The 72,089-nt window shown below is 43.3% G+C and overlaps 3 protein-coding genes across 3 annotated transcripts; all 3 read right to left on the bottom strand.

Moving 5' to 3' along the window:
• Positions 1–19,694: 19,694 nt before the first annotated feature.
• Positions 19,695–20,684, bottom strand: LOC115689043 (uncharacterized). Its single transcript, XM_030615013.1, has one exon. It carries the CDS (start codon positions 20,682–20,684, stop codon positions 19,695–19,697), a length of 990 nt encoding a protein of 329 aa, XP_030470873.1.
• A 15,357-nt stretch (positions 20,685–36,041) lies between these two features.
• Positions 36,042–36,776, bottom strand: LOC115689034 (uncharacterized). The gene is made up of 2 exons (XM_030615003.1): positions 36,564–36,776; positions 36,042–36,317 (listed from the first exon to the last, which is right to left on the bottom strand). The coding sequence occupies exons 1-2, from the start codon at positions 36,774–36,776 to the stop codon at positions 36,042–36,044; spliced, it is 489 nt and encodes a 162-aa protein (XP_030470863.1).
• A 16,506-nt stretch (positions 36,777–53,282) lies between these two features.
• On the bottom strand, positions 53,283–54,025 carry LOC115667163 (uncharacterized). The gene is made up of 3 exons (XM_030588779.2): positions 53,810–54,025; positions 53,565–53,750; positions 53,283–53,522 (listed from the first exon to the last, which is right to left on the bottom strand). The coding sequence occupies exons 1-3, from the start codon at positions 54,023–54,025 to the stop codon at positions 53,283–53,285; spliced, it is 642 nt and encodes a 213-aa protein (XP_030444639.2).
• Between the last annotated feature and the right edge of the window lie 18,064 nt (positions 54,026–72,089).

Below are 72,089 nucleotides of genomic sequence, written 5' to 3'. Positions count from 1 at the left end.
TTTTAAATTGACCAAAAAACTTTTTGAAATGTGGTTTTGAGTTTACCACAAATTACTTGAAAACTTGGTTTTAAATTGACCAAAAACTATTTGAAATGTGGTTTTGAGTTTATCACAAACTACTTGAAAACTTGGTTTTAAGTTGACCAAAAACTTTTTGAAATGTGGTTTTGAGTTTACCACAAACTACTTGAAAACTTGATTTTAAGTTGACCAAAAACTTTTTGTACAGTAGTTTTGAAATTAATCAAAACCGTTTGAAATGTGGTTTTTCTTTTAGCTTACCACAAACTATTTGAAAATTTGGTTTTAAGTTGACCAAAAACTTTTTGAAATGTGGTTTTGAGTTTACCACAAACTACTTGAAAACTTGGTTTTAAGTTGACCAAAAACTTTTTGTACAGTAGTTTTGAAATTAATCAAAACCGTTTGAAATGTGGTTTTTCTTTTAGCTTACCACAAACTATTTGAAAACTTGATTTTAAGTTGACCAAAAACTATTTGAAACCTGATTTTGAAATATGCATTCTTTGTATTAAATACATTTCAGGCAATCAAATTTCCTTTTAAAGGAAGTGTTCGAGCAAAATGCTTGCAAACTTTCAAGAAATGCTTGAAATAATCGTTTGGAAGACCTTCATTAAAAAGGATTTGTTTCGATCTATGAATTTGGTCTTTTCTTCATTTAATTGAAAGGTGACTGATATGATATCCCTTAATTTTATCTCTCTTAACCAATCCTTAGGTGTTCGGAGATATTCGCAATGTATACAATCTAATTGATCCGATAAGGTCTTTCAAAAGGTTGTGATATTGGCTTGGTCAATGGCTATTCAAAGGATAGATATTCTGAGGCCAAGAAAAAGATCTTATCATCTTTCAACTCACTTCGGGTCTTCAAGTTAAGAACCTGAAGGATAAGATAAGACAATATTGCACACACTTCTTTAAGTGATGGCTTATATTATGAAATCATATTTTCACTCTCAACATCCCAATCTGAAGAGTTTTTGGGGAGAGGTTGTAATGTTGGTATTGGGTAGGCTCAAAAGGCTCAATTGTTTTTGAATTCAGGGTTTTTGTGAAACTGGTGATCTTCTTAGCATCACCACCCTTTTTCTTTGTCCACTAGGGATCTTTTCTTATCATGAACACAAGAGTCCCCTAAACTTTCATTGATATCTTTTCAATCACTGATTTGTTGCGACTTTTGATTTTTCACAACTTTTACTTTGCTTTTGACTTGACTTTTGTCATTCTTTCTTTTGAATGCTTTTCTTTCTTTTCTTTTGCTCATTTTTCTGGGCATTGGTCTTGCTTTTACCAGGCACACTGCTTTTTCATGCCCCAGACTCTTTTGTCCTTCATCTTTTTGCATTATAAGGACTCTGTGTTCTGCCCTTTTGCTTCCTATTTATCAAAATGGATCATGTGCTTATGCTCCAGTGCGAAGAGATGATCACCAACTTTGGGTTCTGAAATGAATATTCAGGCTCAATTGGGCTTTGTCAAAGGTAAATGTGTTTGGGATATGGAAACGAAATGCTCTTCTTCCTCTTGGGATGTTGTGAGCTTCCATATGAATTCATCTGAAGTTATCACAGAAAGATTGATGCAAGTGTATGCAATAAAATCTTTCTTGATCCTATTCTCCATAAATGTCAACCGTGAACCTCCTAATTTGCTCCAGTGTAGGGTGGTTCTTAACAGGGTTGTTTTTGAAAATTTCTCCACTGTTTAGGCTCAAATTTGGTTTGTAAGGGATAATCATGTGTTTGGGATGATGAAATGATTGCCTTTCATCATTTCAATTCATGTAATCATTGCGAATATTCCCTATTTCCTTCAGATGAGGTTTTCTCTCATTCTGATACTCATCCTTCCATTCACTCGAGTGTATAGGGGACGTGTTTGGATATGGCTTGCCTTTCATCATTTGAAGGTCTTTCCTTTGATTTTGTCCAAACTTTTTTCTCTGAAATTTTTCATGACTTTCGTCAAAACTTCCTTTTTAAGGAATTCTGATGCGTAATGCATGCTCAAAGGATGTGTGTTTCAAAACTTTTTGTTTAAAGCACTTTTGCGGTAATCTTTGAAACAATCTTTCATGTTAATCCGCTTGGGGAAAAGAAGTTTCGTTTTTCCAGAAAATTAACCTCTTCGAGACCCAAATTTACGAGTTAGGGATACTTACTTGATCGGCTTGTCAATATCCCTCTTGATTGTTTTTATTTGATTTTTCAAGAAAAATTATCTTTTCAAACTTCTGCATTAATTCGCTCCATTGGAGATTTGAAAATGAAATGTTTGAGCTCAAATTCATGGGTTAGGGATACTTACCTGATCGGTTTGATGAGATCCCTGTAAAATTAAAGCCCGGTGTTAACATTGGTTCAAGCATTGTTCATTTCTGATTGAAACGATACAACCAACCTCTTGTTCGTCTTGTCTTGATCATTCATGAAAGATTATCTCTTTTGATCTTTTCTCCCAGTTTGCCTGGGGATGATAAAAGGAAAAAGTACTTTAGAAAGTAACATTGAGAAAACTGAATTTGAGAATGACACTTCCCTTTTTGTTTTCCAACTCCATTGAAGGATTTTAGAAGTTTTGAGTCATATCAGATTTTCTTTTGTCATATCCTGCAAAATGAACAAACATGTTCTATGGAATGCATGATATGCACATGTTGTAAATGGTGCTAATCCTTTCTTGAATGTTCGTCTTCATTTCACGGGTAGAAAATCTTGACAGCATCTGCATTTACAGGATAGGTTAGTTCTGTTCCCGCCATATCTACAAGAATCAGTGCTCCTCTAGAAAGAACTTTCTTGACAATGTACGGGCCCTCATAATTCGGAGTGAATTTCCCACGTGGGTCTGAATTATTGGGAATGACTTTCTTCACTACTAGATCATCCATTTCAAAACGTCTTGGTTTCACCTTTCTGTTGAAAGATTTAGCAACTCTTTTCGGATAAGCTTGTCTATGACATATAGCCCTTAATCTTCTCTCATCAATCATGTTGAGCTGTTCACATCTTTGTTGGCTCCATTCAGCTTCTGAGAGTTTCAATTGGGATAATATCCTTAATGAAGAAATTTCTACCTCGACGGGTAATACTGCTTCCATCCCATAAACTAAGGAAAATGAAGTTGCCCCAGTTGACGTTCGAATTGAAGTTCGATATGCCATCACAACATACGACAACCTTTCATGCCAATCACGATAGTTCTCAGCTGTTTTGGATAATATCTTCTTGATATTTTTGTTTGCTGCTTCCACTGCTCCGTTCATTTGTGGGCGGTACGGAGATGAATTCAAGTGTCGAATGTAGAAGTGTTCAAGCAGATCATTTACGATTTTGTTATTCAAATTTAAACCATTGTCGGTAATGATTGCTCCTTGAACTCCATACCTAGCGATAATGTCTCGCCTGATGAATTTTGTCACATTCTTAGCGGTGACATTTGTATATGAATTCGCTTCGATCCACTTGGTGAAGTAGTCACTTGCCACCAAGATAAAGCGATGTCCATTTGAGGCCTTGGGGTTAATTGGACCAATCATGTCAATTTCCCACATTGAAAATGGCCATGGCTCTTATATTTGATGCAGCTCATTCGGCGGTGCATTGATTCTGTCTCCATAAACTTGACATTGGCGACAACACCTCACATGTTGAATGCAATCTGTTTCCATTGTCATCTAATAATATCCCAATCTCATGATTTTGCGGGCTAGGAGATGGCCGTTCATGTACGGACCACATTCGCCTTCATGGATTTCTCTCATGATTTGTTCAGCTTCTTTGCTATCAACGCATCTTAACAGGATCGAATCGAATGATTTCTTATAAAGAACCTGTCCGCTGAGAAAGAACTTATTGGCTATCTTTCTGATAAATTTTCTGTCGCCTGACTGGCTTCCTTCAGGAAATTCTCCTGCTTGTAAGTACTTCTTGATATCATGAAACCATGGTTCATTGTCAAATTCTGCTTGAACTATCATGCAGTGTGCTGGTTGTTCGAGAATATTGATTCTCAATGGTTTTATATCCATACCATCTTCAGTTTAGAGTAAGGATGATAAGGTTGCAAGAGCATCTGCGAAATGATTATGAGCTCTTAGAAGATAATCAAATGTTATTTCTTCGAATTCCTCCATCATTCCTTTTAAGTATTTGTGATAAGGAATCAGCTTTGCATCATGAGTTTGCCATTCTCCAGTTGTTTGCAATATAATGAGCATATAATCTCCATATACTTGCAACCTTGTTTACCCTCATTGAAAGGGCTAATTGTAAGCCGAGAATGCACGCATCATATTCAGCGATGTTATTGGTGCATGGGAATATCAGTTTTACAGATACTGGATAGTGTTGGCCTTCTGGGGAGATCAGTATTGCCCCAGTTCCTAATCCAGATAAGTTGGTTGCGCCATCAAAATACATGGTCCATTTGTCATTGACCAATGTCAATATGTGGTCATCAAGTAGTTCTTCAGAATTGGCGATATTCTGTGAATTTTCTGTCAACATGTCTACTATTGCTCGTCCTTTTAACTAACTTTTGGGATGAACTTCTGATGTCGAACTCAGACAACAAGACTTGCCATTTTGCTAATTTCCCGACCAAGGAGGATTTCTCAAGAAGATACTTGATCGGGTCATTCTCAATCACTAGCAAAATTTGATGATGAAGGGTGTATTATCTTAATTTGTGTAATACCCAAATCAATGCAACGCATGTCTTCTCAACTGCTGGGTAATTCACTTCTGATGTTGTGAATTTCTTGCTCAAGTAATAAATGGCTTGTTCTTTACCATCATTTGGCCTTCTTTGTACAAGCACCGCTCCTAACGACTCATGGTGAATCGTCAAATATAAGATCAGTAGGACTCCATGAATTGGTAGCACCAACACTGGTGGGCATATAAGATATTCTTTGATTTTGTCAAAGGCTTGTTGACATTCTGCATCCCACTTTACTTTGGCATTTTTCTTCAACAGCTTGAAGAATGATTTAGCAGTCTCAGAATGCTGATAGATAAAACGGGCAATGTAGTTTAATCGCCCCAACAAGCTTCTCACTTCTTTCACCGTAGAAGGAGTCTTTAAATCATATATCGCCTTGATCTTGGAAGGATCAATTTCGATTCCCCTGTTACTGACCACAAATCCTAGCAGTTTGCCAGATTTTACCCCAAATACACACTTGTTGGGATTTAGCCGCAACTTATACTTTCTAAGTCTTTCGAACAACTTGTGAAGCACCTCAACATGATTTTCTCCTTGTTTGGATTTTGCAATCATGTCATCTACATATACTTCGATTTCTTTGTGCATCATGTCATGGAACAGAGTTAACATTGCCCTTTGATATGTGGCACCAGCATTTTTTAGACCGAAAGGCATCACCTTATAACAAAATGTGTCCCATGGTGTTACGAAGGATGTTTTCACCTTATCCTCTTTCTTCATGAGGATTTGATTATATCCTGAGAAACCATTCATGAATGAAAATGTTTCGAACCCAGCAATGCTATCCACTAATACATCAATATGTGGAAGCGGGAAATCATCCTTTGGGCTTGCTTTATTTAGGTCGCGGTAATCAACACATACCCGCACCCGACCATCTTTCTTCATCACGGGTACTATGTTGACAACCCATTCTGGATATGGCACTACTTCGATGAAACCGACTTTGAGTAATGGCATCACCTCTTCTTCTATTTTCTTTGCCAATTTCGGCTTTGTTCACCTCAATTTTTTCTTCTTCGGTGGAATACCTGGATCAATTGGCAAAGCATGTTCAACTATACTTGGATTAAGGCCTGGCATGTCGGCATAGGAGCATGCGAATATATCTTGATATTCCTTGAGCAAATCTGTTATTCTTTTTGTTTCTGCTGAGGGAAGACTTTCTCCAATCTTAACCTCTTTGGGGTTCTCTTTATCACCCAGATTAACAGTAATCGTTTTCTCTAACGTGAGTGGCTTTGATTCTTCATGACGGATCTATTCTCTTCTTATCCATTCCTCATCTTCATTATCCCCTTCAATATCATAAGTGATCTCCTCGGAGAGATTTGGGTCACCTATGAACCTATTATGGATGTGTGAATGCTCATGCCTGACATGTAACAAATATGATTAGTAATTGCATATGCAATGAATTTATGCATGAGGTTTATTGAAAAACCATTTTGGAAAATTATTTTGAAATCTGTTTTGAAGAGATCAAGAGCATAGAGCTAATCCTCATATCCTTGGACATCCTCGCTCTTAAAACCGTTTTCGCAATAAGGAGTCATATGGAAACCCAAAACCTCAAGCCTCACGTGTGAGAGCAATATTCATCATTGGTTTGATTTTGTTTCCATACGTCTTTAACAAAACATTGAACACTTTTATTGAATTTGAAAAATACAATTACATATATATTGAAAGGAATGTAAATTGCAACTGAATTAAAATTGCAAAAAACATCAATATGAAACAGACAAATTGTAAAGGCAATAATAAGGAAATGGTTCAAGAGAATCTTCCTACTCCAGTGCGTAGTTGTCTTCGTCTTCAGTTATAACGACGCTGATAATGTTCTCTTTAAATAAGCCTAACAAGACAGGCTCTGCTTTTGCATGTAAATTTTCTTCTGAAAGCAGTTTGGGAGGCCCAAGAAAGTTTTCTCTGATATGAATCTGATGATAGGGTGACTCTCTAGCCTTACGCTTCCATGTTGATGGGTTAATGATTCGATCACCTCGGCTTCTACGGCCTTCATGATTCTTTTGACCTTGGCCTCGGCCTCCATGGTGATTAATAGTGACTTCATATCCTACCCCATGCTTTTTCTTTGTGCCAAATGGGATAATGGGTTCTTTAATTCCTTGTGCTTTTGTCCCAAGTCCATCACCAAGGTTCAATCCATATTGGCATAATACTTTTCCAGACATAATAGACGATGCCGAAAGTTCCGGAGACTTCATGACACTACCAGCGGGAATTTGTATCATGGAAATCATCTCAAAAGAACGATAGTTGGGCTCTTCTTTTATCTCAAGCTCAACATAAGGTATGGCACTTTCCTTGTAAGTGGTGAAGTCCGTCTCCCCGTGCACAGTAATCATTTTACCATTAATAACAAATCTAACCTTTTGATGAAGACTAGAAGGAATGGCGCCAGCCATATGAATCCAAGGCCTCCCCAGCAATAGGTTGAAAGTCCTTGGAATGTCTACCGCTTGAAAATCGATCAGGAAAGGCACAGGGCCTATATTTACTTCCAGCTCGATGTCACCGATAACATCTTTCTTCATCCCATCAAACGAACGTACAGTCACCTTTGAAGGTTTGATAAGTTCTTCACTAATCCCCAAGCGATGCAGAGTGCTTAGTGGACACAAATTAAGTGCGGAACCATTATCGATTAGTACCCGTGACACCTCCTTGCCCCGGCATTTGACGGCAATATACAGGGCTTTATTGTGGGAACGCCCATCAATTGGGAAATCTTCATCAGAGAAGGCAATTTGATCCTTTAGAAGAATGGCACCAACAAAGTCTTTCAATTGTACCTCATTAATCGTCTCCGGGACATGCACCTCATTAAGAAGCTTCATAAGCACCATTTTGTGGCTTTCTGAAGTCTTGAAAAGATCCAACAAAGAAATCTGTGCTGGCATCTTCCTCAATTGCTCAATTACCTCGTATTCATTTGTCCTCATGACTGACAACAACTGCTTAACGTCTTCTTCAGTTACTCCTTTCTTTTCGTGCTCACCTTCTTTTGGGACATAACATCTTCCCGATCTGGTTATTGCATCAACTTCTTTAGGCGTGTAGTCCCATGGTACACATTTGGTATCAAATTTCTCCTTTGAAGGCAAAGTGATGATCACAGGCTGAACCTCTTTCTCTTCGATCCGTAGTTGACCAATTGGGAGCTCAATAGTAATTGGTTCAACATGATCCTTCTCTTCCTCAAGCCTATCCACTTCATCAAGATTAATCAACAGTGGTGTAATCATGGACACCATGCTTTTGTCAACTTCAATAGTATCCATTCAACCCCAACCGTCAGGCACAATATTTTCATCTTTGGATGCCCATAAAGGTGGTGTATATTTGACACGGTAGTTATACCGGCCACTGTCTTGTCCTAGATAATCCACAATTTCGCCTTGTTTTCGTGCTTTGTGAACAAATCGTCTGTCTCCTTGGCAAGCCTTTTTCTTCATTTTCTCGTCTTGATCTTCTTTCTCTTCAGGACTTAATTCGTTGATTGGGATTTCATATATGCCTCTCCATCCATCAGGCACAATAGTTTCGTTTTTAAAAGCCCAGGTTGGAGGTGTGTACTTAACACGGAAGTTGTGTCGCGACCTCCCCGAACCAGCCCCGCCGCCTAAGGGGTTAGGCTAATGGATTACTAAGTTAAACCTAGCTCGAGCTCTCCTAAGCCCATACCAATTCGCGACTTAAGTTTAAGTTGTTAACATGCAAATCAATTTCATCTAAGAGTCGCCACTAATCAGTTTTTGGTGGGTCGATTAGACACCCAAGTAAAGTACGGGAGAAATGCTTTACTTCTACGAACCAGAGATTCAATGGGCACGGGGACTTGATTACACTAATTGACCAACTAGTGCCCTTTCGGTACCTAATCTTGCTCAATTCACCACCTAACGTGTTCACACTAATTGGGAGTCTCAAAATTCCACTTCTAACTAAGCCAAGGGAAGCCACAATTAATATCTAAACCCAACATGCATAATTGGCCACATGCGAAGTTAAGTTAAATGCACAATTCAAAGCGTGCGAATCAAACGAGGTGCAATCAAACATAAGCTAATCACACAAAAAAGGAGAGAAAAACAATTTTAAAACCCAATTTCCAATTTTTGATTTTCGAAATTTTTTTAATTTTTTTAATATTAAAATAATAAATAATATAAAAATATAAAATCGGATCCGGGTCGGATCTCCACATCCGACCCGGTTCGGGGCTGACCCGGGCGCGCCGGCCCGGGTCCACAACCGGACCGGGTTCATTTATTGAGCCCGGTCTGGCAAGTAAAATAAAGAAAGTAAAAGAGGCCCAGCCCAAATTTGTTTTTTTTTTCTAAAAGAACAAAGGCCCAGCCCACTATAAATAAAAACCGGAACAACACTTCAGCCCAAATCCCAATTTCGGCCCATCCGCGAAAGGCCCAAGACCTAATAAAACCCACTCTAATAACTAAAAGGCCCAAAATATTAAAACGCCAAATAAACATAAAATCGGCTCAATTACTAACTAAACCCTACCCGATTGCGACTCGTGCACCCGACCCGATCACCGGCCGCCGACCCAACTTGCGACCGCGGACCCGAATCGCCGGAAACCCTACCGGCCACTTCCTTTTTCTTTTCTGATTTTTTTTATTTCTTCTATTTTCCTTCTTTTCTTTTACTTTTTTTTCTTCTCTCCTGTTTTTTCTTTTCTTTTCTACCCTTTTTTTTCTTTTGGACGCCTTCTCCTCTTGACTTTTCCTCCGCCTTTTTTCTTCCGCTTCTTTGCCCTCTTTTTAACGTCCAGAGAAGGAGGAGGCTCTGTTCCTCCTCCCCTTCCCCGGCGACGCTCTCCCTCCATTTCGAGCTTAGGGGAGCCATGGATCAGTATGCCCTCCCCCGTTTCGTCAAGTGTCAGCGGTCGGTCCTACTCTCAGGACCAAGCCAGACCCGTTTTCGGCTAACACGGTTGCAGGACTCCCTTGATGGAGATCGGAAGCACTGCTCCGTCCTCGATACGCTCACTTCCTGCTGCTTTGCCGCTTCTGTTTCTGCTTCCTCTTCTGCCTCCTGCTTCGTTTTGCTTTCTTTTCTTCCCCTTTCCAGAAGCGTTGAATAACGCTGGGGAAAGACCCACGCGTGACCAGCGTTATTCAACGCTGGTCTCCCTTTCTTTTTTTCTTTTTTTAATTAAATTTTTTTTGCGATGCTGTGCTGGCCAGCGTTGAATAATGCTGGTCCCCACCTTTTTCGATTTTTTTTTTAAATTTTAATTTAATTTAATTTAATTTTTTTTGGATTAATTTATTTTTTTGAATTTAAACAAGGAAAGCATGTTCTAATGTGCCTTATTAATGTAAATGCGGCTAAAGTCTCTATATGCCAATTATTTTAATGAAAATATTTTTGCTTAGGGGTTAAAAATTAATCCCTAATTTTCTATGCAATTAAACCCTAAATGACTAGGCAAGATTTAGGTGTCAACAGCTGCCCCTCTTTGAAGGAGAGCTCGAAGAGGTTCCATTCAAAGATGAAAGACACCTAAATTTTGTTGGCGGGGGACATGGGATGGTGCGATGCTAAAGCATGAGAGATGATTTTTATTTTTATTTTTAAAAGGGACATAACTAGGATGACATTTAGGGACTAAAACCCAGCAAACGTCGGAAATTCCACCTAGGGATTAAAACCCTATGAGCAGCTAAGATCCCGCCTAGGGACTAAAACCCTATGAACAGTAATAGGAACAACACCTTGAAGGAACGCCTAGGGACTAAAACCCTACGAACGTCTAAGATTCCGCCTAGGGGCTAAAACCCTATTGAACGACAAAGGGAATAAAACCCAGAAGGAACGCCTAGGGATTAAAACCCTATGAACGGCAATAGGAACAACAGCTTGAAAGAGCGCCTAGGGACTAAAACCCCATGAACGTCGAAGATTCCGTCTAGGGGCTAAAACCCTATGAACGGCAAAGGGAATAGAACCCAGAAGGAACGCCTAGGGACTAAAACCCTATGAACGTCTAAGATTCTGTTTAGGGACTAAAACCCTATTGAACAGCAATAGGGACAATGCCTCGAAAGAGCGCCTAGGGACTAGAACCCTATGAACGTCGAAAATTCCGTCTAGGGGCTAAAACCCTATGAACGGTAAAGATTCTGTTTAGGGACTAAAACCCTACGAACAGCTAAGGCTCTGCCTAGGGACTAAAACCCTATGAACGGCAATATGAACAATGCCTCGAAAGAGCGCCTAGGGACTAGAACCCTATGAACGTCGAAGATTTCGCCTAGGGGCTAAGACCCTATGAACGGCAAAGGGAATAAAACCAAGAAGGAACACTATTTCCTATCAAAATGCGAGAAATCTCCACGATGAACAGGTCAAGAGAGATATTACGAGCCATAGTAATGCTCTTATGAAGAAAAAGTGCTTCAAGCGACTGTTGAAGCTAATGTCGATTTCACCAGGAAAATTTACTGTATTACAGTGATTCCGAGCTGTTAAAGCTCACCACACTTGTCGATTCGCAAGCTATTGAAGTGGTCACTACACAAAATGTGTCTTAACAAACTCCCTGACAGCGAAGAACATCATTACTGAGAGAGTGTTGATTGTGCGAGCAATTCAAACTGATTTTGATTGTCCAGCAAACATTCGACATTATTCGATATCACAAAATTGCCATCAGGCCTGGAGAACGTCGTTAATCATCAAATTCCCTTAGAAGACAAATCTTTGTCCAAAAGGACCCCGGTCCATAAAGAAGGCTTGTTAAGTATGCCAAGCAAGAGCTCTTTAGTCGGAAAGGACTTTTCACATATCCTTAAGAAGGCTATTTGATCCCATCCATTAATGTGGGAAATGGTCTGATCACTCAGTATACCTCACATGACCATTGTCGAAGGTTTTGAGAATCATTCGCAATAAGTACACGTTGACCAATCTAAGAGGTCTTTTAAAGGACCGTAATATAAGTTTGGTCACGGCTTCAACAATGGATGAGTATTATCGGCTAAGGAATGCAATTATTGCCAATCAGCATCTCAAGTCAAGAACCCTTAAGACGAGATAAGATAAGTTTGCCCCCACTTCTTCAAGCGATAGCTTCTTTGGAGTCAAACTTCTGCTCGAACTATCCCAATCAGAAGAGACTTTGGGAAAGGGTTGCAAGATTGGTTCGGTAAAAGGCTCAAAAGGCTCGAGTTTTTTTTTTTTAGAAAAGATTTAAAAGCTGGTGATTATCATGGCATCATTACCATATCATCTCGTCTTTTCAAAAGGCGCACGACTCCTTAACTCGTCTCGAGAGTCCATCGGTACATCATCTCAACATAAGAGCTTTGCTCTTTTTCTAATGGCTTTCCCCTTTGCAATGGTTTTTCCTTCATGCAAGCACTTTTCTTTTGACATCTTTTTTTTACAGGCATTGGCCTTGCTTTTACCAGACACGCTGCTTTTTTATGCCTTTTAGTTCTCCTTTGCTCACCTAAACCTTTTAAGCCCTCCGGACTTGCGAGGTTTTTTTTTTTTTTTATACGCGTTGTCGCACGAGCGCCAATTGCTTTGGAAAATCATGTGCCTTGCCCCAGTGTGGGGAAATAATCGCCACTCGGGCTTTTGAAATGAATGTTCAGGCTCAACTTGGCTAAGCAAAGGGTATGAGTGTGTTTGGGTAGAGAAATGAATGCTCTTCTTCATTTTGGGATGTTTCGAGCTTCCACAAGGATTCACCTGAAGTTACCACAAAAAGATTGATACTAGTGAGAGCAAAGAAATCTTTCTCATCTTTTCACCCAAAGAATGTCAACCAAAACATCCAAATTTGCTCAATTGTAGGGTGGTTCTCGACAGGGGTATTTTGTAGGAATTCTCCACATGTAAAGGCTCAAAGGGGCTTGACTATGGTCACCTGTAGTGTGCAGGATATATGAAAGAAATGCCTCTTTTCACCTTGATCCATGTACTACTCGCGAATGAATCCTCTATCCTCAATCAACACAGGTTTTCTTTTTTGCTCAACTCTCAAAGTGTTTATGGGATGTGTTTGGGAATGGCTTGCCTTTCCTCATTCTAAGTGCTTCTCGCTTGGCGTGATTAACATGTTTCCTCTTGTTCCGCCAAGATCACCTGAGTTGATTGATCTCCATAGGGAATTTTGATTCAAAATGAACGTTCCACCAAGCATCAAGACAACTTTGGACAAGGATGATATTCAAAATTTTTGTGAGAAGAATATTTTCACAATTTCTACTTTTATACTTGTTTTTCTCAAACCTGCCAGAAATCCCTTTTTTTTTTTCTTTTTTTTTTTTTCAAAGCAAATTTTCCCGTCGACCTTCTTTGGCATTAAGAAAATGGGTACTCACCTGCGGCCTAATGACTTGGTAACCCTCTCCTTCGCATTTGGCTTGTTGGATGCTTGCCAAGACAGCTCAGTCGTTCGTGGATCGATTGGCGGGTTGTTTGAGACCTACAAAGTAAACATGTGTGCATGTATGCATGATATGCATGATGTGAATATCCTACAGTGATTCGGATTGCATCGAAAATGACTCTCGGGCCTTGGATTTCATTCAAGGAAAATAATTTTTCACCGAATCGGCGTTTACAGGCTTTGGCAACTCTTGACCATCCATTTCTACAAGACTTAAAGCACCCCCAGGTAGAACCTTTCTAACGACATATGGACCGTCATAATTTGGGGCGAACTTCCCACCTAATACGGGTGGGATGGATAGCACTTTCTTTAGCACGAGATCTCCAGCTTCAAAATGTCGAGGCCAGACTTTGCGATTGAAGGACTTTGCAACTCGTTTTTGGTAGCATTGACCATGGCATAAAGCCTCTAGTCTCTTCTCATCGATCATATTCAACTGATCCCATCTTTGTCGAGTCCACTCTTCCTCAGGGAGCTCAGCTTGTGAGAGAATCCTCAATGAAGGGATTTCGACTTCTACGGGCAAGACAGCTTCCATACCATAAACAAGCGAGAAAGGAGTTGCCCCCATCGAAGTGCGAATCGAAGTTCGATATGCCATCAATGCATAAGGCAGCCGTTCATGCCAGTCTCGATAGTTTGTTGGCAGTCTTCGATAGGATCTTCTTTATGTTCTTATTGGCTGCCTCTACAGCTCCATTCATTTGCGGGCGGTAAGGTGAGGAATTCAGGTGACGAATGTGAAACTCGTCGAGTAAGCCATCTACCACCTTGTTGTTCAGATTAGAGCCGTTATCAGTAATGATCGCCTCTGGGACTCCATAGCGAGCGATGATGTCACGGCGAATAAACTTGGCTACATTCTTAGCGGTGACATTGGCATATGAGTTCGCCTCGATCCACTTGGTGAAGTAATCGATGGCTACCAAGATGAAGCGATGTCCATTGGAAGCCTTAGGATTAATTGGCCCAATCATATCGATCCCCCACATTGAGAAGGGCCATGGCTCGGACATTTGACGCAATTCATTTGGCGGTACATTGATTTTATCTGCATAGATTTGGCACCGATGGCAATAACGAACATGCTGAATACAATCAGCCTCCATAGCCATCCAGAAGTAACCTAGTCTCATGATTTTTCTGGCCAAAAGGTGAACGTTCATATGCGGACCGCATTCTCCTTCATGAATTTCCCTCATCAGCTGGTTAGCTTCTTTAGCATCAATGCATTTCAACAAAATCGAGTCAAAAGACCTCTTGTAAAGAGCATTGCCACTGATGAAGAATTTCGACGCCAGTTCCTTATGTATTTCTGATCCGCTAGTTCACTTCCAGGAGGATATTCACCCCTTTGAAGATAGTTCATGATGTCGTGATACCACGGTTGCTTATCAGGTTCATCTGCGATCGCCAAGCAGTAAGCCGGACGTGTCAGTATTTCGATTTTCAGTGGTTTGATGTCTAACCCTTCCATGACTTGCAGCATTGATGCCAACGTGGCCAGGGCGTCGGCAAACTGATTCTGCGATCGGGGTAAATACTCAAAGGAAATCTCTTCAAATTCCTTTATTAACTCCTCAAGGAATTCGTGGTAAGGGATCAACTTGGGGTCACGAGTTCGCCATTGACCCTCTGTCTGAAGAATGATGAGGGCGGAATCGCCGTAGACTTGCAGTTTCCTAACTTTCATGTCAATGGCCAGCTGTAATCCTAGTACGCAGGCCTCGTATTATGAGATATTGTTGGTACAGGGGAATACCAACTTGGCGGCCACGGGGTGATGTTGACCCGTCGGGGAGATAAGAACTGCCCCAGTCCCAGAACCAGCCAGGTTAACAGCACCGTCGAAGTACATAGTCCATTTATCGTCCACTATCTCTAAAATGCGCTCCTCTATAGGATCCGACTGATCATGATCTTCTGACCTTTCAAAGTTTTCTGCCAACATGTCAGCTATAGCTCTTCCCTTGACGGATTTCTGCACCATGCTATGGACGTCGAATTCGGACACCAGAACTTGCCATTTTGCTAACTTTCCAACCAACGCAGGTTTTTCCAGCAGGTATTTGATTGGATCGTTCTCAGTTACAAGCAGAATCCGATCATGGAGTGTGTATTGCCGTAAGCGGTGTAACACCCATACCAAAGCCACACACGTTTTCTCAACTTCAGGGTAATTTATTTCGGATGAAGTAAACTTCTTACTGAGATAGTATATCGCACATTCTTTGCCATCGCTTGGTCTCCTCTGAGCTAGCAAGGCTCCTAACGACTCATCATGGATAGTCAGGTAAAGTATTAATGGCACTTTAGGGACAGGTGGCACTAGGATCGGCGGATGAGAAAGATATTGTTTTATTTTTTCAAATGCCTTTTGACAATCAGTATCCCACTTAACTTTGGCGTTCTTCTTCACGAGCTTAAAAAAAGGTTTAGCCGTCTCAGACAATTGAGAAATAAATCTGGCCACATAGTTTAGTCTCCCTAGCAAACTCCGAACCTCTTTGACAGTTGAAGGAGGCTCCAAATCACAAATGGCCTCAACCTTCGATGGGTCAATTTCAATGCCTCGACTACTGACCATGAACCCCAATAGTTTCCCAGACTTTGCCCCGAACACACATTTGGCGGGGTTAAGTCTTAGCTTGAATCTTCGAAGTCGGTCAAACAACTTCTGCAACACCTCGATGTGGTCCTCTCCATGATTGGATTTGGCAATCATATCATCTACATAGACCTCCACCTCCTTATGCATCATATCGTGGAACAGGGTGACCATTGCTCTTTGGTACGTTGCCCCGGCGTTCTTTAAGCCGAAAGGCATTACCTTATAAAAAAAGGTCCCCCAAGGGGTAATGAAGGAGGTTTTACTTTTATCTTCTTCTTTCATCCGAATTTGATTGTAACCCGAAAACCCATCCATAAAAGAGAATAACTCGAATCCCGCGGTGCTGTCGACCAACACGTCGATGTGAGGCAGCGGGAAGTCATCTTTTGGACTTGCTCGATTCAGATCATGGTAGTCAATACAAACCCTGACCCGACCATCCTTTTTCATAACAGGGACTACATTGGCGATCCAGTTAGAGTAGTGCGACACTTCTATGAAGCCTACTTCCAACAACTTCATGACTTCTTCTTCGATTTTCTTGGATAATTCGGGCTTTGTTCTTCTGAGCCTTTGTTTCTTAGGTGGGATACTTGGATCAGTGGGGAGAGCATGCTCTACAATTTCCCTATCTAACCCCGGCATATCCGCATATGACCATGCGAACACATCTTGGTATTCTTTTAAAAGGTCGACCATCCTTCTAGTCTTAATTTCAGAAAGGCCAGCTCCAATCTTGATTTCTCTAACATTCTCTGAATCGCCCAGATTTATTGTGATTGTAGGCACTGCGGTCAACGGCTTAGACTCTTCGTGCCGAATCCAATCTTGTTCGATGCTTTTCCGATCACAGTCATCCTTGTCATCATCGGTCCCAGAGGAATTTTCGTCAAGCAAATCCGACCCACATATACACCTATCATGATCATGTAAAATGTTATGCCTGATATGCCACAAAGAAGGTTAGTGATTAAATTGGCAAATGTTATCAAAACTAATGATATGCATGCGTTTTGAAATCATTTTGAAAGAGTTTTTGAAAATGCAGGATCCGTCCTCATATCCTTGGACGTCCCTCTCCGCAAATGATTTTGGAAATCAGGAAGCGTGCGAAAGTCCAGGCCTCAAAGCATCATCACCAGTCTGGTTTGGGTACTTCCACACGTCCTTAATAAAACATGATCATGATTTCATTAACAAGATAGGGCCGTTTACATGACTCGAGGTCTTGGACCGACGGCTCGCAGTCCAAGACTTTGATTACAAAAAGAAACCAACCTAGACCTAAACAAACCTCCCATGGAAGGGGTGAATATAAACTTAAACAAGACGAAATAGGAAAGAAAAGCGGCATCCTTACTCATAAGGGTTGGCGGTGGCAACAGAAGGCTCGGCCTCTTCATTTTCTGTGATAGCACAAGCAAACTCCCCTTCGAATAGATCAATGAGACCAAAAACGATCTCCTCCTCCTGCAGTAGCTTGGGTGGACTCGGGAATATCCCTTTCAATTCCGGAAGGAGTAAGCCCTTCTGACCTTCTCCTAACCCAAATAAACTCCCCCGACCTCCGTAACTTCCATGATTAGCTAGGCCTTCGTAGTCACCACGGTCTTCATTGCTTCCTTGGCCACCATAATTAGCATGGCCTCCACGACCACCACGGCCCCCATGTTGACCTCGTCCTCCGAAACTACTTCGTCCTCTATGGTTATCTCGACCACCAGAATCGCCTCCATGATAACCTAGACCCGTCCTTTTGCGCCACCTGGAGACCTAAAGGGGTTCTTTGATACCTTGGCCATGCAGTCCCAGGCCAGCTCCGGGGACATGACCATTTTCGAGCAACACCTTGCTCGACATGATTGAAGGCTTAGCGATTTCTAGGTATCGTATGATTGTTCCAGCGGGTACATGGATCATCGAGACTAACTCCAAAGTTTGATAACTTAATTCAGTCTTGTTCTCGGGTTCTACGTATGGGACCGCAGTGTCGTGAAAGACCTTAAAGTCAATTTCTCCATGAACAGTTACCAGCTTTCCATCCACGATGAATTTGACCTTTTGGTGCAGGCTCGAGGGTACGGCTCCCGCGGTATGTATCCAAGGTCGTCCCAGTAGAAAATTGAAGGCACTAGGAATATCTAGGACTTGAAAGCTGACCAGAAAAAGGACTGGACCAATTAGCAGTTCGAGCTCAACTTCACCAATTACTTCTTTTTTCATACCGTCAAAAGCACGAACGGTAGATTTAGATACCAGCATTTTTTCTTCATTCACCCCCAGACAACGAAGGGTGGTAAGTGGGCAAATGTTTAATGCCGATCCATTGTCAATCAGCACTCTTGCCACCATTCTATCACGACACTTTACCAAGATAAGCAGCGCCTTGGTATGGTTGCGGCCTTCAACGGGGAAGTCTTCATCGGCAAATGAGATTTGATCTTTCAATAAAACAGATCCAACGAACTCTTCTAGTTGACCGTCATCGATATCCTCCGGCACATGCACTTCATTAAGGACTTTCAGTAGTGCATTTTTATGCTTCTCGGATGATTTAAAGAGATCCAAAAGAGAGATCTGGGCAGGCATCTTTCTCAACTGGTTCACGACGTTAAATTCGCTTGTCTTGACAATTGCCAAGAACTGCTTCGCTTCCTCATCTGAGACGGCTTTCTTCTCAACTACCCCAGCAGGTGCGTAGCAACGGCCTGAACGTGTGATGGCGTCAATCTCGTCCGTCTTATAACTCTAAGGAACTGCCTTGGGGTTGTAACTCGAGGTTCTCTCTACTATTATATCTTCTTCATCCTCAGGCGGGAGTTCAATCACCATTGGCTCCATGACGCAATCATCGATCTCTAGGGTAGCGAACTCTTCGGCCATAAGGTCGATGACTACACGCCCGGCATCTCGTTCATCGGGATCTGATAGATCTTCTTCGATTGATAGGTCGATGACCACGGGGGTGATCATGTTGACCGTCTCCTCCTCAGGCTCAAGTAGGTCATCCATACCTCCCCACCCATCAGGAACAACATCCTTGGGATCGATGAAGAAACTGGGTGGGGGTGAATACTTCACAAGATAGTCAAATTTGCCGCTAGGTTGACCCAGTGTGTCAACCACCTCCCCATTCTCGTGAGCGAGTTTCATGAACTCATGATTCCAATCCACATTGCTAGCTTGAGGCCCAACATCATCATACGAATTCTCTCCTTCACTGTCGGTCACAATTAGACTCTCCGACACACCCTCATCAGTTGGTTCGTTAGTTTCTGCAGGCTCAACAGGTGTCTCCTCCAACTCCTTCTCATAAAATGAATCAATAACAGTCGTCATGGCCGTCATACTGTCCTCCTTCATACTATAGATTACTCCCATGTCCACCATCCGAGTGATACATTTCAATTTTTCTTCCATCGAAATATCCTCCCCGTCTTCAAAGTGTCCCGCTAACACTAGTAATTTATAAAGTTTATGAACATCCACATTAAAGGTTTGCTTACTCTCATCATCCTTCTCAATAACCATGTTGACATTCTCAGCATGATTAGGCAACGGGTTTTGTTGAATATTAGAGGGTGGATCCTTGAAGGATAAAATGCCCTTGTCGAGTAAATTCTGAACTTTGTTTTTTAGAGTGAAGCAGTTATCTACATCATGACCCTTCTCACCTCTATGGAATTCGCAAGACTTAGACAAGTCAAACCCAGGGAATTTTGGAGGATCATCCCGAGGTACTTCTTTGGCTATCATTCCCCTTCTCAACAACATAGGCAACAACTTGGATAAAGGTCTAGGCAGAGGAGTGAATTGCCTCGGTGCCTTCTTTTTGAATTCATAACTTTGATATGCCCGGTCTCAAAACATAGGCAGGCCTTGGGAGGACGAGGCAGGGGGCCTTGTCACAATCGGTGCTTGTACATACGCGATCTCCACATCCTTTTCCTTTCTATTCAGGACCTTTCGACTAGTCCCTTCGCTCAATCTACCATCGTGCATAGCCCCCTCTATCCTCTCCCCGACATCTACCAGCTGAGAGAAGGTCGAGCATCCAGAGCCCACCAACTTTAAATAGAAATCACTAGGTAAGGCCCTGAGGAAAAGATCCAGTAGCTCCTTTTCGCTGAGCTGGGGCCGAACTTGAGCTGCAAGAGTACGCCATCTTTGAGCAAAGGCTCTGAAAGACTCACTTCGTTTCTTTTCGGTTCGAGTCAGCATTTCTCGTGTCGGGGCTATCTCTGAATTGTATTTGTATTGCAGGATGAATGCCTCAGCCAACTCCTCCCACTTCTCAAACTTCTCGGGCTCCGACAACACATACCATTGCAATGCAGGCCCCGTCAAACTCTCTTGGAAAGTCTGAACCATTAATGGGACATTCTGGGCATACCTCACCATTCTGTTCAAATAGTACTTCAAGTGAATCTTTGGGTCTTCGGTCCTATCATACTTAGTGAAGTCGGGAATCTTGAACTTCTCAGGAAAGCTCATTTGTGCATATCGAGACAAATCCTCGATCATGTGCTCTTCGTATCCTCGTAGTGAACGGAGTTTCTCTTCTATCTTCGCAAACCTTTTGTTGTGTTCTTCCTCTAAACGGGCAGTGACGGCTTCTGAAATAGGGTCTAGTTCGACCACTACAGGTGTAGAACCCAGTGCCTCTTCAGTAACATTTCTTCTCGCCGGTCCTTCTACGGGCTCAGGAACAGCTTGAGGTGCGGCTTGACCCCCGTTTGGTGCTGCCAACGCGGCCTTCATATCATTGGCGAATTGAGTAAGCTGAGCAGCAAGATCATTGATCTTGTCATCGAGAGCGGCGAAACGGGTGTTTTGCTCCTCAATATTCATTTGTGCGGCCCTTGATCGTGTTCGAATTGGCGATTGCCTCGAAGCCGTAGCTTTGGCGGGTCGTTGGACTCGATGTGGATACAGTGATTGTCGGAAGGAATCACTCTCCGGCCTCTCGATTTCTCGATTTGCGTGTTGAACGAGCTCAAATACAGATAATTCGTGATCACCTGAATCATAAATAAGCGAGCATATATAAGTGCATGATTCACATAGAAGACCGGTCCATGACAATGGTCTAGCCGCTTTCATTGATTCATTAAATAGTCCTTAACTGAATAACACTCAAAAAACGAACTAGAAACTTAGAGACCCTAAACATCAAGCTAATAAAACAAAGAAAAGAAAAGAAACGAAAATAAAATTGTAAGACAAATGACTTTAGAAAAGGAGCAACAAACTCGACCCATTTTACTTCTCCTGATCTATATGCGAATGGGAAGCCAATACTCGACGTAATTGCCTATTCTCCTTAGCAACACTCTTTAGACTTCCTTCAGCTTTCTTCGCCCTCCTCTTGAGATAGTTGATTTTCGCTTGGCGAGTCGGCTTCTCTGTCACATCTTGGATCTTTGGGAGGAACTCAGTCGGGATCTTATGTCGACGGATGTATCGGATCGTGGCATAGTATGCCTTTTCCTTCCCTTCGAGCTCGTCTTTGGGCCAATTTAGCTTTCGAGCACGGCAGGCGAGCCAGGCTTGTTCAACACGGCGAAGCTTTCCTTTGTAATCTTCTCCCTTTCCAAAAGATCGGACGTGGAACGAATCCGGCTTAAGAAGAGGTGGTAAATCTTGGACAATCCGATATTGGCGGGCCACTCGGAGTGGGTAGTAGGAGGTGATGCCAGTAATTCCCAACAACGGGATCGGTTCATTATCGCCATGAGAGAGACATGACTCGCGAAGTCGGAACCACTTAGCTTGCCATAGGAAAACCTTAGTTTTTGGATTCTTCAACAAATTCACCCATTCTGAGAAAGAAAGGTTGGGGGTTCGATCTTGATGATTCTTAAATGCTTGAATAGGGTGGTTAGTCTCGCTAATGTCACTAATGTTCATGTGAATACCGAACCTACTTATATGGGAAAAAAACCAGATTTGTAAAAGTTCGACGGGAGCACGAAAAACCTTTTCTTCATTTTCTTTAAATCGGGTGAGCGACAAAAATGTTTCGACCAAAATAGTGTTGACAAAGCTAACTCCACCACATTTTGTCTGACCACCCACGCGACAGAAGGATCGATAGTGATAACTCTATAAAAATAGAGTTATTTTATCTACTCTAGGCAATAAATAATGCAATATTTGTTAGAATATATTTGGATTTCCTTTTATTTACTTAATTTTTCCTTGTTTATGCAGAATATTGAGATATGGAGAAAATAAGGAAACTATGGCAAAAAGAAGGAAAGGAATATGCAACCCAGAGAAGAGTTAGAAGGTGGATATCACATTGGGAATTCTGCGATTTATTCCCTAATTTTATACGAAAAAGAAGCAATTGCCTTGTGAGAGGAGTCTTGGATGTTATCATATAAATAGGATAACTTGGGGGAACATGGAGTTTTTTTTCTTTTTAGATCGTTTTTATTTTCAGTGTTCTGAGAGTTTTTCAAGTATTTTGAAGAGAAGACAAAAGTGGTGACAGAATTCTTGTTCTTTGATTCAAGATGTTTGGTTTAATTTCTATTGTCGTTTCTTCTTCTATTATGTTCTAATTTTCTTTGTTAGAGCTACGATGTAGCCTAACCATGATGATATGAATTTCATACTTTTTATGCTTTGCAAGTAATTTCATTCATGTGAGTTATATATTATTGTGCTTAATGCGTTTAGGTGACTGGCCACCACTTGAATGATCTGATGTGCATGTTTGAGACTGAGAAGTGATAATATGCAATTGCTCCTTATAATATATAACCATGAATTAAATGTGGATAGAAATATACCATGTTATTTGTGTAGCTTTCGGTGATAAGGTGGTCCAAAAGATTCATTGTAAACCGGGAATATTCACAGATTTTAATGCGCTTATGTTTATTTAAATTCACATAGAAATATAGTGAATTGATAAACTGAGTAGGTTTGCTATACCTAGAGATAGGATAGTAAATAGACTACGAAATTCCGCTATCACATGTTTGATATTGTTCTTGTATGCATAATGATCCGAAATTCATATATAGTGGTTATGGTGAAATCGGATGCTCTAACATATTTTACCTGATTGATTATCTGCCTTTAGTTTATAAAATTTCGTTTTTAAAAAATTGTCAATTTTTATTTGTTCTCAATTATATTTTGATCAGTTAGATAAATTTTAGAATTAGTCCATTTTTAATATTTAATTGGTTTATTATCATCAATCTCTGTGGGACGATACTCTTCTCATCATTATATTACTTGTTCAACACGTTCGTTGACACGTGCAGAATTTTACGAACAGATAGCATTCTTACGAAGGGGAAATATCATGAACCCAAAGAAAGCTAGAAGAAAGATCTTTCCTTTCAAAAGGGGCGCGGCATCCATAAAACATTGACCTAAGAAGGAGAGTGGGCATGCGTGATAATTATCTTTTAGCATTCTTCCTATTTGGTTCTTATTCATCCTAAGAAAGTCGGATAAAATCGATTCCGGCTCTAACCCAATGGGTGGATCGATTAACTCCAAATCCAAAGGTTTTCCTATGGCAACGCTATATTCTTCCAAAGTCGGAGTCAACTCATGCTTATGAAATATGAACGTGGACGTTTGGGGACACCAGAAATGAGCTATTGCTTGCATGACTCCACTTTGGATGTCAATGTCGAGAAGAGGCAAAAGGCGACCAAGTTTGTTTTCCACATAGGCTCGGCCCTCACGATCCAATTGATCCCACCAATGCTTGAGTTCGGCCTTCGGAGTAGGAATGAATCGAATGTCGGATCTTCCCATTGCATATAGACCAAGACTCGACCAACCTAACTGTCATGGACCAGCCAAAACATAAAGGTAAGTAAATTGTAAAAGTAAAGGGTATGAAACTTACTTCACCAAACAATCATGTCAACCCCATAGACATGTGCGTGAAACGTGCGGCTCGACTTCTACTCTAAATGGCTTAACAAACTGGAGTTACGAAGGTGGGATGACTAGTCGTGGCCTCACGCACTAAGCCAAGTCCTTGTAACCCCGGCTTGGTCAAAAATGATACCCCGATGTGACGCGGCCTTGTGGGCAAAGGTAAGCATTCTTGACACCAAGAAAGAAGCATTCGGGATTGAGTTGGGCAACCTCTACTACGCGGCCTCGCGGTCGAAGTCATATCCAACTCAATACCATCCTAAACATTCCTAGTGCAGCCCAGGTCCGGCAGCATGGTTGTGTGTGCAATAGTGTAGTGCTAAAACATTTAAAGCATGCACAACAGTTCATAAGCAAACAATGCTTTAAGCATCCGAAAGAATAAACATTCATTCCCAAGTCCCAAACCTGCAAAATGAGGGGTCAATAGCAAAATATTCACACGAGGGATGTATTTGAACAAGATAAATGGCCTAAGTCCTCAAGTCCCCAGCAGAGTCGCCAAGCTGTCGCGACCTCCCCGAACCAGCCCTGCCACCTAAAGGGTTAGGCTAATGGATTACTAAGTTAAACCTAGCTCGAGCTCTCCCAAGCCCATACCAATTCGCGACTTAAGTTTAAGTTGTTAACATGCAAATCAATTTCATCTAAGAGTCGCCACTAATCAGTTTTTGGTGGGTCGATTAGACACCCAAGTAAAGTACGGGAGAAATGCTTTACTTTTACGAACTAGAGATTCAATGGGCACGGGGACTTGATTACACTAATTGACCAACTAGTGCCCTTTCGGTACCTAATCTTGCTCAATTCACCACCTAACGTGTTCACACTAATTGGGAGTCTCAAAATTCCACTTCTAACTAAGCCAAGGAAAGCCACAATTAATATCTAAACCCAACATGCATAATTGGCCACATGCGAAGTTAAGTTAAATGCACAATTCAAAGCGTGCGAATCAAACGAGGTGCAATCAAACATAAGCTATCACACAAAAAAGGAGAGAAAAACAATTTTAAAACCCAATTTCCAATTTTTTATTTTCGAAATTTTTTTAATTTTTTTAAATATTAAAATAATAAATAATATAAAAATATAAAATCGGATCCGGATCGGATCTCCACATCCGACCCGGTTCGGGGCTGACCCGGGCGCGCCGGCCCGGGTCCACGACCGGACCGGGTTCATTTATTGAGCCCGGTCTGGCAAGTAAAATAAAGAAAGTAAAAGAGGCCCAGCCCGAATTTTTTTTTTTTTTCTAAAAGAACAAAGGCCCAGCCCACTATAAATAAAAACCTGAACAACACTTCAGCCCAAATCCCAATTTCGGCCCATCCGCGAAAGGCCCAAGACCTAATAAAACCCACTCTAATAACTAAAAGGCCCAAAATATTAAAACGCCAAATAAACATAAAATCGGCTCAATTACTAACTAAACCCTACCCGATTGCGACTCGTGCACCCGACCCGGTCACCGGCCGCCGACCCGACTTGCGGCCGCGGACCCGAATCGCCAGAAACCCTACCGGCCACTTCCTTTTTCTTTTCTGATTTTTTTTATTTCTTCTATTTTCCTTCTTTTCTTTTTCTTTTTTTTCTTCTCTCCTGTTTTTTCTTTTCTTTTCTACCCTTTTTTTTCTTTTGGATGCCTTCTCCTCTTGACTTTTCCTCCACCTTTTTGCTTCCGCTTCTTCGCCCTCTTTTTAACGTCCAGAGAAGGAGGAGGCTCTGCTCCTCCTCCCCTTCCCCAGCGACGCTCTCCCTCCATTTCGAGCTTAGGGGAGCCATGGATCAGTGTGCCCTCCCCCGTTTCATCAAGCGTCAGCGGTCGGTCCTACTCTCAGGACCAAGCCAGACCCGTTTTCGGCTAACACGGTTGCAGGACTCCCTTGATGCAGATCGGAAGCACTGCGCCGTCCTCGATGCGCTCACTTCCTGCTGCTTTGCCGCTTCTGTTTCTGCTTCCTCTTCTGCCTCCTGCTTCGTTTTGCTTTCTTTTCTTCCCCTTTCCAGAAGCGTTGAATAACGCTGGGGAAAGACCCACGCGTGACCAGCGTTCAATAACGCCGGGGAAAGACCCACGCGTGACCAGCGTTATTCAACGCTGGTCTCCCTTTCTTTTCTTTTTTTTAATTAAAATTTTTTTGCGATGCTGTGCTGGCCGGCGTTGAATAATGCTGGTCCCCCCCTTTTTCGAATTTTTTTTAAATTTTAATTTAATTTAATTTAATTTTTTTTGGATTAATTTCTTTTTTTGAATTTAAACAAGGAAAGCATGTTCTAATGTGCCTTATTAATGTAAATGCGCCTAAAGTCTATATGCCAATTATTTTAATGAAAATATTTTTGCTTAGGGGTTAAAAATTAATCCCTAATTTTCTATGCAATTAAACCCTAAATGACTAGCCAAAATTTAGGTGTCAACAAGTTGTATTTTCCACTGTCTTGACCAAAGAGGTCTACAATGTCGCCTTGCTCAAATGATGTTTGGGTAAATCGCCTTTCTCCCTGCCGAATCCTTTCTTTTTGTTCTTCAAATTGATCCACTTCATCACCGGATGAAATCTCATTTTGTCTGCTGAGCTCATCATCCATGCCGCCCCAACTATCGGGCACAATCACTTCACTTTTAAAAGCCCACGGTGGTGGAGTATATTTTACCTGGCAGTTGTATTTGCCAGAATTTTCTCCCAAGTTATCTATAATTTCCCCTTTTAAGAATGCTTCACGACGAAAGCAAGCATCTCCTTGTCGAGCAGACTTTAATTTGGCATCATATTCATCTTCTTCATCAGGCCTTATTATTTCTCCTTCTGTAAGGACCATATTTACCACATTGTGCTCAGGAAGAGGGTTCTGATGCACATTTGGCTCTGGCTCTTGAAAACTTAATATCTTCTTGTCTATAAGTTGCTGAACTTTGTATTTCAAGACTATACAATTGTCCACATCGTGTCCTCTTTCTCCCATGTGATATGTGCACGTCTTTGACTCATCATACCAGGGGAACTTTGTAGAATTATCTCTTGGCACTTCTTTGGCCACCAAATGCCTTTCCAACAGCATCGGTAGTAATTTCGACAGGGGCCGCGGTAACGGAGTGAATTACCTTACGGGTCTTTTCTTCGACTCGAACTGTTTTGGATTTCTCCAAGGAACGTTAGTCTGTTTTGAGAATGAAGCCTGATTAACATTGGGGCTAGATACCATAGCCACATCACGTATAGGTTCTTTATCCTTTCTTCCAGGATACGGTCTCCGTGTTGTCACTTCTTGAGATTTCCTTTCCTTCAACGACCATTCGATTCTTTCACCGACCTTCACCAACATGGTGAATGTTTGGCAACCCGATATATGCAGCTTGTCGTAATACTCAGTTGGTAATGACTTCAAAAAGAGTTCAATAAGCTCATCCTCACTTATAACCGGTTTAACTTGTGAGGCTACAGCTTTCCACCTTTGAGCGTAGGCTCTGAATCCTTCGCTTATTCGTTTCTCGGTTCTGACTAAGTCCTCCCGGGTTGGAAGTACTTCGACATTGAATTTGTATTGGCGAAGGAATTCTCCCACCAAATGATCCCATTCGGTAAAATCTTTTATATCGAGAGAGGTATACCATGCCAGGGCTGCTCCCTTCAAACTATCTTGGAATGTGCCGATAAGAAGTGGCATATTGTCTGAATATCTTGCCATCTTGCGGAGATAATATTTCAAATGACTCTTAGGACAGCCAGTTCCATCATACTTGCTCACGAACTCTGGTTCTTTGTAGTTTTATGGAACAACCACCTTCGCGTATGGCGAGAACTTGTCAAACCTTTGAAGCTTATAGCCTTGACTTGCTAGGCATTCTTCAATTTTGGCCAATCTCTTGGCCTCTTCTTCATCCTTGGTTTTGGATGCTTTCTTCGTTTGATCATCCTCTTCCAAATTCACTATCTCAAGCATAGTCTTTGGAGGATTTTCTTGAACCGGTTTTTTGTTTCTGACTGGATCTTCAACTGGTGTTTCAGTAGTATTGGAAGTTCCTACATTTGGAGTAGTAGGATAAGACCCTCGAGATGCGAGAATAAAGGCCTTCATTTTTGCCATCATGGCAGCCATTTGCGTCATCTGGTTTTCCAATTCAGCTAGTCGAGTGCGAGTTTCTTCCTCGGCCATTTTAATTTGTAAACGGGTTCGGGGTCTTTTGCCTTCCGTTGCTAGAAAACCTGTCTGCGTGAAATCCATCAGAATATTAGAATTGGTGAAGTGAATATGAAAACCCAAATTCTTTTAATTGTATGGTTTCTTGTGATTTACAAGGATAAGAACTTTTACACAAGCCTTAGCCTTACATAAAACTTCTCATCATTGTTTTTCTCAAGGAATCATACCATTCAAAGAATTGTAATCCATGGTGATCCTTCTTTTTTAATCATGTCTTTGAATTTATCCAAACAGATTTTGAAAAATGAGTATTTCATATAAAATCCAAGATTGCTTTACAAAAATGATTTTAAACTCGAATGGGAATTCTAAATCATCCAAGTCTAGGCTTCTTGCTAACTAAGGTAGCTTCCGCCTCATGGTAATCCTTCCATTCCTTGATTCGAGATTCCCATTCTTTGACATCGATCACGATTTCTTCGGGGATGTAAGGCTCAACTCCAGGCACGTGTGGGACGATGTATTCTGGGACATACTCCTCCTCGGGATCCGTTATAATGCTCAATGGAACATATGGCTCCACATCAATTGGTCGTTTACTTTCTATCCACTTGATGTATTCCTTGGATGCCATATAAATCTTCATGTCTCCTTCCAAGTTCTTTGGCCATTCCACTACTTGTGAGGGTGAATTATCCAAAGAAAGGATAATTTTGTGAACCTTGGCTTGAAGGTCTTTCTTCTCTTCTTCGGGTATAATCCCATTTGGGATGTCAAAAGCAAACTCTTCAGGGTTCCATGCCGGTGAGACTTGTTGAAGCATCCCAAATTGTCTGACAACTCTCAAGGGACAATAGGCGACTCCCCCATTCAACCCGAGTAATGATATCGCGTTCCCTTCTTGGCTTGTAATCCTTGCCTTGCTAATCCTTGGCCAATTGATCCGCCATTGGATTTGACTAGGAGTTAAAGCTTTAATGAAATTGGCCCAATCTAAGAAAGATTGCTTGGGCAATTTATGTTGAATGCGAAGGTATCGTTCTATGGGATTTATCGTTGGGCAAATCTCTCGAATACTCATGGAATGACACCATGGTCGAATATGTGAGATGAACCATAGGGATAGGAGACCCGTAGAAGCTTGAAAGATTCCCTTTTCACGATTTTGATATGTGTTCAACGAAATGATGGTTTGGGCAAGAAGCATGTTAGAGAAATCCCATTTGAGATATGCTTGCCTCATGATTATTGCAACTAAAAGGTTGAATCCCGTTCTAGATACAGGGAATAGAACGAAGCCAAAGAAGGCTAAAATGAAAACCCGAGCCGAAGTGTTTCCCGTTTCCCTAGGAAGTTTGGAAAAATTGGCTATTAGAAAGGATAATGGAAATCTACCCGTGTTTGACTTGATTAACTTTTCGATTTTGGAAGCTTTAAGGTTAAGGAATTCTGCAAGAATGCTTATGGGATTAAGTCCAATGGGTGGCTCTACGACCCTAGGCTTGGAATCAATTCCAATAGCAGCTTGATATTCTTCCAAAGTTGGTGTCAAATCATACTCTCCAAATTGGAAGGTGGCGGTGGAAACTTCCCAAAAATGCGCCAATGCTTGAATCAAACTGACTTGATGTTCCACATGGATCAAGTCTAAAAGGTGTCCCAACCTATCTTGAACATAAATTTGGTTATCTTTTGTCATGTCCTTCCGCCAAGCCATGAGCTCTTTTCGTGGAATGGGAACCACTTGGATGTCTAGTTTTCCCATCGAGCCTACTCATGCAAAAAAGGTTCATTATTAATCACCATGGATTACACATCAATTTTAAATGCCCCCATTTTAATTATATGCCCTTTTATGGAAAAAATGGAGGAAAAATACATTTGCATTCTCATGATGTAATACAAATGCCACTTCTAATCCATTTATGCCTTAAAAGAGTATATACTTGAAAATGTGAATGAAACCAATGTTTAATGCAAATGCCTTTTGTCATACTCCACTTTGACTATAAAGTCCTATCTTATGGTTTATAACTTTGAATACATCAAAAATAGACTTTTGGCAAATGGAATTGTACGTGTCACATATTGAGCACTCAATCTACTTGAATTACATTGAAAATCGCCATGGACCTATACATTCCATCTAGAAATGAAAAATATGACCAAATGGAGCATGTCACCCTATTCATTTATTCTAGTATAAAAAGGCATTTTGATCAAACATTGATTATCATTTGGGCATTTTTTTTAACAAAATTGTGTCAACTAACTTTGCATAATTAAAAAGATGAGAGAAGTGGAACGACACTTACTTATCGACACATTTTTGCTTGGTTTTAGGTATACCAACCACAAAGACAAGCATTTGCAATAAGTGAGGTTTTGACACCTAAAAGGGTGGGATATACTAAAGGCTCAAGGTCACCACCTTAATGGACAAGGGATTCCATTCCAATAGGCGATCGACCTAAAGTAATGGAATAATATTCCATCTCGATGGTCGGTATTGTATTTAAACGATCCCATGAGCAATTGGCTCACAGTTTCGCCTAAATGCATTAGGTCTATCACATTTCGATCGATCTCCAGCCCGCGTAAAACGCATCAGGCTCATGACACAACCCGCGTAAACGCATCAAGTTCGCCATCTTCCGGTAGTCCGGGCATCGTCCCGCATAAAACGCATCAGGACGGGTTTAACACCCCGCGTAAGACGCATCAGGATTTTATGTGATCACACGTACATATACCACCAATTATTATCTGAACCCCATGTAAAACTCATCAGGGCAATTTAGGTGATCACATGCTCGATGCCAATCGTGCACACTCACATGATGCACATGTTATGCCAATGATTAATATGCACAGCTCATGGCCATAACAATCAACACTCGGGCATCCATAAATTCCACATTGAGCATTCAATTTAACTTAGCCACACGCTCAATTCGACTTATTAGCATGCCCATTTAACCAATTCAATAAAATCTGCCATGGTACATAATTGGCATACGAAATCACAAAATCAAACTATTAAAATTTGCACAAGTTCATGACCCACGAAGCACCCTCAATTCATGGCCACACTAGCACATAACATTGCATAACATAATCAATTCCAAACCATATGCAATTCGGCCACTACTAGGACAATGAAGGCACACTTGGCAAATCCCAATTAAACCACAAATTAGCCAAACAATGTCCAATTAAATCCTCAATGGCCAGCCACTAATCAGTCCACTAATTCACTTCCAAATCATCACATTTTGCCATTAAAATCACCACAAAATCAGCCAATACTCAGCCCACACATTGCACCCATTTTAATCCACATAATTGCCCAAACCAAGTCCACAATGATCAGCCAACAATTAGCCCATTCTAGGCCACCAAATCGCATTTAAATCATCACACTAAACCACCAAAATAGCCACAAAGTCAGCCCTAATCATCCGACACTAACTAACCCCTAAAATACCCTAATTAACCCCTAAATCTATCTAGAAATGCATAATAGCCTAATTAGGGTTTAGGGTTTGTACTCACCAAATTTCCTAAGCTCCAAAAGTGGCCGAACTAAGGAAGAAATGGGTGGAACGGTGGCTGGTCAAGCCGGTTCCGCGGTGGCGCTCCGGCGGTCCTCACGACGGCGGACGGCTGGCGGCTCTCGGTTGACCTCACACGGCGAAGGGGGCGACGGTGATGGTGATGATGATGGTGCCGAAATGAGAAGGAAGAAAGAGAGAGAGGCGGATGGATGGTGGTGGTGGCGTGGGCTGATTGTGAGGATCGGCGGCGGGGAGTGGCACCGGCCGGCGTCGGCGTGAGTGGCGGCGATGGCGCTTCGGCGAGCTGGCCTTCACGCGGCCGAGGAGGAGGTAGAGAATGGAGAGGGGGAGTGGCCGGTTGGGGGGGAAATGGTGAGAATGAGAGGAGAGAGAGAGATTGCAAGGGTTTTTGATGGAAATGGTGAGTGGGGGTTGGTGGCCAACTCCACTAAAATTGTCTATCCTACCCACCCCACTCACAAAATGATTCAAGGGTCACAATTCAAGGCCTAATCTAATCAATCCACTTTCAATGGCCAAGATTCAATCTTGCTCAAAATATCCAAGGGCACTTTGGGGATTAGCAAAGGAGATGGGGGGTACTCTTGACCAACATTTTCAGCACTAATAGGGCTGAATAATACCAATTAAAACCTCTAAAATTCGGAATTAACACTTAGGGCTTAGGGCAATTCGGTAATTTTCCGTTCCCGGTCCGAAATTCCAATTTTCGATCAACCCGATCCCAAATATGATTGGCCACACTTATACGAAGTTGTCCTTGCAAAATAGTCGCGTACGTCCGTGAAATTCGACACTCAAGTCCGGATTCAATTCCACGATCAATTTCGCTCAAATGCGACTTTAGCGTCTCTCACTAACGGGCGGCTGTTTAGGGGTTACGCGTATCGACTTAGGATACCCGAGTCATGACGGTCTCGATTTCCAAGAGAACGCAAAAATTTATCGCTAGTTTCAGAGATCGCGATCGTTCGGAATAAGTTCGGGATTGTTTGCCACGCGTACTCTCGATCGTGTGGAATCACCCGCGGTCCGATCGTATGTCGTTGGCCAAACCAAATTCGTCACTCACCTTGGATAGGCCTACATTGGCCCAAAATATTCCCTCGTCGTTCTTCGGAATCGAAGCTCGATTCACGGTCGAGTTCTTGGATCCACGTACTATTTTCCTAGTTAGCCATTCCCTATTGGTCAGTATCCCGAGAATGATCAGTTCCGGACGAGATTTACTAAAACGAAATGAGAAACAACCATCCATTTCATTGATCACAAAAGTGAATCGAATTCAGGATGTTACAATTCTTCTCCCCTTATAAAAATTTCGTCCTCGAAATTTACAACTCAAACCCGACTACTCAAACAAATGGGGGTGCTAACGTCGCATTACTTCTTCGCTTTCCCAGGTGGTACCTTCTGTCCCATGATGCTCCCAAACAACTTTGACCATCGGGATCGTCTTGTTCCTCAAAACCTGCTCCTTCCTGTCCTTGATTCGAACCAGTCTCTCCACATACGACACCCTGTCGTCCACGTGTATTACTTCATGATTTAGCACGTGGGTCGGATCCGGTTCGTACTTCCTTAACATTGACACGTGGAAGACGTTATGAACTTGCGACAAATTCGGCGGCAAGGCGAGACGATAAGCCAACGTTCCAATCTTCTCTAAAATCTCGAACGGGCCTATATACCTTGGACTCAGCTTTCCTTTCTTGCCAAACCGAGACAGTCCTCTCATCGGTGAGATCTTAAGGAATACGTGGTCACCAACCTGAAACTCCAACGGTCTACGCCTTCGGTCCGCATAACTCTTTTGACGGCTCTGTGCTGTCTTTAGCTTATCCCGGATAATCTTTACCGTATCCACCAACTGTTGAACTAACTCTGGTCCCGTTATACTTCTTTCTCCCACTTCATCCTAGCATAACGGTGTTCTACACGCTCTGCCATAAAGCGCTTCAAACGGTGCCATCCCAATACTCTGCTGAAAACTGTTATTGTAGGCAAATTCAACCAAATGCAACCGTTCTTCCCACTTGCCCTGAAAGTCTAACACACATACTCTCAGCATATCCTCTAAAGTCTGAATAGTCCTTTCAGACTGGCCATCCGTCTGCGGATGATAGGTCGTACTGAACTGCAACTTCGTTCCTAAGGCCGCTTGCAGACTTTTCCAAAAATTAGCAGTAAACTGGGGATCACGGTCCAAAGTGATCGTCACTGGCACCCCATGCAGTCGGACAATCTGTCGCACGTACAATTCCGCATACCTTTCCAACTCAAAGTCCTTTCGCACTGCCAAGAAGTGCGCTGACTTACTCAGTCTGTCCACTATCACCCAAATAGAATCATGTCCCCTCTGGTTTCTCGGTAATCCCGTTACAAAATCCATCGTAATATGCTCCCATTTCCATTCTGGGATTTCCAACGGCTACAACATTCCACCAGGTTTACAATGTTGTGCCTTTATTTGTTGGCACATTAGACACTTCGCCACATGCTTGGCCACATCCACTTTCATCCCATTCCACCAGTAATGCTGTCGAAGGTTCTGGTATATCTTCATGCTGCCCGGGTGAATGCTATAATTGCTTCTATGAGCTTCCGATAAAATCTCTTCCTTAAGCTCCAAATCGTCGTGCACGCACAAACGTCCTCGAAACTTCAGAATTCCTTCCTCGGACACTTGGAAGTCCGGTTTAATCTTAGTGCCGTCCATCCCCAGAATCTTCTGAATCTCAGGGTCCGTAAACTACAACGCCTTAATTTTGGTTTGCACCTCTAGTTCAATCCTTAGCGTCGCCACCAAACTAAAGAGGTGTCCTACCTCGAACTTAAACTCTGAGTCTCGCGCTCCTTCTAATAAGATCCACTCTTTGACTATTAACTGGGCGATGCTCGACTTCCGACTTAAGGCATCCGCTACCCGGTTGGCTTTTCCGGGATGATACAAAATGTCAAAATCATAGTCCTTCAGCAACTCCATCCAACGACGCTGTCTCATATTTAGCTCCTTTTGAGAAAACAAGTACTTAAGACTCTGATGATCCGTGTAAATCTGGAACCTTTCTCCACATTAATAGTGCCTCCAAATCTTAAGTGCAAAAATGATTGCTACCAGCTCCAAGTCGTGAGTCGGGTAGTTCATTTCATGAGGCTTTAACTGACGCGATGCATAAGCAACCACCCTTCCATGTTGCATTAGCACGCATCCCAGCGAAGCATCGCTATAAATCTCATATCCTCCTGGTCCTGAAGGGATTGTTATTACTGGCGCAGTCGTTAATCTCTGTTTCAATTCCTGAAAACTCTCTTCGCACTTTTCCGTCCATTCAAACTTCGTCTCTTTCTTAAGCAACCGTGTCATCGGCATGGTTATTGACGAGAATCTTTCTACGAAATGCCGGTAATATCTTGCCAATCCTAAGAAACTCCAAAATTCCGTTACTGATGTCGGCCTTGGCCACTTAGTCACTGCCTCAATCTTAGTCAGGTCCACGGAGATTTCTTCTCCGGAAATTATATGTCCTAGGAACGCCACTCGGTTGAGCCAGAACTCGCACTTACTGAACTTGGTGTAGAGTGCGTGTTCTCTTAAGGTCCGTAGTACTTCACTTAAATGCTCCTCATGCTTTTCCGGGCTCTTCGAGTATACCAAAATGTCATCAATGAAGACTATAACAAATCAGTCCAAAAACTCCTTGAATACCCGATTCATTAAATCCATGAAGGCAGCGGGGGCATTAGTTAATCCGAAAAGAATCACTGTGAACTCATAATGCCCATATCTCGTCCTAAAGGCCGTATTAGGAATATCCTCCTTCCTGATCCTCAATTGATGATACCCTGTCCGTGGATCGATCTTAGAAAATACAGAGGCTCCTTGCAACTGATCAAACAGGTCGTCAATTCTCGGCAGCGGGTATTTATTCTTGATGGTCACCTGATTCAACTGCCAGTAGTCGATACACAACCTTAATGTTCCATCCTTCTTCCTTACAAATAGCACCGGCGCTCCCCATGGAGATGCACTTGGGCGGATGAATCTCTTGTCCAATAATTCTTGCATTTGGACCTTTAATTCCTTCAGTTTCGACAGGGACATCCGATACGGTGCCTTCGAGATCGGCTCAGTTCCTGAGGCCAACTCGATCACAAATTCCACTTCTCTTTCTGGTGGCAAACCCGGCAATTCCTGAGGAAAGAGTTCGGGAAAATTGCACAGCACTGGTATCTCTTCAAATTTTAGCTCCGCAACTGTCGGATCAACCACATTCACCAAATATCCTTCACAACCCTCATCCAACAACTTGGTCACCTCAAGCGAAGAAATCCAAGGGATCGAGGTTCCTCCTCGGTTTCCCTGAAACTCCAATCTAGGATATCCAATCGGGTTAAATTGGATCACCCTGCTACTACCATCCATTACGATTTTCTGCTTTATTAACCAATCCATACCCACAATCACATCAAAATCATACATAGCTAGGACTGCTAGGTCTATCCTTTCTTCCCTATCACCAATCACAAAAGCGGTAGCCCTTTCTATCACATCATGTTCAATTACTTAGGCCCGATCATAAATCTCATTATAGTCCCTCAGATTTAGCGATATCATTTGACTACGGAGGTCCGGCTTCAATCCATCTCGGAACCTCCGGGCCGTATCCAATGGGTCCTTTACCATTTTTGGGGCAAACTTGGATAACCTAGCAAGCTTAGCTTCATACTGGTTCACTATCATCTGTCCTTGATGGAACCTCACAAATTCAGCCAACTTCCGTTCTTGTACACTCTCAGGGAAGTACTTGCCTTTGGAGGCCTCAACAAACACAATCCAAATCTGAGCGGTACCAGCAGGGAGCACTCTTTCTCTAGTGGTTTTCCACCAATCACTTGCATTTCCTTGTAGCTGGTATACTGCTAGGTCACATTCTCCTCATCCATGCACCCCAATACCTCAAAAGTCTTTTTCCAATTCCTCTACCGAAAGTGACGCAACCTCAGGATCACCTTTTCCATCAAACTTAAGGGGCTTCAACTTTATGAACTACTCTACCAGTTGATGCATTTGTCTATTCCCAACTACCTGTGCCTGCCCTTGATTAGCTTGGTTCCCATTAATAGCAGCAGCTGCTGCAGCCTCAGCAGCTTGGGCAATATTGGCGGCCCTTTCTTGAGCCTGCCTTCCCATCAGATTCCCTATTCCTTGCAATGTCCGAATGACCTCATCAAGCCTTGGGTCTCTCGCCTTTTGGCCCATTGGACTCGACTGACCTCTTGTCCCCATTCCTCTGCTCATCCCTACGGTTTTCCTCACCACTCACCTACCTGCTATAATTCCATTCAGGAATTAGAGACCTAGGCCAAACTACACCAGTCTAAGGTCCTAGGCAAGAATCATAACAATCAATCACATAGCAGGCAGTCAATCACAACGGCACGAAGCCTCAACCAAGAAATGTGTGTACTTACCTCGGGTCCTGCCGCACCTGCACTTTACGGGTCATTCACAACAATCACTCAATTCAAGCAAGTTAAATAGTCTGGAGGTACACGTAGCACACAAGTCACCCTATTTAGCTACCCATGGTCATCGCTCCTTATCACTCCAGACTTCTACCGTATCGGATCGAGCTGACCTTCCTCTCATACCAAATCAACAGGGGATGTCATGCCCCGAACCCTACAGCGGTCGAATTTAGTGCGACGTCCCACGACGCATCGCCGACCCTAAACCCAACTCAGAGAGTATTACACATGCGGAAGCAACAAACACCCATACAAATAAAAACCACATGACCAAGGATAGCGATAATTGCAATAAATACAACTTGCATTAATAACAGGGATCTACAATATCCATTGACAGCCATATACACAAATCAATATGGGTCAACAGCCATTAACATCAAAAAGGGGAATGTGGCTTGGGCGGTCAGGATACTAAACCTACGAAGGGCACCTATCAAAAAGTGTCCGCCCTACCTAACTACGGTTAAGGGTGAACCCTAGGGTAACCAGTTTGGGTCGGATCCCGAGGACTCGAACGAATCATCAGACGACTCGGACTCGGAATCCATAGAATCCGGCTCGGACTCGGCCTCCACCGGCTCCTCCTCGGAATTAGCCTCTAGCTCTGGCTCCACCTCCATCGGCTCCAGCTCGGGGTCAGGATTCCGCTCCATTAGCTCTTCCTCCTCGGGGTCGGAATCCATCTCGAAGATGATCAGCCGGGGGTCAGAATCCTCCTCGGACATGGCCTCAGGGCTGGCTACCTCTCCATCAATATCCTACGGGTCCCATTGGCTTACCCCGACGATCGGGACATCAAAGGTCCTAAGGGGCCCATAAACTCCAAACGGGTCCCGGAAGCGCCAACCCAGATACTGATGAGCCTGGAACTGTAGCTCGCTCACGTCGACCCAACTAGTGGTAAAATGTCTAACATAAGTCTCCCCGTTTCCTACGGGGTACTCGATCACCGACCGCTCTATGCGGTACGGGATCCCAAAACGAATCGGCACGCCTGCCATCTCAAGGTCGGGGGTCTGAAAAGATGGGATTTTAACAACAATGAGAATAAATCTCAGCGAGTAGGCCTCCGAAACCTAAACTAGGCTAACATACACCTCCTGACAAGTATTAACCAAACACACAATCAAGCAATCAAATGACTTAGGCCCTCAGGCCCAAATCCAACATATGTTGACCCTGCAGGTTAGGCACATAATAATAATTGCACTTAGCCCAACAATGGTACGTACGCACATATCAATTGGCCACAAACACTTGCCATGCACATGCTTGCACTTGTTAATGCACTCTTGCACACGTGCCATCACTATGCATATGCTCATTTCTACTCACTTGCACACGTGCCAACTTTCCAATTATCACCGACCCGCGTAAAACGCATCAGGTCTATCACATTTCGATCGATCTCCAGCTTGCGTAAAACGCATCAGGCTCATGACACAACCCGCGTAAACGCATCAGGTTGGCCATCTTCCAGTAGTCTGGGAATCGTCCCACGTAAAATGCATCAGGACGGGTTCAACACCCCGCGTAAGACGATCATGGTTTTATGTGATCACACGTACACATACCACCAATTATTATTTGAACCCCGCGTAAAATGTATCAGGGCAATTTAGGTGTTCACATGCTCGATGACAATCGTGTACACTCACATGATGCACATGTTATGCCAATGATTAATATGCACAGCTCATGGCCATAACAATCAACACTCGGGCATCCATAAATTCCACATTGAGCATTCAATTTAACTTAGCCACATGCTCAATTCGACTTATTAGCATGCCCATTTAACCAATTCAATAAAATCTGCCATGGTACATAATTGGCATACGAAATCACAAAATCAAACTATTAAAATTTGCACAAGTTCATGACCCACGAAGCACCCTCAATTCATGGCCACACTAGCACATAACATTGCATAACATAATCAATTACAAACCATATGCAATTCGGCCACTACTAGGACAATGAAGGCACACTTGGCAAATCCCAATTAAACCACAAATTAGCCAAACAAGGTCCAATTAAATCCTCAATGGCCAGCCACTAATCAGTCCACTTTAGGCCACTAATTCACTTCCAAATCATCACATTTTGCCATTAAAATCACCACAAAATCAGCCAATACTCAGCCCACACATTGCACCCATTTTAATCCACATAATTGCCCAAACCAAGTCCACAATGATCAGCCAACAATCAGCCCATTCTAGGCCACCAAATCGCATTTAAATCATCACACTAAACCACCAAAATAGCCACAAAGTCAGCCCTAATCATCCGACACTAACTAACCCCTAAAATACCCTAATTAACCCCTAAATCTATCTAGAAATGCATAATAGCCTAATTAGGGTTTAGGGTTTGTACTCATCAAATTTTCGAAGCTCCAAAAGTGGCCGAACTAAGGAAGAAATGGGTGGAACGGTGGCTGGTCAAGCCGGTTCCGCGGCAGCGCTCTGGCGGTCCTCACGGTGGCGGACGGCTGGCGGCTCTCGGTTGACCTCACACGGCGAAGGGGGCGACGATGATGGTGATGGTGCCGAAATGAGAAGGAAGAGAGAGAGAGAGGCGGACAGATGGTGGTGGTGGCGTGGGCTGATCATGAGGATCAGCGGCGGCAAGTGGCACCAGCCGGCGGCGGCGTGAGCGGCGGCGGAGGCGCTCCGGTGAACTGGCCTTCACGCGGCCGAGGAGGAGGGAGAGAATGGAGAGGGGGAGTGGCCGGTTGGGGGGGAAATGGTGAGAATGAGAGGAGAGAGAGAGAGATTGCAAGGGTTTTTGATGGAAATGGTGAGTGGGGGTTGATGGCCAACTCCACTAAAATTGTCTATCCTACCCACCCCACTCACAAGATGATCCAAGGGCCACAATTCAAGGCCTAATCTAATCAATCCACTTTTAATGGCCAAGATTCAATCTTGCTCAAAATATCCAAGGGCACTTTGGGGATTAGCAAAGGAGATGGGGGGTACTCTTGACCAACATTTTCAGCACTAATAAGGCTGAATAATACCAATTAAAACCTCTAAAATTCGGAATTAACAATTAGGGCTTAGAGGCAATTCGGTAATTTTCCGTTCCCGGTTTGAAATTCTAATTTTCGACCAACCCGATCCCAAATATGATTGGCCACACTTATACGACGTTGTCCTTGCAAAATAGTCGCGTACGTCCGTAAAAATTCGACACTCAAGTCCGGATTCAATTCCACGATCAATTTCGCTCAAATGCGATTTTAGCGTCTCTAACTAACGGGCGGCTGTTTAGGGGTTACGCGTATCGACTTAGGATACCCAAGTCGTGACGGTCTCGATTTCTAAGAGAACGCGAGAATTTATTGCTAGTTCCGGAGGTCGCGATCGTTCAGAATAAGTTCGGGATTGTTTGCCACGCGTACTCTCGGTCGTACGGAATCACCCGCGGTCCGATCGTACGTCGTTGGCCAAACCAAATCCGTCACTCTCCTTGGATCAGCCCACATTGTCCCAAAATATTCCCTCGTCATTCTTCGGAATCGGAGCTCGATTCACGGTCGAGTTCTTGGGTCCACGTATCATTTTCCTAGTTAGCCATTTCCTATTGGTCAGTATCCCGAGAATGATCAGTTCCGGGTGAGACTTACTAAAACGAAATGAGAAACAACCATCCATTTCATTGATCACAAAAGTGGGTCGAATTCCGGCGGGCACGGTGCTAAAACGGCACCGTTTTGGCCTTCTTCATTGGGGCATTTCCCCGAACACTTGGTAGGCATGAATTTTGTATTTAATGTTTTCGAGGCCGCCGGTTTGAACCTTTCGCCGGCGACCTTCTGGCAGCCTTTTGGTCATTCTGATTGCACCAAGGTGATGTCTATACGTTCGAGTATCAATCTAGTCCAATCACAGCGTCGCCGGTCGTTCGCCGGCCGGCGAAAAACCGATAGGAAAATCCTAACCCAACACTAACCTAAACAATATTTTCCAGAACACTAATTCTAAAACTAGCCATCCTAGCCGTCTAAATCGGTTCTAACAACTATCAAATCATCAAACAAAGGTCAAAGAACACTAACTTGAATGGCTTAAGGCCATGGCAATGCTCCGGCGAGGTCATCGGAGCTCCGGCGAGGGGGTTTACATGGGGGGCCGACTCAGTTTATGTGTTTTTCATGCCCAAAATGCATTCAAACCACATCAAAAATGAGTAGAAAATAGTTAGAAAGCATCAACGAACTCAAATTGGGAAAGAAAACACACAAACATGCATATCAAGATTGAAATTGAATTCTGGAAAATTTTGAAAAAACTGGTTCTCGACCGACTTTACTTGCTTCATTCAATCTTCAAACGAGATTGTCGAGTTGATCGGCAACCTGAGAGCTGTTTCTTGATGTTTAGTCGTCCTCCTAGGGCTTTTGGATTTGCCAGAACAGGTCTGGATACACCGGTCGAGACCGATTTTCAGATCTTCGCGGTAATCTTTGTCTGGTTCAAGCAGTGAGGGGAAGATCACAGCTCCTTCACGATTTGCCGGCACTCCGCCGTATATGGCGGCGCCGGACACTTGTGAGGGGATCTTCAACCCTCTCTCTCTCGAGATTTTGCGTTGTTTCTCTCTCTTTCTCTCCCTTCTCTCTTTTCGGCAATTTGTCGAACACCCCTTCTTCTTCCTCTTCAGTTTTTCTTCATTTTGGTTAATCGATTTTGCGCCCAAAATTCGTTGGAACCGATTCCCAATCGGTTGGGGTTGTTAACCGATGCCAGCTAGACATTTTCCAGCTGGAAAAATCGATTAAAACGTGCTCAAATAACTGGAACATGATCGATGAAGTCGCGGGTTTGAGTCAATTTTTCTGGGTTTATCGCGGGTTGGGCGACCGGGCGAAGAAGATGAACTGTTCGGGTCGGGTCGGGTCGACCCGCCCGACCCGGCAGTTCCGGTTTTATGTAAATTCGCAAATTAAGTCCGATTTCCACCAAATCTTCGAAATTCAACCCCAAAATTGAATTTCCCACCATATTCCGAACCCAAACATTTAATTTTTCCCAATTTTTATTATAATTGTGCCCAAGATTTTCTCATTTTTATATTCGGGTTAATAGGGTTTTGTTTAATTTCATGTCCTAATGACCTGATTAGGCAAAATTGATGCCAAAATTGAATTACCCACCCCTGATTAACCATAGAAATGATGGTCTCACATTTCGATAATTTCATTTTGGGCACGATTCCCAATTTGGGTTCAAAATTCTTAATTTTCAATCAAATTTTGGGGATTTTTTATTTTTAAATCAAATTGTGCAATTGGATTGACCATTGTGCAATTCAAGGTCCCAGAATCAATTGTTGTGAAGACACTATGACTCAAAATGTCTAGAAAAAATTTAATTTCATTTTTGGTTCAATTCGGGTTTAATTTTGCCCAATTTTGGGAAAAACATATACCCATTTGAGATTTTCTAAAATTGACAGTGTATTTATGAAATTGGATTTAAAAGAAGACTAATGACTATTTTTATGGAATTTTATGATTCCATTTGCTATTTTTCTTGATTTTCTTGCTTATTTTGACTAAAAGAAATTAAGAAAAAATGCTAAAAAATTATTTTTTGGTTTAGAAATAGGTTTCAAGGCTTGGTCAAGATTCCTAGACCTAATTTTGAAATTTTTGAAAATATAAAAAAACGAGCTAAAAATTAGGTGTCAACACTTTTGTCACGTCCTTCCACCAAACCATGAGCTCTTTTCGTGGAATGGGAACCACTTGAATGTCTAGTTTTCCCATCGAGCCTAATCATGCAAAAAAGTTCGTTATTAATCACCATGGATTACATATCAATTTTTAAATGCCCCCATTTTAATTATATGTCCTTTTATGGAAAATGAGCTAGAAATTAGGTCACAAACCAAATCCGTCACCCTCCTTGGATCGGCCCACATTGGCCCAAAATATTCCCTCGACGTTCCTCGGGATCGAAGGTCGATTCATGGTCGAGTTCTTGGGTCCACGTACCATTTTCCTAGTTAGCCATTTCCTATTGGTCAGTATCCCGAGAGTGATCAGTTCCGGGCGAGACTCACTAAAACGAAATGAGAAATACATATTTATTTCATTGATCACAAAAGTGGGTCGAATTCAGGATGTCACAACTCTTCCCCCCTTACAAAAATTTCGATCTCGAAATTTACAACCCAAACCCGTCTACTCAAACAATTGGGGGTGTTGACGTCGCATCGCTTCTTCACTCTCCCAGGTGGCACCTTCCGTTCCATGATGCTCCCAAATGACCTTGACCATCAGGATCGTCTTGTTTCGTAGCACCCGATCCTTCTTATCCTCAATCCTCACTGGCCTTTCCACGTACGACACCCTGTCGTCCATGTCTATTTCTTCATACTTCAGCACGTGGGTCGGATTCGGCTTATACTTCCTCAACATCGACACGTGGAACACGTTATGCACTTGGGACAAGTTAAGCGGTAGGGCGAGTCGATAGGCCAGATCTCCAATCTTTTCCAAAATCTCGAATGGACCTACATATCTCAGGCTCAACTTTCCTTTCTTGCTAAATTGGGACAGTCCTTTCATTGGCGATACCTTGAGAAAAACATGATCGCCAACCTGAAATTCCAATGGTCTCCGTCTCCGGTCGGCATAACTTTTCTGACGACTCTGTGCTGTTTTCAACCTATCCCGAATGATCTCGACTGCCTCAACTGTCTGTTGCACCAATTCTGGACCCGTTATACTCCGTTCCCCAACTTCATCCCAACACACTGGCGTTCTGCACGCTCTGCCATACAATGCCTCAAACGGTGCCATCTGAATACTCTATTGGTAGCTGTTATTGTAGGCAAACTCGACTAGGTGCAACTGTTCTTCCCATTTGCCCTGGAAATCCAACACACATGCACGCAACATGTCTTCCAAAGTCTGGATCGTTCTCTCTGATTGGCCATCCGTCTGTGGATGATAGGCCGTACTAAACTGAAGCTTCATCCCTAAGGCCGTCTGCAGACTTTTCCAAAAGTTAGCAGTAAACCTGGGATCACGGTCCAAAGTGATCGTCATTGGCACTCCATGAAGTCGGACAATCTGTCGTACATACAAATCTGCATATCTTTCCAACTCAAAATCCTTTCGCACTGCCAGGAAGTACACTGACTTAGTCAATCTGTCCACTATTACCCAAATCGAATCGTGCCCTCTCTGGCTCCTTGGCAATCCTGTGACAAAGTCCATCGTGACATGTTCCTATTTCCATTCGGGGATATCCAATGGTCGCAGAAGTCCTCCAGGCTTACAATGCTGCACCTTTACTTGCTGACAGGTCAGACATTTCGCCACATACTTGGCCACACCCGTTTTCATCCCATTCCACTAGTAATGCTGCAGCAGATTCTGATACATCTTTGTACTGCCCGGATGAATACTATAATTGCTGCGATGAGCTTCCTTCAAAATTTCCTCCTTAAGTTCCACATCGTCAGGCACGCACAATCGTCCACGGAACTTCAAAATCCCGTTCTCGGATACTTGAAAATCCGATTTTCTCTTGGCAGCATCCATTTCTACAATCTTCCGAATTTCTTGATCCGTAGATTGCAATGCCTTAATCTTGGTTTGGATTTCCGGTTCGATCCTCAACGCGGCAAGTAGATTCGACATACAGCTCACTTCAAACTTGAATTCTGAATCTCTTATCCTTTCCAATAGAGCCCATTCCCTGACCATCATGTGCGCCATACTCGACTTCCGACTTAGTGCATCCGCCACTCGATTCGCCTTTCCAGGGTGATACAAAATGTCGCAATCGTAGTCCTTGAGGAGTTCCATCCAACGACGCTGCCTCATATTCAACTCCTTCTGTGAAAATAGATACTTGAGGCTCTGATCATCCGTATAAATCTGAAACTTTTGCTCGCACAAGTAATGCCTCTAAATCTTAAGGGCGAAGATGATCGCAGCCAATTCCAAATCATGGGTTGGATAATTCATTTCGTGCGGTCTTAACTGACATGATGCACACGCAACTACCCTTCCATGTTGCATCAACACACATCCAAGTCCTCTCAACGACGTATCACTGTAGACCTCAAATCCTCCTGGTCCCGACGGGATGGTAAACACCAGCGCCGTCGTCAGCCTATACTTTAGCTCCTGAAAACTCCTCTCACACTTATCGTCCCATTCGAACTTCGTTTCTTTCTTGAGTAGCCGTGTCAACGGCATGGCTATTGATGAGAACCCTTTTACGAAACGTCTGTAGTATCCTGCCAAACCCAAGAAACTCCGAATCTCTGTTACTGACGTCAATCTTAGCCACTTAGTCACTGCCTCAATTTTAGTCGGGTCCACTGAAATTCCATCTCCAGAAATTATATGTCCAAGAAACGCTACTCGGTTGAGCTAGAACTCGCACTTACTGAACTTGGCATAGAGTGCGTGTTCTCTTAAGGTCCGTAGTAGTTCACTTAAATGTGCCTCATGCTCTTCCGGACTCTTCGAGTACATCAATATGTCATCGATGAAGACTATAACAAACTGATCCAAGAACTCCTTAAATACCCGATTCATCAAATCCATAAAGGCAGCAGGGGCATTAGTCAAACCAAAAGGCATCACTGTGAATTTGTAATGCCCATATCTCGTCCGAAAAGCCGTCTTAGGTATATCCTCTTTCCTAATCCTCAACTGGTGATATCCTGTCCGTAGATCGATCTTAGAAAACACTGAGGCTCCTTGCAACTGATCGAACATGTCATCAATCCTCGGCAGTGGGTACTTATTCTTAACGGTCACCTGGTTCAACTATCGGTAGTCAATACACAACCTCAATGTCCCATCTTTCTTTCTTACAAACAACACCGGCGCTCCCCATGGAGACGCACTTGGGAGGATAAAGCCCTTGTCCAACAACTCTTGCATCTGGACCTTCAATTCCTTCAGTTCCGACAGGGACATCCAATAGGGCACCTTCGAGATCGGCTCAGTCCCTGGGGCAAACCTGGCAATTCCTGAGGAAAGACTTCGGGAAAATTGAACACCACGAGTATGTCCTATAATCTTGGCTCCACAACCGTCGGATCCACGACGTTTACCAAATACCTTTCACACCCCTCGTCCAACAACTTGGTCACCTCGAAGGAAGAAATCCAAGGGATCGAAGTTCCTCGGTTTCCCATAAACTCGAATCTAGGATGTCCAATCGGATTGAATTGGATCACCCTGCTACTACAATCCATCACGGCTTTTTGCTTAACTAACCAATCCATCCTAATAATCACGTCAAAATCAAACATAGTCAATACCGCCAAGTCTATCCTTTCCTCTCTACCCCCGATTACTATCTTACAGTCAGGACACCCTAATGAGACTCACACCTTATCATTCAGCGGGGTCGTTACACAAAGCATAACCTCAAGCAAAATCGGTTCAATTCCAGTCAATCTAACAAACTGCTCTGATATAAATGAGTGTGTCACTCCCGGATCAAACAAGGCATATGCAGCATGATCACAGAGAGAAACCGTACCTGTGACCATGCCTGGCGTGTCCTCAGCCTCCCTTCGCGCCATCGCATACACCCTTCCTTGGGCTGGCGGTCTACCCTGAATAGCCGGTGGGGGATTTCCAACTTGATTTCCCATCCAAGGTAGCTGAGACTGCATTGGCGGTCTTGCCGGACGTTGTTGAGGGCAATGCTTTATCTGATGATCCATGCTCCCATACTTGAAGCATGCCCCAAATCGGTTCTGAGAATGGTTCAGCTTCCCAATGTTCTTCTTGACGGGAGCGACAAAATGCCTGTTTCCCGCCATCGGCCTCTTCCCGAAGTGGCGGTTGTCCTTAGCCGGGGCGAACCGCGATCCAGAAGCGGCGGCCCTGTCCGTCTGATCCCGCTCTATTGCCTGAGCTCGCTCATACATTTCTCCATAGTCTCGGATATTCAGCGAGATCATCTGGCTTCGAAGGTCCAGCTTCAGCCCATCTCGGAACCTTCGGACCTTATCTTGTGGGTCCTCCACCATCCTTGACGCGAACTTTGATAGTCTTGCAAATTTCGCCTCATATTGGTCCATTGTCATTGACCCTTGGCGAAGCCTCATGAACTCCGCCAATTTCCTTTCTCTGCCGCTCTCGGAAAAGTACTTTCCATAGAAGTTCTCAGTGAACACGGCCCAAGTCGGGGCGATACCCTCAGGGAACACTCTCCCCCTGGTGGCCTTCCACCAGTCACTGGCATTCTCTTGCAACTAATACACGGCCAAAGTCACCTTCTCGGCCTCGGTGCACCCCAGTACTTCAAAGGCCTTCTCTAGTTCTTCCACCCAATGCAGCGCTGCCTCGGGGTCACCCTTTCCATTGAACTTTGGCGGCTTCAATTTCAAAAACTGCTCCACCAGTTGATGCATCTGCCTATTTGCAACTACCTGAGCCTGCCCTTGATTGGCTTGATTACCATTAACAGCAGCAGTTGCTGCGGCCTCAGCAGCTTGGGCAATATTGGCAGTCCTCTCTTGAGCCTGCCTTCCCATCAAGTTTCCTATTTCCTGCAGTGTCTGAATGACCGCATCGAGCCTCGGGTCTCTCGTCTCTTGGCCCATCGCACTCGATTGTCCTCGGGTTCCCATTCCTCTGCTCATTCTCACGGATTTCCTCACTACCCACCTACCTGCTATAATTCCATTCAGGAATTAGAGACCTAGGCCAAACTAGGCCAGTCTAAAGGTCCTAGGCAATAATCACAACAATCACTCATACAGCAGGTAGTCAATCACAAGCAGCATGAAGTCTCAACCAAGAGATAGGTGTACTTACCTCGGATCCTGCCGCACCTATACTTTATGGGTCATTTTCAACAATCAATCAATCATGAAAATCAAACAGTCTTGAGGTACACGTAGCACACAAGTCTCCCTATTTAGCTACCCAAGGTCATCGCTCCTTATCACTCTAGGCTTCGACCGAGTTGGATTGAGCTGACCTTGCTCTGATACCAAATCAACGGGGGTTGTCATGCCCCGAACCCTACGGTACGCAACATCCCTCTTCGGTCATATTAGTGCGACGTCCTAGGACGCGTCGCCGACCCACAACCCAAATCAGAGAATAATACACATGCGGAAACGATCATACACCCTTACATAATTAAAACACGACCAAGGTAGCAACAAATATCATAAACACATACTTACATTAATAAAGAGAATTTACAATATCCAATACAAATAGAAATAGACATAAGCCAAAACGGGTTAGCAAGCCACTAACATCAAAAAGGGGTACATGGCTCGGGCGGTCAGGTACTAGATCTAAGAAGGGCTCATTCTAAAAAAGTGTCGGCCCTACCTAACTATGTTTAAGGCTAAACCTTAAGGTAACCAATCCGGGTCGGATCCCGAAGACTCGGATGAATCATCGGACGACTCGAACTCAGAATCCATAGACTCTGGCTCAGACTCGACCTCCAATGGCTCCTCCTCGGGATCATCCTCTGGCTCTAACTCCAGCTCCATCGGCTCCGACTTAGGATCGGACTCCTACTCCATCGGCTCCTCCTCCTCAGGGTCGGAATCCATGTCGGACTCGAAGATGACCGGCCGAGGGTCATTATCCGTCTCGAACACGGCGTCGGGGCTCACTCTCTCTCTATCGGCAGGATGTGGGTCCCATTGGCCTAACCCGTCGAATGGGATGTCGAAAGTCCTAAGGGGTCCATGGAAGCCAGTCTCGTCCCGGTAGCACCAACCAAGATAGGGATGGGCCTTGAGCTATAGCCCGCCCTCATCGACCCAGACAATAGTATAAAATCTAATATACGCCTCCCCGTTCCAACTGGGGTACTTGGTTACCGAACGGTCTATACAGTCCGGGATCCCAAAACGTGACGGTACGCCTGCCATCCTCAAGGCTGGGGGTCTGAAATGTTGGATTTTAATAACAGTGAGAACGAATCTCAGCGAGTAAGCCCCCTAAACCTAAACTAGGCTAACATGCACCTCCAGACAAGCAACTAACCAATCATACAGTCCAGTACACAAACGACTTAGGCCCTCGGTGTCACACCCCGAACCCTACGGCACGTGACAACCCTACCGCGGTCGAATTAGTGCGACGTCCCAAGACGCATCGCCGACCCAAAACCCAAAACAGAGAACAATGCACATGCGGAAGCAACATAACACCAGTACATAACAAAACCTGACCAGGGATAGCGATGAACAACAACCATCATAAATACAACTTGCATTAATACGGAGAATTTACAATATCCATTGACAGCAATATACACAAACCATAACGGGTCAACAGCCACTAACATAAAAAAGGGGTATGTGGCTCGGGCGGTCAGGGTACTAAACCTAGGAAGGGCACCTATCAAAAAGTGTCAGCCCTACCTAACTATGGTCAAGGGTAAACCCTAGGGTAATCAGTCCGGGTCTGATCCCGAGGACTCGGAAGAATTGTCAGATGACTCGGACTCGGAGTCCATAGAATCCGGCTCGGACTCAGCCTCCACTAGCTCCTCCTCGGAATCGTCCTCCAGTTCAGGTTCCAGCTCCATCGGCTCCGGCTCGGGATCGGACTCCCACTCCATCGGCTCCTCCTCCTCAGGATCGAAATCCATCTCGAAGATGACGAGTTGAGGGTCAGAATCCTCCTCGGACATGGCCTCGGGGCTGGCCACCTCCCCGTCTGCTCCCTACTGATCCCAATGACCTAACCCGTCTATCGGGACATCAAAAGTCCTAATGGGTCCATAAACGCCGAACGGATCCCAAAAACACCAACCCAGATACTGATGAGCCTGGAACTGCGGCTTGCGCATGTCGACCCAAACGGTAGTAAAATGTCTAATGTAAGTCTCCCCATTCCCAACGGGGTACTCGATCACCGTCCGTTCTATGCGGTACGGGATCTCAAAACGAATCGGTACTCCTGGCATCCTCAAGGCTGGGGGTCTGAAATGTTGGGTTTTAATAACAATGAGAATAAATCTCAGCGAGTAGGCCCCCTAAACCTAAACTAGGCTAACATGCACCTCTTGACAGGTATTAACCAAACAAACAATTAAGCAATCACACGACTTAGGCCTTCGGGCCCAAATCAACATATATTGACCCTGCAGGTTAGGCACATACTAATAATACCGTACCCAACAATGCACATACATATATCAATTGGCCACGTACACATGCCATGCACATGCTCAATTGTGCACACTTACACGCGTGGCAATGCCATGCTCATGCTTGCACTAATCAATGTACACTTGCACACGTGCCAACTTTCCATTTATTCACCGATCCGCGTTAAGCGCATCAGGTCCGACCCGCGTAAAACGTATCAGGTCTATCACTTTTCGATCGATCTTCGGCCCACGTATTTCGCATCAAGTTCTTGACACAACCCGCGTAAAACGCATCAGGTTGGCCATCTTCCGGTAGTCCGGGCATCACCCCGCGTAAAACGCATCAGGATGGGTTCGATACCCCACGTAAAACGCATCAGGGTTTTATGTGATCACGTGTACTCATACCACTAATTATTATTTGAACCCCGTGTAAGACGCATCAGGGCGATTTAGGTGATCACATGCTCATGTCATTCATGCATACTCACATAATGCACATGTTATGGCAATGCTCGATATGCACATTCATGGCCATAACGTCCACACTCGGCATTCATAATTTCCACATTGAGCGTTCAATTTTAACTTGGCCACATACTCAATTAATGCCACAACATGCTCAATTCACATCTTCATATGTCCAAGGAACCAATTAATCCAAATCAGCCACAACATATAATTGGCATCCGAATTCATGCGATTAAATCAATATAATTACGCACATTCAAGGCCCGCCATGCCTCTCAATTCTCGGCCACATCAAATGCTCAACATGGCATCATACAATCCATCCCGAACCATGCACCATTCGGCCATTACAAGGACAAACCAAGGCACACACGACAATCCACAATTAAGCCCTAAATTAGCCGAACAAGGTCCAATTAAATCCACAATGGCCAGCCACAAATCAGCCCACTCTAGGCCACTAATTCACATCCAAATTAGCACATTAGGCCACCATAATCACCACATTACCAAGCCTAAACACCAGCCAATGCATAATAGCCTAATTAGGGTTTAGGGTTTGTACTCACAAAATTTCCTAAGCTCCAAAGGGTGTCGGTCAAGGGGAAAACGGGCTAGGCGGTCACCGGCTCACGGCGGGACAAGCGGCGGCGCCGGCGGCTCTCACGGCGGCGGACGCGGGCTGGTGGCTCTCGGCTGATCTCACACAACAAAGGGGCGACGGGGATGGTGGTGGTGCCGCGGAAATGGAGAGGGAAAGACGAGATCGGCTGAGGTGGTGGTGAGACGGCCATGGGCCGGCGGTACTCGGGTGGCGGCGCACGACCAAGGGTTGGTCGGACGGTGCTGGTCGATGGCACCGAAATGAGAGAGGAAGAGAGAGAGTGATGGTCGAGTGGTGGTGGTGCAAGGCGGGACACTCATGCGGACGGGCGGCGTGAGCGGCGGTTCCGGCGGGCGGCGGCGTGAGCGGCGGTGGCTGCTCCAGCGGCTCCTCACGCGACCAAGGAAGGAGAGAAAGAGAGAGAGTAAGTTGCTGAGAGAGAGGGGGAGTGGCCGGTTAGGGGTGAAATGAGAGGAGAGAGAGATTGCAAGAGTTTTAGAGAGAATGGGTGAGTGGGGGTTGGTGGCCAACTCCACTAAAAATGTATAGACTACCCACCCCACTAAGAGCTTGATCCAATGGCCAATATTTGAATACCAATCACATCCATTCAAGATCAAGGGCCCATATTAGTTCTAGACACAAATATCTACGGGCACTTTAGGGATTAGCAAAGGAGATGGAGGGCTTCTTTGTCCTTTAATTTCGGCACTAATGGGGTTGAATAATACCAATTAAAACCTCTAAAATTCGGAATTAACACTTAGGGCTTAGGGGCAAATCGGTAATTTTCCATTTTCGGTCCAAAATTCCATTTTTCGACCAAACTGATCTCAAATATGATTGGCCACATAAATACGACGTCGTCCTTGCAAAATAGTCGCGTACGTCCGTGAAATTCGACCCTCAAGTCCGGATTCAATTCCACGATCAATTTCGCTCAAATGCGATTTTAGCGTCTCTCACTGACGGGCGGCTGTTTAGGGGTTACGCGTATCGACTTAGGATTGCTTGAGTCGTGACGGTCTCGATTTCCCAGAGAATGTGAGGATTTATAGCTAGTTCCGGAGATCGTGATCGTTCGGAATAAGTTCGGGATTGTTCGCCACGCGTACTCTCGGTCATGCGGAATCACCCGCGATCCAATCGTACGTCGTTGGTTAAACCAAATCCGTCACCCTCCTTGGATCGGCCCACATTGGCCCAAAATATTCCCTCGTCGTTCTTCAGAATCGGAGCTTGATTCACGATCGAGTTCTTGGGTCCACGTACCGTTTTCCTAGTTAGCCATTCCCTATTGGTCAGTATCTCGAGAATGATCAGTTCCGGGCAAGACTTACTAAAACGAAATGAGAAATAACATCTAATTCATTGATCACGAAAGTGGGTCGAATACAGGATATTACACTCGGGCCCAAATCAAATCTATCAATGACCCTGCAGGTTAGGCACATAATAATGGCACCGAGAAAATCAATCATGGCACATACACATTCTCAATTGGCCACAATCACTTGCCATGCACATGCTCATACTCATTAATATGCACTTCGCACACGAGCCAATTTCTCATTTAATCACCGACCCGCGTTAAACGCATCAGGTCTATCACTTTCCAATTCGTCTCCGACTCGCGTTAAACGCATCAGGTCCATGAGACAACCCGCGTGAACGACGCATTAGGTTGGCCATCTTCCGGTAATCCGGGCATCGTCCCACGTTAAACGCCTCAGGACGGGTTCAACACCCCGCGTAAATGACGCCTCAGGGTTTATGTGATCACACGTACACAATTCACCAATTATTATCTGAACCCCGCGTAAACGACGTCTCAGGGCAATTTAGGTGATCACATGCTCAATGCCACTCGTGCAAACTCGCATGATTCACATAACATGCCAACACTCATTATGCACAAATCATCGCCATATCATCCAACACTTGGGGCATCAATTGAATCCACAATAATCATTCAATTCAACTTATCAACATGCCCAATTCACCATTTAACGTAATTCAGCCACGGTACATAAATTGGCACACCAAAGATCATGCAATTGAGTCATTAAAATCTCACAAGCCCATGGCCCACCATGTTCCTTATCTGGTGGTCCATGTTCCCGCACTTGAAACATGCCCCAAACTTGCTTTGCGGGTGGTTCGGGTTCCTGATGTTTTTCTTTACATGAGGGACAAAACGTCTATTTCCCGCTATTGGCTTCTTCTCGAAGCGGCGGTTGTCCTTAGCCGGGGCAAACCGCGATCCAGAAGCGGTTGCCCTGTCTACCCGATCCCGCTCAATAGCCTGAGCCCTCTCATATAAGTCCTCATAAGTTCTCAAATTCACCGGTATCAACTGACTGCGAATGTTGGCTCTCAGTCTATCCCGAAACCTTCGCGCCTTGTCCTCAGGATGATCTACCATCCTTGGCGTAAACTTAGACAGCCTAGCAAATTCTGCCTCATACTGATCCATAGTCATCTGGCCATGGCGGAGTCTCATAAACTCTGCTAGTTTCCTTTCCCTAGCACTCTCAGAGAAGAATTTTCCATAGAAGTTCTCAGAAAATACGGCCCAAGTCTGAGCGGTACCCTCGGGGAACACTCTCCCCTGGTGGCCTTCCACCAATCACTAGCATTATCTTGCAACTGATACACGGCTAAGGTCACCTTCTCGGCCTCGGTGCACCCCAAAACTTCAAAGACCTTCTCCAACTCTTCCACCCAACGCGGCGCGGCCTCAGGGTCACCTTTTCTGTCGAACTTCAGCGGCTTTAACTTCAAGAACTGCTCCACCAACTGATGCATTTGCCTATTCCCAACTACCTAAGCCTGCCCCTGGTTGGCTTGGTTCCCATTAACAGCAGCAGCTGATGCGGCCTCAACAGCTTGGGTAATATTGGCGGCCCTCTCTTGAGCCTGCCTTCCCATCAAATTCCCTATCTCTTGCAGCGTCTGAATGACCGCATCAAGCCTTGGGTCTCTTGCTTCTTGGCCCATGACACTCGACTGTCCTCTTGTCCCCATTCCTCTGCTCATCTCTACGGTTTTCCTCACTACTCACCTACCTGCTCTAATTCCATTCAGGAATTAGAGACCTAGGCTAAACTATACCAGTCTATGGTCCTAGGCAAAAATCACAACAATAATCACACAGCAGGCAGTCAAATACGAGCAGCATGAAGTCTCAACCAAGGATATATGCGTACTCACCTCGGGTCCTGCCGTACCTGCACTTTACGGGTCAATCACAACAATCACTCAATCACGCAATTCAAACAGTCTGGAGGTACACGTAGCACACAAGTCTCCCTATTAAGCTACCCAAGGTCATCGCTCCCTATCACTCTAGGTTTCGACCGAGTTGGATCGAGCTGACCTTGCTCTGATACCAAATTAACGTGGTATGTCACGCCCCGAACCCTACGGCACGCGACAACCCTACCGCGGTCAAATCAGTGCGACGTCCCAGGACGCGTTGCCAACCCAAAACCCAAAACAAAGAACAATGCATATGCGGAAGTAACATAACACCCGTACGTAACAAAACCTGACTAGGGATAGCAATGAACAACAACCATTATAAATACAACTTGCATTAATACAGAGAATTTACATTATCCATTGACAACAATATACACAAACCAAAACGGGTCAACAGCCACTAACGTCAAAAAGGGGTATGTGGCTCGAGCGGTCAGGGTACTAAACCTAGGAAGGACACCTATCAAAAAGTGTTGGCCCTACCTAACTATGGTCAAGGGTAAACCCTAGGGTAACCAGTTCGGGTCGGATCCCGAGGACTCAGAAGAATCGTCAGACGACTCGGACTCGGAGTCCATAGAATCCGGCTCGGACTCAGCCTCCACTGGCTCCTCCTCGGAATCGTCCTCCAGTTCAGGTTCCAGCTCCATCGGCTCTGGCTTGAAATCAGACTCCCACTGCATCGGCTCCTCCTCCTCAGGATCGGAATCCATCTCGAAGATGACGAGTCGAGGGTCAAAATCCTCCTTGGACACGGACTCGGGGCTGGCCACCTCCCCGTCTGCTGCCTACTGATCCCAATGACCAAACCCATCTATCGAGACATCAAAAGTCCTAAGGGTCCATAAACGCCGAACGGATCCCGAAAACATCAACCCAGATACTGATAAGCCTGGAACTATGGCTCGCCCACGTCGATCCAAACAGTAGCAAAATGTCTAATGTAAGTCTCCCCGTTCCCAACGGGGTACTCGATCACCGACCGCTCTATGCGGTACGGGATCCCAAAACGAATTGGTACTCCTGGCATCCTCAAAGCTGGGGGTTTGAAATGTTGGGTTTTAACAACAATGAGAATAAATCTCAGCGAGTAGGCCCCCTAAACCTAAACTAGGCTAACATGCACCTCCTGACAGATATTAACCAAACACACAATCGAGCAATCACACGACTTAGGCCCTCGGGCCCAAATCAACATATATTGACCCTGCAGGTTAGGCACATAATAATAATACCGTACCCAACAATGCACATACACATATCAATTGGCCACGTACACATGCCATGCACATGCTCAATTGTGCATACTTACACACGTGCCAACTTTCCATTTATTCACCGACTCGCGTTAAACGCATTAGGTCCGACCCGCGTATTTCGCATCAGGCTCATGACACAACCCGCGTAAAACGCATCAGGTTGGCCATCTTCTGGTAGTCCGGGCATCGTCCCGCGTAAAACGCATCAAGATGGGTTCGATACCCCACGTAAAACGCATCAGGGTTTTATGTGATCACGCGTACTCATACCACCAATTATTATCTGAACCCCGCGTAAGATGCATCAGCGCGATTTAGGTGATCACATGCTCATGTCATTCGTGCACACTAACATAATGCACATGTTATGCCAATGCTCGATATGCACATTCATGGCCATAACGTCCACACACGGCATCCATAATTTCCACATTGAGAGTTCAATTTTAACTTGGTCACATACTCAATTAATGCCACAACATGCTCAATTCACATCTTAACATGTCCAAGGAACCAATTAATCCAAATCAGCCACAACATATAATCGGCATCCGAATTCATGCGATTAAATCAATATAATTACGCACATTCAAGGCCCGCCATGCCTCTCAATTCTCGGCCACATCAAACCCTCAACATGGCATCATACAATCCATCCCGAACCATGCACCATTCGGCCATTACAAGGACAAACCAAGGCACACACGACAATCCACAATTAAGCCCTAAATTAGCCGAACAAGGTCCAATTAAATCCACAATGGCCAGCCACAAATCAGCCCACTCTAGGCCACTAATTCACATCCAAATTAGCACATTAGGCCACCATAATCACCACATTACCAAGCCTAAACACCAGCCAACTAATTAACCCCTAAAACACCCTAATTAACTCCTAAACCTATCTAGAAATGCATAATAGCCTAATTAGGGTTTAGGGTTTGTACTCACAAAATTTCCTAAGCTCCAAAGGCTGTCGGTCAAGGGGAAAAAGGGCTAGGCGGTCACCGGCTCACGGCGGGACAAGCGGCGGCGCCGGCGGCTCTCACGGCGGCGGACGCGGGCTGGTGGCTCTCGGCTGATCTCACACAACAAAGGGGCGACGGGGATGGTGGTGGTGCCGCGGAAATGGAGAGGGAAAGACGAGGTCGGCTGAGGTGGTGGTGAGACGGCCATGGGCCGGCGGTACTCGGGTGGCGGCGCACGACCAAGGGTTGGCCGGACGGTGCTGGTCGATGGCACCGAAATGAGAGAGGAAGAGAGAGAGTGATGGTCGAGTGGTGGTGGTGCAAGGCGGGACACTCATGCGGACGGGCGGCGTGAGCGGTGGTTCCGGCGGGCGGCGGCGTGAGCGGCGGTGGCTGCTCCAGCGGCTCCTCACGCGACCAAGGAAGGAGAGAAAGAGAGAGAGTAAGTTGCTGAGAGAGAGAGGGAGTGGCCGGTTGGGGGTGAAATGAGAGGAGAGAGAGATTGCAAGAGTTTTAGAGAGAATGGGTGAGTGGGGGTTGGTGGCCAACTCCACTAAAAATGTATAGACTACCCACCCCACTAAGAGCTTGATCCAATGGCCAATATTTGAATACCAATCACATCCATTCAAGATCAAGGGCCCATATTAGTTCTAGACACAAATATCTACGGGCACTTTAGGGATTAGTAAAGGAGATGGAGGGCTTCTTTGTCCTTTAATTTCGGCACTAATGGGGTTGAATAATACCAATTAAAACCTCTAAAATTCGGAATTAACACTTAGGGCTTAGGGGCAAATCGGTAATTTTCCATTTTCGGTCCAAAATTCCATTTTTCGACCAAACTGATCTCAAATATGATTGGCCACATAAATACGACGTCGTCCTTGCAAAATAGTCGCGTACGTCCGTGAAATTCGACCCTCAAGTCCGGATTCAATTCCACGATCAATTTCGCTCAAATGCGATTTTAGCGTCTCTCACTGACGGACGGCTGTTTAGGGGTTACGCGTATCGACTTAGGATTGCTTGAGTCGTGACGGTCTCGATTTCCCAGAGAATGTGAGGATTTATAGCTAGTTCCGGAGATCGTGATCGTTCGGAATAAGTTCGGGATTGTTCGCCACGCGTACTCTCGGTCATGCGGAATCACCCGCGATCCAATCGTACGTCGTTGGTTAAACCAAATCCGTCACCCTCCTTGGATCGGCCCACATTGGCCCAAAATATTCCCTCGTCGTTCTTCAGAATCGGAGCTTGATTCACGATCGAGTTCTTGGGTCCACGTACCGTTTTCCTAGTTAGCCATTCCCTATTGGTCAGTATCTCGAGAATGATCAGTTCCGGGCGAGACTTACTAAAACGAAATGAGAAATAACATCTATTTCATTGATCACGAAAGTGGGTCGAACACAGGATATTACACTCGGGCCCAAATCAAATCTATCAATGACCCTGCAGGTTAGGCACATAATAATGGCACCGAGAAAATCAATCATGGCACATACACATTCTCAATTGGCCACAATCACTTGCCATGCACATGCTCATACTCATTAATATGCACTTCGCACACGAGCCAATTTCTCATTTAATCACCGACCCGCGTTAAACGCATCAGGTCTATTACTTTCCAATTCGTCTCCGACTCGCGTTAAACGCATCAGGTCCATGAGACAACCCGCGTGAACGACGCATCAGGTTGGCCATCTTCCGGTAATCCGGGCATCGTCCCACGTTAAACGCCTCAGGACGAGTTCAACACCCTGCGTAAACGACGCCTCAGGGTTTATGTGATCACACGTACACAATTCACCAATTATTATCTGAACCCCGCGTAAACGACGTCTCAGGGCAATTTAGGTGATAACATGCTCAATGCCACTCGTGCAAACTCGCATGATTCACATAACATGCCAACACTCATTATGCACAAATCATCGCCATATCATCCAACACTTGGGGCATCAATTGAATCCACAATAATCATTCAATTCAACTTATCAACATGCCCAATTCACCATTTAACGTAATTCAGCCACGGTACATAAATTGGCACACCAAAGATCATGCAATTGAGTCATTAAAATCTCACAAGCCCATGGCCCACCATGTTCCTTATCCTTCGGCCACACCAACACCCAACATGGCATTGCACAATTAATCCCAAACCACGTACAAGTCAGCCACCACATGGTCCAAGCAATCACACATGGCATAACACATTTAAACCATCAATTAGCAACACGCGGTCCAATCAAGCCTATACCAACCAGCCATTAACCAGACCATTCTAGGCCTCTACATCACCTTCAAATCACCACACTAGGCCACCAAAATCACCACATGATCAGCCCTAAACATCCGCCAATAATTAACCCCTAAAATACCCTAATCAACCCCTAAACTTGCCTAAAAATGCATCAAAGCCTAATTAGGGTCTAGGTTTTCTACTCACCCAAATCCTAACCTCCAAATGAGGCCGAACAAGGGAGAAAGATGGGCTGGGCGGTGCTGGTTCACGCCGGACCAGCGGAGCTTCGGCGGCTCCCACGGGCGGCGGTCGGCAATGGCGACGGCCTGGTGGTGTCACGGCTGAGTCGGATGGCGAGAGAGGATGACAGTGATGGTGGTGGTGCCACGGAAAAGGAGAGAGAAAGGTTAGGGTGGCTGTGGTGGCGGCGCGTAAGGCGGACGGTCGGCCGGCGGCGGCAGCGCATGGGCGGCGGTCTTGTCGCGCCACGCTCTCGCGCGCTTTAGGATGGAGGTATTTTTCTATACAGGCCTCTCCCAGGCCATACCTCACGAGACAGCGGGGTTTGTTTAATCTAAATTTAAACTTGGAGTCACCACTAGTCATTTACGGTAGGTCGACTAGAAACCTAATTGAGGTACGGGAGAAGTACCGCAATCCTACGAACCAAAGATTCTGGATAAGGGACTTGGTTACGTTAACGATCCCAAATTGAGACCACTAACGCTCTTTCGGTACCTAAGAACGATATGGCATGTCTAGCGTATCACACGGATCCCTAAGGTCACTCCACTAATCTAATCATAGACAAACAATTAAGCATCCAAGAATCAAATGCACATACAATGGCAAATCAATCACAGCAACCCTAATTTGGTCACTCGAAATGAAAACCTACCCAAACCCTAACAAAGCTCTAATAGCTTGTTCATTTCAATTTTTAGGATTTAGGGTTTTTTAGGGGTTTTGGCCCTAAATTTGGAATTTTCCAAATTATGCCACTTGGGCATTTTGGAAAATCCAAATTTCACTTTTTATGACTGACCACAATGATTTTTAATCATTCTGTGGATTTTCAAAATTTTTGATTTTTGATTTTTTTTTTTTTGATTTTTTTTTTTTTTCGAAATTTTTTTTAAAAAAATCGAGAAATGAGTTTTTTATGATTTTCTGGAAATTTGGGTGAATTTTCCAATTTTTCAAATTTTTATTGATTTTCTAGAATTTTCAAATTTTTTATTTGTATTTTCTGAATTTTTATGAATTTTTCGCAAATTTTTGTATTTTTCCGAATTTTCTATAATTTTTCTAATTTTTATGAATTTTCTGCAAAATTTTTGAATTTTCTAAGAAAATCTAATTTTTTTTGTGATTTTTTATTTTTTTTTAGAATTTTTCTATTTTTTTATTTTTATTTTTTGAAAATTTTTTTTCCCCCGCCGAGGGGAATGAACCGGACCGGACCGGTTCGGACCAAACCGGCGATCACCGGCGCCGGCGCCGGTCGTCCTCTCCGGCGAGTACGGTGCCAAAACGGCACCGTTTTGGGTTTCCTTCATTTAGGCATTTTAACAAATAGTTGGTGTGCATGGATTTGCATTTTTTCGTTCTCAAGACTGCCGGTTCGAGCGTACCGCCGGCGACCTTCCGGTGAAATTTTGGTCATTCTGATTATACCATCAGCAAGCCCATATGTTTTATTTTCCATCTAGCCTATTCCGGTCACCGTCGGACCTTCTCCGGCCAGCAAAAAATTGATCCGAATAGCCTAACTTGTAAACTTTTCTAAACTTATAATTTCTATAATTGCTAATCCTAATTCTAATCGCCTTAGCCGTGTAAATCGTTCAAAACATACATCAAATCATCATATAAGGTCAGGGAAGGCCTACTTGAACGGCCATTGGCCATGGTAACACTCCGGTGAGCACCTCGCGAGCTCCGGCAAATTTCGGCAATGGTGGCCGAGAAGGTTTTATGCAGTTTTTATGACCAAAATGCAATCAAGGAACATAAAACATGATCAGAAACTAGCTTCAAACATTCACAAGTCTAAAATCGTAAGGAAAATCACATGAACATCAAAACTTGGATTCTGGAATTTTTTCAAAAAATAGGGTAATGAGCGAACTTTACCGCTTTCGTTTGAAGATCCGACGAGGTTCCGAGACCAGTGATGGTCACAGAGTTCTTCCTTAACACCTCGGCTTCAAGACCGTAGCTTTGAAATCGCCGGAATGCCTCTAGAATCGCCGGCCGGGGCTTGTTTTCAGACCTTCGCGGATTGGCTTCGTCACCGGCTCGCCGGACGTGGAGGATCACAATCAAAGCCGATTTGCCGGCGTTTTCTCGTCGGAGAAAACACTGATCACTCGGTCTTTGAATCCTCTACATGTCTCTAACACTCTATCTCTCTCTTTCTCTCTCTTCTCTCTCTCGGGAATTTTCTCAAATACCTTCTCTTCAATCTTCTTCAGTTTTTCTGTTTTTTGATCTTTTATTTCCCGGTCGAAATTCGGTTGGAGCCGAATTCTAATCAGTTTGGGTTGTTGAATGATGACAGCTGGATAATATCCAATTGGAAAAATCGATTAAAACGTGCTCAAAATAACTAGAAATGTTTGACAAAGTCGCGGGTTTGAGTCAATTTTTCTGGGTTTCTTGTGGGTTGGGTGGCCGGGTGAAGAAGACGATACTGTTCGGGTCCGGTCGGGTCAACCCGCCCGACCCGGAAACTCCGGTTTTGCTCAATTTCGCGAATTAAATCCAATTTCCACCAAATTTTCGAAATTCAACATCAAAATTGAATTTCCCAGCATATTCCGAACCCAAACATATAATTTTCCCCAATTTTTATCATAATTGTGCCCAAGATTTCTCGCTTTTATATTCGGGTTAATAGGGTTCTATTCAATTCGAGGTCTTAATGACCTGATTAGGCAAAATTGATGCCAAAATTGCATTACCCACTCCTGATTAACCCGAAAAATGATAATCTCACAATTCGGCAATTTCATTTTGGGCACGATTCCCAATTTAGGTTCAAAATTCTTAATTTTCAATCAATTTTTTGGGATTTTTTATTTTTACATCAAATTGTGCAATTGGACTGACCATTATGCAATTAGAGGTCCCAAAATCAATTGTTGTCAAGACACTATGACCTAAAAATGTCTAGAAAAAATTTAATTTCATTTTTGGTTCATTTCGGGTTTAATTTTGCCCAATTTTGGGAAAAACATGTACCCGATTGAGATTTTCTAAAATTGACAGTGTATTTATGAAATTGGATTTAAAATAAGATTAGTGACTATTTTTATGGAATTTTCTGATTCCATTTACTATTTTTCTTGATTTTCTTGCTTATTTTGACTAAAAGAAATTAAGAAAAAATGCAGAAAAATGCAAAAAAATGTTAAAAATTATTTTTTTGTTTAGAAATAGGTTTCTAGGCTTGGCCAAGATCCCTAGACCTAATTTTGAAAATTTTGAAAATATGACAAAAATGAGCTAAAAATTAGGTGTCAACAGCTGCCCCTCTTTGAAATTGAGCTCGTTAGAGGTTGATCTCAAAGATAAGATGACACCTGAATTTTTAGTCGACTCACTAAACAAGATGAAAATTTCACAACAACTGATTAGGGTCTTTGCTTTTTGAATTCGTGATCTAATCCAAAGGTTCTCTTTTGAAACACATTTTGAAAGGTTCTTGATGATTAAGAGAGAGAAACTTACTTGTTTGTAAGAGTTTCTTTGTTGCTCATCCAAGGGCATGAATTGATGATAGTAATGATTATGATGACCGTTCTGATTTCGCGGTTTGAGAACGAACTCACAAACCATGAACGTTTGAGGCTTTTCACATGAGGATTTGAATTTGCCTAGTGGTTCCTCACTAGTAGGACTTTAATTTGCCTAGTGGTTCCTCACCTATAGGACTTGTGAATTTACCTAAGGGCTCTTTGCCTGTAGGACTTTGAATTTACCTAGGGGCTCCTCGCCTTTAGGACTTTTATTTGCCTAGTGGTTCCTCACAAGTAGAACCTGAATTTGCCTAGGGGTTCCTCACCTATAGGACTTTAGTTTGCCTAGTGGTTCCTCATCTAAGGACTTTGAAATTACCTAGGGGCTCCTCGCCTGTAGGACTTTAGTTTGCCTAGTGGTTTCTCATCAGTAGAACCTGAATTTGCCTAGGGGTTCCTCACCTATAGGACTTTAGTTTGCCTAGTGGTTCCTCACCTATAGGACTTTGAATTTACCTAGGGGCTCCTCGCCTGTAGGACTTGTGTAATAGTTTTCTGAAGCTACGGTTTGTGATCACTTATAGAGGGTCAATTCTCCGAGGCTACAAATCCGCGATCACTCAGAAGAACTATAACGAGGCCATGTTTTAGGCCTAGAAAGTCATCCAAAGCTACAGGTTGCGAACACTCGAAGGGTGATGGCTCCGAAGCTACAAACCTGCGAACACTTGGTAAGACCATAAAAATCACCATGAATAGGCCATTCTTCGGGCCAAAGAAAGTCATCCAAAGCTACAGGTCACGAACACTCGGAGGGTGATAGCTCCGAAGCTACAAACCTGCGAACACTTGGCAAGACCATAAAAATCACCATGAATAGGCCATTCTTCGGGCCAAAGAAAGTCATCCAAGGCTACAGGTTGCGAACACTCGGAGGGTGATAGCTCCAAAGCTACAATCCTGCGATCACTTGAGAAAATTGTAAAAATACCATATTCAGAGCTGCAAAATCGCAATCACTCATGAGAATCATTACTCAGAAGCTACGAAGTGCAATTTGCTTTAGAATATCTGTTTTAACAAAATGAAACTTTTGTATAGTTTTTTAGTTAACCAAAAACTATTTTGAAACGTGGTTTTGAAAAAAAAACAGCATTCTTCATGTCGCTGCATTTTGACAATCAAATTTCCTTTTAAAGGAAGTATTTGAGCAAATAACTCGAAATCTTTCGAGAAATGTTTTGAATGATCATTTAGAAGACCTTCATTAGAAAGGATTTGTCTCGATCTATGAATTTGTCTTTCTTTCATTCGATTGAAAGGGGACTAATTTGATATCCCTCAATTTTATCTCTCCTAACCAATCCTTAGGTGTTTGGAGATATTCGCAATGTATACAATCCAATTGATCCGATAAGTTCTTTCAAATGGTTGTAATGTTGGCTTGGTCAATGGCTATTCAAAGGATAGGCATTCGGAGGCCAAGAAAAGGATTTCATCATATCTGACTTCGGGTCTACAAGTTAAGAACCTCGAGGATAAGATAAAACAATATTGCATACACTTCTTTAAGTGATGACTTCTTGTCATGAAATCATATTTTCATTCTCAACATCCCAATCTGAAGAGTCTTTGGGTAGAGGTTGTAATGTTGGTATTGGGTAGGCTAAAAAAGGCTCAATTGTTTTTGAATTCAGGGTTTTTGTGAAATTGGTCATCTTCTTGGCATCACCACCTTTTTCTTTGTCCACTGAGGATCTTTTCTTAGCATGAACACAAGAGTCCCCTAAACTTTCATCGAGATTTTCAATCACTGATTTGTTGTGACTTTTGATTGTTCACAACTTTTGCTTTTCTTCTGACTTGACTTTTGTCATTCTTTCTTTTAAATGCTTTTCTTTTCTTTTGCTCATTTTCCTGGGCATTGGCCTTGCTTTTACCGGGCATACTGCTTTTTCATGCCCCAGACTCTTTTGTCTTTGATCTTTTTTGCATTCTAAGGACTTTGTGTTCTGCCCTCTTGCTTTCTATTTATCAAAGTGGATCATATGCTCATGCTCCAGTGTGAAGAGATGATCACCAACTTTGGGGTTCTGAAATGAATACTCAGGCTCAATTGGGCTTTGTCAAAGGTAAATGTGTCTTGGGATAGGGAAACGAAATGCTCTTCTTCCTCTTGGGATGTTGTGAGCTTCCATATGAATTCATCTGAAGTTATCACAGAAAGATTGATGCAAGTGTATGCAATAAAATCTTTCTTGATCCTATTCTCCATAAATGTCAACCGTAAACCCCCTAATTTGCCCCAATGTGGGATGGTTCTCAACAGGGTTGCTTTTGGGAAATTTCTCCACTGTTTAGGCTCAAATTTGGTTTGCAAGAGATAATCATGTGTTTGGGATAGTGAAATGATTGCGTTTCGTCATTTCAATCCATGTAATCATTGCAAATATCCCCTATTTCCTTCAGATGAGGTTTTCTCTCATTCTGATACTCATCCTTCCATTCACTCGAGTGTATAGGGGATGTGTCTGGATATGGCTTACCTTTCATCATTTGAAGGTCTTTCCATTTAATTTGATCCAAACTTTTTCTATGAAATTTTTCAGAGCCTTTCGTCAAAACTTCCTCTTTTCTAAGGAATTCTGATGCATAATGCATACTCAAAGAATGCGTATTTCAAAACTCTTTGAAATAACCTTTTCATGTTAATCTGCTTGGGGAAAAGAAGTTTCATTTTCCAGAAAATTAACCTCTTCGAGACCCAAACTTATAAGTTAGGGATACTTACCTGATTGGCTTGTCAATATCCCTCTTGATTGTTTTGCTTCTGCGCTAATTTGTTCCATTGGAGGTTTGAAAATGAGATGTTCGAGCTCAAATTCGTGGGTTAGGGATACTTACATGATCGATTTGATGAGATCCCTTTTGTTTTCCAACTCCGTTGAAAGATTTTTAGAAATCTTGAGTCATCTCAAATTTCCTTTTGTCATATCCTGCAAAATGAACAAACATGTTCTATGAAATGCATGATATGCATGATATGCATATGTTATAACTAGTGCCAATTTTCTTGAATGTTCGTCTTCATTTCATGGGTAGAAAATCTTGACAGCATCTGCATTTACAGGATAGGCTAGTTCTGTTCCTGTCATAGCTACAAGAATTAGTGCTCCTCCAGGAAGAACCTTCTTGACAATGTATGGACCCTCGTAATTCGGAGTGAATTTCCCACGTGGATCTGAATTATTAGGAATGACCTTCTTCACAACTAGAATATCTGTTTCAAAATGTCTTGGCTTCACCTTTCTGTTGAAAGATTTAGCAACTCTTTTCTGATAGACTTGTCAATGACATATAGCCCTTAATCTTCTCTCATCAATCATGTTGAGCTGTTCATATCTTTGTTGGCTCCATTCAGCTTCTGAGAGTTTTAATTGGGACAATATCCTTAATGAAGGAATTTCTACCTCAATGGGTAATACCGCTTCCATCCCATAAACTAAGGAAAATGGAGTTGCCCCAGTTGATGTTCGAATTGAAATTCGGTATGCCATCAAAGCATACGGCAATCTTTCGTGCTAGTCACGATAATTCTCAACTGTCTTGGACAATATCTTCTTGATATTCTTATTTGCCGCTTCCACTGCTCCATTCATTTGTGGGCGATATGGAGATGAATTCAAGTGTCGAATGTGGAAGTGTTCAAGCAAATCATTTACGATTTGTTATTCAAATTTGAACCATTATCAGTAATGATTGCTTTTGGAACTCCGTACCTAGCAATGATGTCCCGCCTGATGAATTTTGCTACATTCTTAGCGGTGACATTTGTATATGAATTTGCTTCAATCCACTTGGTGAAGTAAACAATTGCCACCAAGATAAAACGATGTCCATTTGAAGCCTTGGGGTTAATTGGGCCAATCATGTCAATTCCCCACATTGAAAATGGCCATGATTCTGACATTTGATGCAGCTCATTCGGCGGTGCATTAATTCTGTCTCCATAGACTTGACATTGGCGACAACACCTCACATGCTGAATGCAATCTGTTTCCATCGTCATTCAGTAATATCCTAATCTCATAATTTTGCGTGCTAAGAGATGGCCATTCATATGCGGACCACATTCGCCTTCATGGATTTCTCTCATGATTTGTTCAGCTTCTTTGCTATCAATGCATATTAACAAGATCGAATCGAATGATTTCTTATAAAGAACATGTCCGTTGAGAAAGAACTTGTTGGCTATCTTTTTGATAAATTTTCTGTCGCCTGACTGGCTTCTTTCAGGAAATTCTCCTTCTTGTAAGTACTTCTTGATATCATGGAACCATGGTTCATTGTCAAATTTTGCTTGAACTACCATGTAGTGTGCTGGTTGTTCGAGAATATTGATTCTCAATGGTTTTATATCCATGCCATCTTCAGCTTGGAGTAATGATGATAAGGTTGCAAGAGCGTCTGCGAAATGATTATGGGCTCTTGAAAGATAATCAAATGCTATTTCTTTGAATTCCTTCATCATTCTTTCTAGGTATTTGTGATAAGGAATCAGCTTTGCATCACGAGTTTGCCATTCTCCAGTTGTTTATAATATAATGAGCATGGAATCCCCATATACTTGCAGCTTTTTTACTTTCATTGAAAGGGCTAACTGTAAGCCGAGAATACATGCCTCATATTCAGCGATGTTATTGGTGCATGGGAATACCAGTTTCGCAGATACTAGATAGTGTTGGCCTTCTGGGGAGATCAGTACTGCCCCAGTTCCTGATCCAGATAGGTTGGTTGCGCCATCAAAATACATGGTCCATTTGTCATCGACCAATGTCAATATGTGGTCATCAAGTCGTTCTTCAAAATTGGCGATATTCTGCGAATTTTCTGCTAGCATGTCTGCTATTGCTTGTCCCTTGACTGACTTTTGGGATGAACTTCTGATGTCAAACTCAGACAACAAGACTTGCCATTTGGCTAATTTCCTAACCAAGGAGGATTTCTCAAGAAGATACTTAATCGGATCATTCTCAGTCACTAGCAAGATTTGGTGATGAAGGGTGTACTGCCTTAATCTGTGTAACACCCAAATTAATGCAACGCATGTCTTCTCAACTGCTGGGTAATTCACTTCTAATGTTGTGAATTTCTTGCTTAAGTAATAAATGGCTTGTTCTTTACCGTCATTTGGTCTTCTTTGTACCAACACTGCTCCTAATGATTCTTGGTGAATCGTTAAATATAGGATCAGCGGGACTCCAGGAATTGGTGGTACCAATACTAGCGGGCATACCAGATATTCTTTGATTTTGTCAAAGGCTTGTTGACATTCTTTGTCCCACTTTACTTTGGCATTTTTCTTCAACAGTTTGAAGAATGGTTTAGCAGTCTCAGAAAGCTGATAGATGAAGCGGTCAATGTAGTTTAATCGCCCCAATAAGCTTCTCACTTCTTTTATCGTAGAGGGAGTCTTCAAGCCATGTATTGCTTTGATCTTGGAAGGATCAATTTCGATTCCCCTATTGCTGATCACAAATCCTAGCAGTTTGCCAGATTTTGCCCCAAATATACACTTTATTGGGGTTTAGTCGCAACTTGTACTTTCTGAGTCTTTCGAATAATTTGCGAAGCACCTCAACATGGTCTTCTCCTTGTTTGGATTTTACGATCATATCGTCCACGCATACCTCAATTTCTTTGTGCATCATATCATGGAACAGAGTTACCATCGCCCTTTGATATGTGGCACCAGCATTTTTCAGACCGAAAGGCATCACCTTATAACAAAATGTGCCCCATGGTGTTATGAAGGACGTTTTCGCCTTATCCTCTTTCTTCATGAGGATTTGATTATATCCTGAGAAACCATCCATGAATGAGAATGTTTCGAATCCAGCCGTGCTATCCACCAATACATCAATATGTAGATGCGAAAAATCATCCTTTGGGCTTGCTTTATTTAGGTCGCGATAATCAACACATACTCGCACCTGACCATCTTTCTTCATTACGGGTACTATGTTGGCAACCCATTCTCGATATGGCACTACTTCGATGAAACCGACTTTGAGTAATTTCATCACTTCTTCTTCTATTTTCTCTGCCAATTCTAGCTTCGTTCGCCTCAATTTTTGCCTCTTAGGTGGAATACTTGGATCAATTGGCAAAGCGTGTTCAACTATACTTGGATCAAGGCCTGGCATGTCAGCATAGGACCAAGCGAATATATCTTGATATTCCTTTAGCAAATCTGTTATTCTTTCTGATTCTGCTGAGGGAAGACTTTCTCCAATCTTGACTTCTTTGGGGTTTTCCTTATCACCTAGATTAACAGTAATCGTTTTCTCTAATGTGAGTGGCTTTGATTCTTCATGACGGATCCATTCTCTTTTGATCCATTCCTCATCTTCATTATCCCCTTCAATATCATAAGTGATCTCTTCGGAGAGATTTGAGTCACATATGAACCTATTACGGGTGTGTGAATGCTCATGCCTAACATGAAGCAAACATGATTAGTGATTGCATATGAAATGAATTGATGCATGAGGTTTTAATGAGAAACTCTTTTGGAAAATTATTTTGAAATCTGTTTTGAAGAGACCAAGAGAACAGAGCTAATCCTTGTATCCTTGGACATCCTTGCTCTTAAAACCATTTTCGCAATGAGGAGTCATACGGAAACCCAAAGCCTCAAGCCTTACATGTGAGAACGATATTCATCATTGATTTGGTTTTGTTTCCATATGTCCTTAACAAAACATTGAACACTTTTATTGAATTTGAAAAATGCAATTACATCTATGTTGAAAGAAACGTAAATTGCAACTGAATTGAAACAACATCAATCATGAAACAGACAAATTGTAAAGGCAACAATAAGGAAAGGGTTCAAAAGAATCTTCCTACTCCAGTGCGTAGGTGTCTTCATCTTCGGTTATAATGAGATTGATAATGTTTTCTTCGAATAAACCCAGCGTGTCAGGCTTAGTCTTTGCACATAAATTTTCTTCTGAAAGCAGTTTGGGAGGCCTAGGAAAGTTTTCTCTGATATGAATCTGATGATAAGGTAACTCTCTAGCCTTACCCTTCCATATCAATGGGTTAATGGTTCGATCACCTCGGCTTCCACGGCCTTCATGATTCTTTTGACCTTGGCCTCGGCCTTCATGGTGATTACTAGTGACTTCATACCCTACTCCATACTTCTTCTTTGTGCCAAATGGGATAATAGGTTCTTTCATTCCTTGTGCTTTTGTCCCAAGCCCACCATTATGGTTAAATCCATATTGGCATAACACTTTTCCAGACATAATAGACGATGCCAAAAATTCTGGAGTCTTCATGACACTACCAGCGAGAATTTGTATCATGGAAATCATCTCGAAGGAATGATAACTGGGCTCTTCTTTTACTTCAGGTTCAACATAAGGTGTGGCACTTTCCTTGTAGGTGGCCAAGTCCGTCTCCCCGTGCACGGTAATCATTTTACCATTAATAACAAATCGAACTTTTTTATGGAGACTTGAAGGAATGGCGCCAGCCATATGAATCCAAGGCCTTCCTAGTAGTAGGTAGAAGGTCATTGGAATGTCTACCACTTGAAAATCGATCAGAAAAGGCACAGGGCCTATGTTTACTTCCAGCTCAATGTCACCGATAACATCCTTCTTCATCCCATCAAATGAACGTACGATCACCTTTGAAGGTTTGATGAGTTCTTTGCTAATCCCCAAGCGATGCAATGTGCTTAGTTGACACAAATTAAGTGCGAAACTATTATCGATCAGCACCTGTGACACTTCCTTGCCCCGGCATTTGACGGCAATATACAGGGCTTTATTGTGGAAACGTCCATCAATTGGGAAATCTTCATCAGAGAAGGTAATCTGATCCTTTAGAGGAATGGCACCAACAAAATCTTCCAGTTGTACTTCATTAATTGTCTCCGGGACGTGCACCTCATTAAGAAGTTTCATAAGCACCATTTTGTGACTTTCTGAAGTCTTGAAAAGATCCAGTAAGGAAATCTGTGCCGGCATCTTTCTTAATTGCTCAATTATTTCATATTCACTTGTCCTCATGACTGACAGCAACTGCTTGACATCCTCTTCAGTTACTCCCTTCTTTTCATGCTCGCCTTCTTTTGGGACATAACATCTTCCCAATCTGGTTATTGCATCAACTTCTTTAGGTGTGTAGTCCCATGGTACACATTTGGTATCAAATTTCTCCTTTGGAGGCAAAGTGATGATCACAGGCTGCACTTCCTTGTCTTCGATCTTTAATTGACCAATTGAGAGCTCAATAGTAATTGGTTCAACATGATCTTTCTCTTTATCAAGTCTATCCACTTCATCAAGATTAATCAATAGTGGTGTAATCATTAACACCATGCTTTTGTCAGCTTCAATAGTATCCATTCCACTCCAACCATCAGGTACGATATTTTCCTCTTTGGATGCCCATGAAGGTGGCGTGTATTTGACACGGTAGTTATACCGGCCACTATCTTGTCCCAAATAATCCACAATTTTGCCTCATTTTCGTGCTTTGCGAATAAATCGCCTGTCTCCTTGGCGAGCCTTTTTCTTCATTTTCTCGTCTCGATCTTCTTTCTCCTCAAGACTTAATTTGTTGATTGGGATTTCATCCATGCCTCCCCATCCATCGGGCACAATGATTTCCTTTTTAAAAGCCTAGAGTGGAGGTGTGTACTTAACACGGAAGTTATATTTTCCACTGTCTTGACCAAGGAGGTCTACAGTGTCACCTTGCTCAAGTGATGTTTGGGTAAATCGCCTTTCATCCTGCCAAATCCTTTCTTTTTGCTTTTAAACTGATCCTCCTCATCATCGGATGGAATCTCAATTTGTTTGCTGAGCTCATTGTCCATACCGCCCCAACCATCGGGCACAATCACTTCATTTTTAAAAGCCCATGGTGGTGGAGTATACTTTACTTGGAAGTTGTATTTGCCAGAATCTTCTCCCAAGTTGTCTATGACTTCCCCTTTTAAGAATGCTTCGCGACGAAAGTGAGCATCTCCTTGTCGGGTTGTCTTTAATTTGGCCTCATATTCATCTTCTTCATCAGGCCTTATTATTTCTCCCTCTGTAAGGACCATATTTACCACATTGTGCTCAGGAAGAGGGTTCTGATGCACATTTGGCTCTGGTTCTTGAAAGCTTAGTATCTTCTTGTCTATGAGTTGCTGGACTTTGTATTTCAAGACTATACAATTGTCCACATCGTGCCCTCTTTCTCCCATATGGTATGTGCAAGTCTTTGACTCATCGTACTAAGGGAACCTTATAGGATTATCTCTTGGCACTTCTTTAGCCACCAAATGCCTTTCTAACAGCATCGGTAGTAATTTCG

Source organism: Syzygium oleosum, unplaced genomic scaffold (assembly GCF_021117445.2).
Source record: "Syzygium oleosum isolate NSW1041296 unplaced genomic scaffold, Sole_v2.1 Sole_v2.02, whole genome shotgun sequence".
NCBI classification, from domain to species: Eukaryota; Viridiplantae; Streptophyta; class Magnoliopsida; order Myrtales; family Myrtaceae; genus Syzygium; species Syzygium oleosum.
This window is presented reverse-complemented; position numbering and strand designations above follow the sequence as displayed.

Excerpts from the sequence above, each read along its gene's own strand:
- LOC115689043 (XM_030615013.1), bottom strand. The coding sequence starts at position 20,684 with ATGAATATTGAGGAGCAAAACACCCGTTTCGCCGCTCTCGATGACAAG.
- LOC115689034 (XM_030615003.1), bottom strand. The coding sequence starts at position 36,776 with ATGAGCAGAGGAATGGGGACAAGAGGTCAGTCGAGTCCAATGGGCCAA. Across the intron at positions 36,318-36,563 it reads CTAATCAAGGGCAGGCACAG|ATTTGGATTGTGTTTGTTGA; the intron begins GTAGTTGGGAAT and ends GGTACCGCTCAG.
- LOC115667163 (XM_030588779.2), bottom strand. The coding sequence starts at position 54,025 with ATGCATCAGTTGGTGGAGCAGTTCTTGAAGTTAAAGCCGCTGAAGTTC. Across the intron at positions 53,751-53,809 it reads GGGGAGAGTGTTCCCCGAGG|AGTGCTAGGGAAAGGAAACT; the intron begins GTACCGCTCAGA and ends TTCTTCTCTGAG. Across the intron at positions 53,523-53,564 it reads TTCGCAGTCAGTTGATACCG|GCTATTGAGCGGGATCGGGT; the intron begins GTGAATTTGAGA and ends GAGAGGGCTCAG.